Here is a 72,089-nt window from a genome sequence, read left to right as displayed (position 1 = left end):
ACCAATTGAAAACGTCTGGTCAATGGTGGCCGAGCAACTGGCTCGTCACAATACGCCAGTCACTAATCTTGATGGGTTGGTTCAAATGGCTCTGAGCACTATGGGACTCAACTGCTATGGTCATTAGTCCCCTAGAACTTAGAACTACTTAAACCTAACTAACCTAAGGACATCACACACACCCATGCCCGAGGCAGGATTCGAGCCTGCGAGCGTAGCAGTAGCGCGGCTCCGGACTGGAGCGCCTAGAACCGCACGGCCACCGCGGCCGGCTACTCTTGATGAACTGTAGTATCGCGTTGAAGCTGCATGGGCAGCTGTACCTGTAAACGCCATCCAAGCTCTGTTTGACTCAATGCCCAGGCGTATCAAGGCCGTTATTACGGCCAGAGGTGGTTGTTCTGGGTACTGATTTCTCAGGATGTGTGAAAATGTAATCACATGTCAGTTCTAGTATAATATATTTGTGTAATGAATACTCGTTTATCATCTGCATTTCGTTTTGGTGTAGCAATTTTATTTTCCAGTAGTTTACCTTCAAGTGACTCTCTATCACAGCTTCTTAATCATTACGATTCTGAAGAGTTTTGTGTGTTTCGTTTTTTTTGCACTGTTACATTAATAATTAAAAATTTTGTGGTGAACCACTATGGTTAAGATTTCCCCCTGGGTTCTCATGAGCTTGTCAGGGTACATAAAAAAAATTAAATCACTGAACAGTGATATAATACAATAACAACCAATGCAACGCGATTTCTCTTATCGATACTGGTGTAACGGCAGGCATGTACCCCAGGGACCTTGCATGAAAGAATTATTTGTAATGTAATGCAACCTACTTCAGCAAACTGCTTTTCTGCGAATTACCTTTCATGTAGCACTCTATACAGCATACAATGTTCCGCATCATCTTTAACGGTTACCTCTGTGATGTACCAAGTGCATGTGCAATCGTAAAATTAGAGGAGCTTTGGGGTTTTCATTTCAGATGTGTGGAAATATCATTTGCTGTTGAGCCCCGAACTTGTGACGTGTCTGGTTATGACAACAGTTTGTTCCGTTCTTTTAAAAATTCGTCTTGTGACTGGCCAGTCAGATCAGTGTGTGAACTGTGGAATTATCCTCAGACTGCTTGTTCAAAAATCATACTGTGTACTGGTCGGGGGCGTGAGCAATTGCCACTGACATTTTTGGCAGAAGCGTTTGGTATTATGAAGTCGTTTTTCGTGATGACTGACCATCTTCCACGCTTACTCAGGGCTGTCGAATCAGACCATAACATCTCGGAAGTTGTAGATAAAAATTTTTGTGGTCAGTTACTAGTCGTCTGTCGGTATGGTTAGTTACACGTGCTGCTACTTAGGAAAAACAATTAGTTTGGATTCTAGTTAGACATTCCTATTAATAATCTAGTTAATCTGTGAAGTAATTAAATTCTGTTATGAAATGAATAACGTCGCTAAATTGCGTGTGTGTTGACGTTAACGATTTTCAGTTAGTCTTTGTAAGGGTGACATATTTTCATTATCCATCTGCGATAGGATCTTAACAGTGTGCTGTACAAATTTTCTCAAACAGCATGAACAGTTAACTTACTGTCAAGATTTGACGGTAACCACTCAGAATTTGTGATGATTATTAGGAATTTCTTTGCTTGGTGAACTTATCTTGCAGTGATTTCGCTCCCCAGGTGTAGCGAGTGTTTGAATTTTAATGTATTCACAAGAGCAGTCGCGTTTCATCCCTCCAATGCCACAATCTTTGCTAACAGAATAATGTCCAGAGAGTATATTTCGGTAGCTTTTCGTCGACGTGCATTACACCACTCCCTTAGACCTCCCGCTATTTGTGAGAATAGCTGACCTACTTCAGAAATACTCTTTTAAATTGTTACTGAAATTCATTCCGTAATCAGTCGTGATGAAGTCGGCGAGTCATATTCGGTAGCATATTGTAGATAAACCATAGTGCAAAATTTCAGTATATTCTCTTACCGACTCCAGTTCATATTGCACTTAGTGTAACAAACCAAGACAGTGGCATTTTTTGATCCCAATAAAAAGTATAGTGGCTTCATAAAGTCCATTAATTGTGTCTTAAGATGTGACTGTATTTTCAATAGTACTAAGGTTCATATTTAAAGAGAAGAAGATTGTTCACAGCAACAATTGATAGGGCAATGACATCTTTCATTTGGCAAGGCCTTCCACTTTTTTTTTCACTGCAGTTCTGATTAGTCGTTACATTCGGTGAAATGTCTAAAATAGAAAATGTTTCTTGTAGGCGTCACACAATTCTGACTTGCATAAAACAAAATTGTAATTGTTGTTCTACAGTTTTGTGGTTGTATTTATCTTACATGTTTTGGGGCCTTTCTTTCGGGCAAAGTCAGTGAAGGTATATTATTAAATATGGAAGAGAAACCGTAGAGCCTGTTGATAGAACCATTATTATCATACACACTTTTCATGCATAGTGCGTTATGTTGTTTTAACTCTTCAATTTTCTCTCATGTACACTGAAATATCAAACATTTCACGTCAACCATTGACCTTCTAAGACTGTGTTGGAACTCTCATACCAGTGCAAGCAGTTTCACTAGCTAATAAAAGTGTTTTTTAAAACTGCCATGACTGAAGATCTCCCAGTGCTGGGCCGAAGTGTTTCTGCAGGTGAGTCTTTAAATGTTTCCTTTCAGAGACAGGAAGAGTAATGCCTTTTATCACCGTATGATGTGTCATTTGAGCCGGGGATTCACTTCGTTTACAAAGACTTTTGTACTTTCTAATATCATTCCTATAAAATACCTCACCTTTTACACAGAGAGATTTTTTGTGCCTTGTCTGTTTTCTTCATAACAATTCTTTTGGTCACAGCTAATGGAAAATGTTATTGAAAAGAATGTTACAACACATCAGCAACTTTAATTTTCAGTCGTGCTACTTAAAAGCCACAATCAGATGCAAAAGAGTGCAATTATTATATAACATCTCTTAATAATCATCAGGGCCTTTAGTATGTCATATGTCATAAATCCTTCATCAGTTCTGGACATAGAAAAGAATGGTCTACAATCGGGAAAATTGTCTTTATTCATTGTTCTAATCTCCAGTTTAATGTTTATCTTGTTCTCTTTCTCACACTTGATCTGGGAGTTTCATCTATAGATGTTTACATTTCGTAGCACAAGGTATGGAAGTCAAAATTTCAGTTCACCATTCGGAACAATATACACGTTAATCTAGGCAGCAGTGAAAAATTGTAAGCTCACGGGAAACAGGATTGGTTTCGCACCAATAACGGTAAGAAGCCTGCAATTACGCAAAAAGATTGGTGTTGCCATCGTACAGATGAAATATTACGACTTTAAAGATTACACAGTGTATCGAATATTTTGCCTACTGATATGGTCGCAATATGACGTGATCTAACAACACAAGATTTTAGACAAAAAATGGGTGACATGAAAATTGTTGCTCATCCATAACATGGTCGGTTATGAATTTACTGCTCGCGAGACTTGGCCCGTTCTGTTGCACGGCCAGAAATTCAATACTCTGTAACACGAAACGTGGCCAATTTTGAAGCATATTCTTGTTTCATGAACTAGTGATATATTTCTACTTTTAACCGGTAAGTTTAACTCAGTTTCGTAAATCTTACGTCTTGACCTGTTTTGATACTAGTCGCCTCATGTGTGGAAATCTTATGTCTCTTGGGTCTCAGTGAGCAGGCGTGGGGAAAATCATTATTTATAGATTCCATGAGAATTAGTGCAATTAATGTAGGGGAAATAATTTTATTTAAATTTCTAGTTTTTATCATTTTTCTTATTTTTCATACAAATCTGAACAGGTTCTCTCGTTCTCAGCAGATGAACTTTTCCGTGATGAACCATGAGCGAAGAAAAAAGCGTGGACTGGAATGTTAGTGATATCAAAGGGGAGACCTTTTCGCCGAACGAAATTATTTTCCTGCAGGACCCACCGATGTTAGTTAGAACCTGGGTGGAAGTTCCGGATACAGCCATAACTGCTGCTCAATGGACGAGACCCTTGGGAACCCCTACAGTGGGAGAGAGCCCACACTAAGTACTTATGGAAAATGGCCTGACATGGAGGGTGCAAGTCCAGTTCCACGAATCCGTAAGGTTAGGGAATGCTCATCTGCTACGACTGTATGCCATATGATCCAACGGAGTTAGTAAGAATATCCTTGACCAAGCTACGTCATCGCCTCCTATAGTCATACCTGGGAAGTGTATGAACGCTGTGAGAGTGTTCCCCTGTCTCTTATAAGGCAGTGGTTGTGACTGTGGCAGGGGGACGTGAGAGCTGGTGTACTAAGTCGGAAATATTTTGACTCTAGACTATCGTTCATCGGGATGGAGAGATTGGTGGGAACTATCAATGAAATAGGAATGGTAACAAGGAGTACCATGGTTCCTGGAGACGCCGCTGACCTGTGAACTTCTCTTACAATGGTAGGTGTGATTTTGAGAGATATAAGAGCAGAAGTAGATGTGATGCACGACCGGAAATTGTAGAATTCGACAGCTGATCCAAGAAGTAAAGGAACGGGATCGAATAAAATGAACTGACCGGAGGAATGTAGAGCAAGTAATAGGGTAACCAATGAGCGGCTACCTGTGGCATCACGAAATTATTAACTATTGAGGATAGTTTTAATAAGAGAGGATGACGACTAGGAGATTCCAGGGTATCCTTTAAATAGGGAAAAAATCAGGTAAAGGTAATGTTGCCCACTCTGGCCTTAAATGGGTCATTTGGGCCCAAGTGATCGCCATGCCATCCTCTGTCTATAGTGTAACTGTATGCCGTATGGAGGGGTATATGATCAGCACATTACTCTCGAATTCATTGTCAGATTTCTTGACATTCAAGTAGCTCCTCAGTTGGACCCCCGAGGCATAGAGCACCCTATTCCGTTCCATTCCTCCACATGATGATCACTAAGCATGGAGGCAGAAAGAATACGAATTAGCACTAAGGAAGTTCTCTGCATTCTTGACTCTGGTAGTCATGTGCATGATGAGTATTAGGGTTTGTGAGGAATGTCTATGGGAGAAAGAATGGACTTAGTTGCCAGTGCAGAAGACGATACTTAGAACAGCAATAACGGTAAAATCGGTGAAAGTCAATAGACAGATACTGTGATGCACAACATACGAACTAGACTTAGAAGACTGCAGTCTTAGAAGAATGCAAGAGAGTAATTAATGAATTCCCACATCGATCAGAAGGGATGGCACCCACCTTAGATTTGAAGAACAAGTGGCGAGCTGATATGATCAGCGAGGTAGTTGATTTTTCACCCACAGAGAGGGACAGGCACGCCATAAAAGTATGAATGGTCTTTCAGTGAATATGGAGAGTCGTAGTAAGGCGAAATGCAAATCAGACGGATGCAATTCATGATGCAAGTCTGATAGCAGCAAATAAGGTACTGATTGAAGCTCATCATTTATCGAAGAAGCGAAAGTTCCTTTAAGTAAATTCTTTAATGTATATAGCGAACCGTTTCAGAGCCACGGAGTCTTCATCCGAAAGTGATTGAAGTGGAGATGCTTCACATGAAAAGATCTCGTGGAGTATATCATGTATCAAAACTCATCAAGAAATTTTGAGAATAACCTGATTATATAATGATCTTTTGGAAGCTAATTGGTTGTTTATCGGATGTGAATACTCATTTGTCTGGACGTCAGAGAAGCGTCGTGGACAACGGAATTTTCTAACGTGTTGTTTTCATTTGCGTGATCGACAGGTTGAGTCGTGGAAAAGAACATTTTGCTGAAGTCATAAGAAGGATTTCTGAACCGAGATTGTGGCTCACGGATGTGAAGAACGAATTTTATTGATCTAAAATTCCAGTAGTGAAAAGAGCGCTGTGCTGATTTTTGAGGTGAGTACCTACAAATGGATGTAGACTTGAGTTGTATTGTGTAGATATAGTGATGAATTTCCTGTTACAGCAGTGGTGAAACATAGAAAACAGGTGACTAATATTCATCTTTTCTCTTGTATCGCTTTAGATGGAGAGAGAATGTGCTATGAGACCATGGGAAGATCACCACTCTCGCAACACCTAAAAACAAGAGAGTTGTTAGTAATCAAGAAACAGAATTAATACATGAAGTAATGACGAGAGAATTGAGGGTTTCAAGCTGAGCCAGACTTTTGGGAAAGGTATCAAGGAGGGGCAAGGAGATACATCAAGAGAAGATTAAAAGGAAAGAAAGATACTTCAACACTATACAGTCAGTTGCATGTCAAAGATGGTTATGTCATTATGTAATTTTTACGTTGTGTTAAACCGTTCTCAAAGACATACATCCACTCTCATTCATCATACACAATTTTCATAGATAATCAATTTTTTAAATTTTTTAAAGAAAATAAATATTCATTGATAAATCTCTGTAACATGCTTGCGTGGTTAGACAATTTTATGTGCTAATTTCACACTGTCACTAAGAGAGGATGGGAACAAGGTTATATTTTATTTTTATTTTCACTTCATTAGTGTCCCTGGTGTAGCCACGAAAGCTTCCTTTTCCCTAAATGATCGTTGTCTCAAAAGTACGGGCCGGCAGTCTGAATGCTCTGTAGAGTCCCTTTTCTTATACTCACAAGCTGTAGTACCAACTTTGAAGCTTCACTTCTCACACACACCTTTGGTGCTACGAAGAGGTCAGTTTGACGAAACTCTGACGGAGTTCCGGCGAATCACGAGCCATCCCTCTAAGTTCGGGCTACTAGCTAGAACGGCACGTAGTTTGCGGCAAAAACTGTGCACTCTGATTGGCTGGTTTACCTCCCAACGAGTACAGCTCTCCTCTGGAGACAAGGGACGGGAGCATTTTCTGATAGCGGGTGGAAGCGAGGTATGGCAGGCCTTGGATTGGGATGCACGCGTGTCCTCAGTGAACACCAAATTCGTTTCGTTACGATGCGTTTAGAGAGCTAGGGATCTAATAGTTAGCAAGCATTGGTATTTTCCTTTTACTTTGCAATTCTTCGCCATACATTCAGATTCCTAAGCGATTCGGGACTTGGCGTTGAGTCTTTGTCCGTTAAGTAATTCGAGTGTACTAAGCCAGTAGTTGCACACCATTGACGCAGTGTTTATTGCAAGTACGCGGTTTATCCCGGCACGCTCCCCTGCCGACTCACATTCCCACCCAGCACCACCTATCCACAGTGCTCGTCCATGTCCTCTACCCTACATAATTTCAAATTCCTGCTGGAGATCGAACGTGAATGTCCATCCGCACTGAAGGTTGTGGGTCCATTGCCAATGAGGCGAATCAGTTACGTGAATGCGTGGTGTCCGAAAGAACAGACACCATGTGGAGTCCCAGCTGTAATACATATTTCACTTGTCGCTGCTGATTCTGCGTATATTCCCGATGCAACCGATATCGATAGTTCCTTCCCTTTCCCTTCCTTTCTTCCTCCTGCAACTTCAATTTGCATAATAAATATGCAGCTGTGAATTCCGCATGGCGTCTGTTCTTCAGGAAATGTCTGCTCTTTCGGGCATGTTCGAAAGAACGGACACCATACATTCGTGTTATTCATATAACTATATTTCTCATACGAGAAACCGTGATATGGATTTCATCGAGACTTCCTTAATTTGTGGAGGGGATGTCATTGTGCCGCCGCACGGAGTGGCCGCTCGGTTTGAGGCGTCACATCACCGACTGCGTGGCCCCTCCCACCGGAGGTTCGAGTCCTCCCTCGGGCATGGGTGTGTGTGTTGTTTTTAGCATAAGTTAGTTTACGTAGTGTGTAAGTCTAGGGATCGATGACCTAAGCAGTTTGGTCCCTTAGGAATTCACACACATTTGAACATTTCTAATTGTGCCACTTTACTATTGTTGTACCTACATTTTCATCTCTTTATTCTTCATTAGTGACGGTGGCATGATTATAATTTCTTTCTCTTGTTGATCAGTAGAGACCAGATTATATGCATCACAAAAACCTTAAAATATGCGTGCAAATATGCATGAAAATTGCTTTAAAATGCATTAAAAGTGTCGAAATATGCAGGATCAAAAAATAAAAAAACCTTGTAGTTAATGCGTGTGTTATATTTCAAAGTCGAGCCTGTACATATCAACTACGAGGAAGAGCGCCAGCCTCCGAAAAATCGGTACATTTAGAGCGCTGATATTTTCTGATTACTTTCTGGTAGAGGTTATGAGGGTGGCCTTTCTGGGATTATTTTCTAAAAATTTGCGAAATGCGGAGGCATATCGTGTTTCAAAAATGGCTCCTTTTTGACTATTGTTGTCTGTAACAAGCGGAAGCGATACGAGAGAATCGATATGTACAGGACCAGCTTCGAAATACACTCCTGGAAATTGAAATAAGAACACCGTGAATTCATTGTCCCAGGAAGGGGAAACTTTACTGACACATTCCTGGGGTCAGATACATCACATGATCACACTGACAGAACCACAGGCACATAGACACAGGCAACAGAGCATGCACAATGTCGGCACTAGTACAGTGTATATCCACCTTTCGCAGCAATGCAGGTTGCTATTCTCCCATGGAGACGATCGTAGAGATGCTGGATGTAGTCCTGTGCAACGGCTTGCCATGCCATTTCCACCTGGCGCCTCAGTTGGACCAGCGTTCGTGCTGGACGTGCAGACCGCGTGAGACGATGCTTCATCCAGTCCCAAACATGCTCAATGGGGGACAGATCCGGAGATCTTGCTGGCCAGGGTAGTTGACTTACACCTTCTAGAGCACGTTGGGTGGCACGGGATACATGCGGACGTGCATTGTCCTGTTGGAACAGCAAGTTCCCTTGCCGGTCTAGGAATGGTAGAACGATGGGTTCGATGACGGTTTGGATGTACCGTGCACTATTCAGTGTCCCCTCGACGATCACCAGTGGTGTACGGCCAGTGTAGGAGATCGCTCCCCACACCATGATGCCGGGTGTTGGCCCTGTGTGCCTCGGTCGTATGCAGTCCTGATTGTGGCGCTCACCTGCACGGCGCCAAATACGCATACGACCATCATTGGCACCAAGGCAGAAGCGACTCTCATCGCTGAAGACGACACGTCTCCATTCGTCCCTCCATTCACGCCTGTCGCGACTCCACTGGAGGTGGGCTGCACGATGTTGGGGCGTGAGCGGAAGACGGCCTAACGGTGTGCGGGACCGCAGCCCAGCTTCATGGAGACGGTTGCGAATGGTCCTCACCGATACCCCAGGAGCAACAGTGTCCCTAATTTGCTGGGAAGTGGCGGTGCGGTCCCCTACGGCACTGCGTAGGATCCTACGGTCTTGGCGTGCATCCGTGCGTCGCTGCGGTCCGGTCCCAGGTCGACGGGCACGTGCTCCTTCCGCCGACCACTGGCGACAACATCGATGTACTGTGGAGACCTCACGCCCCACGTGTTGAGCAATTCGGCGGTACGTCCACCCGGCCACCCGCATGCCCACTATACGCCCTCGCTCAAAGTCCGTCAACTGCACATACGGTTCACGTCCACGCTGTCGCGGCATGCTACCAGTGTTAAAGACTGCGATGGAGCTCCGTATGCCACGGCAAACTGGCTGACACTGACGGCGGCGGTGCACAAATGCTGTGCAGCTAGCGCCATTCGACGGCTAACACCGCGGTTCCTGGTGTGTCCGCTGTGCCGTGCGTGTGATCATTGCTTGTACAGCCCTCTCGCAGTGTCCGGAGCAAGTATGGTGGGTCTGACACACCGGTGTCAATGTGTTCTTTTTTCCATTTCCAGGAGTGTATATCGCACGCAGAGGGGCACGCTCAAAAACTCCTTAGTACTTTATGTGAAAAACAATATGCAGTCATGAATGCTTTCGAACAACATTAACTTTTAACTAATACTATGGGACCAAAGCATCATTTACAATTTATTTTATATTTTTCTACTATTGTAAACATAAATGAAGAAGTATTGTTCCAAATGTTCGGTAGCAAGATTGTGTCTTCGATCACTCAAAACATCTTCATAAGCAGAAAAGGACCGTTCTACATCAACTGATGTAGCTGGGCAGTATTTGAATTTGTGAGCTATGTTGGCACTTCTGTTTCTGGTAAAAGCTCACGCATCCCATTAATAAAACTATCAATTTGGCACAAGGGTTCAAAGCCTGGGTTATTGTTTGAAGGTTTCCAAATTTTTCTTTAAGTTTTCTTGGGAATACCTCCGGCAATGAGGAGTTCACTAGAATAATTTTATTAATTAACTGAATATTCAACGCCAAACCTTGACTTTCAGTCTTTTTAATGCTTCCAGGTATAGTGGAAAAATGAGTGCTAATGACAGCAATGTCTTTTTTAATACCGGAATCATTAAAAGCGTCCTTGCACTGGAAAACTGCCAAATTTTCTGCACTATCGTAGTCGTTTACTACGCCTCTAATGGCTTCGAAATGTTCATTGCAAAACAACACAGCTTCGGCCCGCTTACCTCATCCAGTTACCACTGGTTCGGGAGGTAAAGGGACGTTTGGTAATTTTTCTTTGTAGGTCTTGATGCGAACAGTGCCTTCTGAAACACTTCCTCTGTGGATTAAACCAGTGTATTTACATTCAAAAACGTGGAACGTACTTCTGCAGCTAGGTGATGTACTCCATGAGCAAAGCACGTCATATGCATTAAATTGGGATAAAATACCCGGAGGGCTTTTCCTGCTTTGATCATATAGCGAGCAGCATCTGAAATAAACACAAACACCCTTTCATCTGCAGAAGATACTGGTAATATTTTTCTATCACCCTCTTTCACAAATCTGGCAATCGTAGAATGATTTACTTTCTCAAATTCTTTGCATGCCGCGAAAATAGGAAGAAGAAGGCTCTTCTTTAAAAGTACCAACAACTAAATTTGCAATATAACGGCCACAAGTGTCTGTAGCTCCGTCATCTGAAATCCAGATAATGCTGTCCTTGAGTTCATTGCATATTTCTTCCAGAACATTTACATTAGTTGTCGGTATGTAATTTTTACGCAATGTTGATTCATCTCGTACATTTTGTTTAAACAATATTTGCGCCGGAAGCCCTTGAAGATCGAGTTTGTAAGTTTGTGAAGAGGAATATTGCTTGCAATGAATGCTTCACATAGATCCATGTTAAACCGACTTTTTTGGTTACCTTTGGGCAAATCCCTTCTACTGCAGCTTGCTGTTGTCAGAAGTTGTTGCCGAGGTATTTCTTCTGCGCTGCTGCGCTATGAAGACATATCTTGACATATTGGTCTATTTGAAACTTTTTTTTTGCGCGAAACGTTTTTCTCGCAAACTCGGCAATATAAAACATTTCCGGCATATGTAAATGTTCCAGGATGGTCAGCTTTCCACGAAACGACGTTCACTATTTTTTCCGGGTGGCATGACGCACAACATGTTACACACTACACGTCGTAAACACGTCCAACTGTGTACAAGTATACAGAATGATAAACTGAAACAGTGGACGTGCGACTAAAAGCTTGCGTAGTTTAATATAATTGTTGCTAACGCGCACGGTATGACAGCGGAGAGAATTAACCGTGGACGCGGGCGCAGGAGCATTGACTCTTTCCTGGCTGTTCCTGTTCCTCTTCTGTAATGATTTCACTAGCGCAGTGGCCTCTCGGTTGGCGATTGCACGCAGTTCTAGGTCGCGGTCAATCTGTGAAACATCAAAACTAGATCGAGCTAGAGACCGCTCGTCTAAATTTTTAAAATATTGTAAACAAAGAGCGAAAATATGCATCGTCACTAGTTTTTAGTTAAAATATGCAATAACCAGTGAAAAGCAGCCAAATATGCAAATGCATATGCGACACGCAAATGCATAAAATCCGGTCTCTATTGGGCAGTAACGTACTTGCTTAGCCACAATGATCGGGTTCCATAATTCCTTTCCAATTACGTTTGTTGTGCCAGTGTGAAGAGGTCAGGATCCTGAGACAGTTGTTTCTCTTCCCAGATATCATGTCAAATTATAGTAGAAAAGGCCTAATTTTCGAGAGAACTCTGTGTTTATATAATGCCAAGTTTCCTTTGTTAGAGAATAGGTACGATTACCGAGATAATTCTGAGTCTATATAAAATCAAGTTTCCTTTGTAATAAAACGTAATGTCGATTTGCATTCCTTCTTTTACTGCAACCTACTCCCACATAAGGAAAGATTCGCAAAACCGCTGAACATGTTTTTTCATAATTTATACTTGTATAATTTTTTATGTGTTTGCAATACGGTTCAATGGCTCTGAGCACTATGGGACTTAACATCTGCGGTCATCAGTCCCCTAGAACTTAGAACTACTTAAACCTAACTAACCTAAGAACATCACACACATCCATGCCCGAGGCAGGATTCGAACCTGCGACCGTCGCGGTCACGCGGTTCCAGACCGAAGCGCCTAGAACCGCACGGCCACACCGGCCGGCTTGCAATACGGCAGAGCCTGTTTATTGGTTTCACAATTTACGCGTACGGAAGTAACAAGGAGAAAGAAACCAACGTCAGTTACCAGTTGAACAGCATTGTTAGCCACAGTCCTTAGGATAAGCGTCGCTACCAGCTCTGGCGCAAGAAAGTTGCCGGATTCCGACAACACTCACGGAGCCATGGGCAAGGGCAGCGCGCCGGGCTGAAAGACAGTGTAAACGACCGACCATTACTCGACTCAATAGAGTGAGTGGGCAGCAACCCATCTGCAGGTGAGAGTGCTGCGGCAGTCCATCTAACCACGCCTCCGCTGCCCCAGGGTAACGTGGTGGCTGCCGGCACGGACATTCAACCCACGCATGTAGAAACAGAGACTCCTGCAGTGAGGCGCGTCCCACTGACAGAACGGAGACTCGGGCCTATGACCAGTCGGCGCTGCAGGCATTAACTATGCAGCCACTCGCAGGACAGGAAACTGTGATGGACGTACTAAAAGCTGCTGGGAAGAGCAAAAGCTCTAAGAGAAAATAGATGACAAGAGCACTAGGCTAGACACATTTACATTTGAGATCCAGAATGTGACAACAGAATTCCGGAAATAAGCTGATAATGTAAAAAAGGGACTACAGGCCCTAGAGGCATTGAAAGAGGACATCTGCAACCAAGCAAGCGAGGTAACTGAGGGTCATATAGGTTTCAATCAGCTTTTGGAAGAATGGGTAAATGCTATCGAAAGTGGATTTGGTGCAGCAACAGCAGAGACGCATAAAACTCACGACGCGATGGTGCGCTCCAAAAAATGTTCAAATGTGTGTGAAATCTTATGGGACTTAACTGCTAAGGTCATCAGTCCCTAAGCTTACACACCACCTTAACCTAAATTATCCTAATGACAAACACACATACCCATGCCCGAGGGAGGACTCGAACCTCCGCCGGGACCAGCCGCACAGTCCATGACTGCAGCGCCTGAGACCGCTCGGGTAATCCAGCGCGGCAAACTGCGCTCCAACAGGATGTTTCTCAAAAGGATTCTCGTAATGAAGAAGAGGTTAATCGAACCACCGAAAATCTGCAAAAATTGACAACAGCAGTCGAACAGCTGTCCGTGAGGAACAGTGAAGTCTCGGACCGAATTCAAGTGGTAGCATGAGTGATAGCGACGAGGTCCAACAGCTACGACGTTTTAAGGAAGAACAGGCGAAAATTTACGGGGTGTAACAAGAAACATTGCATGAGCTGGATAAACTCACGGGGCTAGCAAACATGACACAGGGAAGGATTACGGCTGTGAATTAGGAAGGCGGTAACGACGACATGGAGCGTAAATGAGAGTGAATTAAAGGATTTTGTGGAGAGATTATGTCGACTACGAGAATGTAATTCGTCTGATGGGTCATGGCACGATGAACTCTTCAGTGAAGTTGAGGAAGATGATAACACTGAGCACTTCCTCCCAGTGCAGAAATACAGTATTTTTCCCGATCCTTCTGTCGAGATTCATGCGCATACATTTATTTATCAATTCCAGAGCGCATTTCTGTCATCATGGAGGTCTTCCCTTAAGATGACTTTCGTCTGCGGGTACCTCAGGAACGATGCCGCGGCACGCATGTGAATTTTAATGCCGGACTCTCATTTTTCTAGTGATTTTCAAAATACTTACTTTGATGAGTTTCGGCTGAAGAGCGAGCAAGATCGTGCGAAATTAGGACTCAAGATGACCAAACTGTTCGTGGAGACGAGCCATAAAATCCCCCGCCACATATTTCAAGGAATTGATAAAGCGTAATCAGATCTTGGATGCACCATATGATGCGTCTGAAGGGTATAAAATCTGCTTTAGTCTCATACTTTAATACAAATAAATAGAACAAATGATTAAACAATTTACTACAAATTTAAATTACAATAGGAGGATGGTGATTTATTTCTTTTGGCATATCACTAATCACTGTTTGGACATCAATCCTTTATTCTCGATGAATTGTCATTCAGACGTGCCACATTAGTTGCATTCCTTAGTTATGCCTTCAATCTCTTTAGGGTGGAGAATTTGCGCTTATTCTTGGACGTTGTCACTGATACATACGCCAAGAGCTGTAGATCGAAATACATTAAACTAGATCTGATGATAGCTGACAGACAAAGCTTCCATTGCGTTTTGAGGCAACTGCTCCGGTCGATTCAGATATTGGCGGAAAAGTTTCAACTCAATTGTTGTCGTTGTTAAATAGGTGACTAGTGGATCTGGAGCATTTAATTAATGGACTTTCGCAACTCCATCAGTAATACCTCTCTCTTCAGTTTTTCATTGCAGAAGACAATTAAAGCTGTGAAAAGCTTCACAATGTGTCAAGAACCGATGCTGCAGTGAACTAATGAAGGCATCCAGAAAGAGTATGAAAAGAAACACTTTGTAATAACCCTCAACATCCTGATTTGTATGATGTGCTTCTTAGTAGAAATGAATGGTTGCTTGATGTCAATCCCATTGGCCGAAGCTAATTCCTTGTCTTCTAAGAAAAGCTGGCTGAAAGTATCATCAATATTTTCTCTGATTGGCAGCAGTTCCCTTTTAAGATCCCTGGCAATGATGATTAACTCTGCAAAATCTATACACTGGCACTGAATTTGAAGACAGATGGATTCATTCAGTACAAACAGTTCAGTAAGTATAACGGAGCAGACGACAGAATCTCCCTTGACAATGGCTGCTAACACAATCATGGAATCGTGGATGTGGTGGTGTTGTAAAATTCCTGAATCTTCCCCAGAGCCGACACTAAACAATCACATATTTTCTTGAAGTCTTGTACGCTGCAAAGACGCTCAGTCCATATAGTGAGTGTAGTATGTTTCAAACTCCTGACCCGAACGGTTAGTGACTCAAGAGCATTATTTAATATTTCCCTAAGCTTTGGTGGCCCACAGCAACTAGATACCAGTTACAGCGCTCGTAAGTGGAGTCTAGCATATGACCGTGACCACCAACTTGAAATTGTGCGCTGCTCTGCACAATGAGAATATACAGGTAAGGTGTAGCCCCGTTGTATGACTCCACGAGCCCCACGGACTTTTCCCGACATAGATGCAGCACTACTATAGCCCTGATCTCGTGAAAATGACATATCAAAGACAAATTTTACCAAGTATTCAATTATAGATCCAGCTAATCTTTTTCCATTCACGTCCAACACTGGAACAAACTGCAAGAAATTTTCACGGGGCGTGGCATCCAGTGAAACATAACGGGCACAAAGAGGGAAGTGCTATGTTCGAGCAATGACAGCATTTTCATACGCAAGAACCATGGAATTTTTGGCAACTTTAACGCGCTGTACAGTCGTTTCCAAAAGTTGTCTGTTGATGCAACTGATGGTCTGATTTAGGACTGGGGCACCAATGTACTTGTCGGGTTTACTGGCTCCTTCCTAACTTTGTACTAGTTTTTCGTAATCTGTCTCGCAACATTTTAGAATGGCGTGAGAGTTACTCATGTTCTTGTCGTCTTCTTTGTCAACTTCGGTAGGCCTGATGTCTCCGTGTCCCCTTAATGCAGTCTCCTGACTTACACAGAGAATCACCGCCTCGATGATGTAGACTATGAGTTTTCTATTTTTTCCACCTGCTCTATCAACCCTTCGTCCAGGCAGTGTTTTATATCTTTTATATTGTTCTTCATCTGTGAACAAAACTGTCACTATCGATTACAGTAGCCTTATGGTAAGCGCTGCCAGCACGGATGTTGAAATATTCTAGAACATGCTTCCACTTCTAAAACTTGGTGGTTATCAGGGCTCCAACAATTTGATGCCTACCTTCACCCGAACTTGTCTCACCGATAAAACGAACAGTACTCCTCTTTGGGACGGTATAGTAACCAAATATATTTCTCCATCCAACTCGGGTTGAACTTATGATCTTGCCCACTTTCCAAAGTGAGGGGAAAATTGTAAGTTGCGTAGGACACAAACAGGTTCTGGAAATGTGGCCCCATTTGGTCTTCTACTGTTTCGTAATCTGATAGCAAGCAGTCGCTTGTGCCATACTTACAGCCTGCTGGTGGATTGTCAGAGCCTTATGCGTGAATGAAAGATGTTGATTTTGCTTCAGGACCCAACAAAGGGGAATTTGAATACGCAATAACGCTTCTGTTGTTTGAAAACAGCAGCGGCGGCAGCTGTGGTGGATCACCCATTTTCCCGGCGTGACACAGACACAGTTTCTTCTAGGCGTCGTGAACTGGAGAAGTTTCATAATGTTTCCCCATTTGTTTAGGGATGTATTATCTTTGCCTCCAGAGTCAAGATTTCACTGTATTATTTTCTGTAACACTGGTTTTCGCAACACTGTCGTATCAACAGTTCAACTCGAAACATAGAGAATCGTCTACAAAATAAAGTAGAAAATTTTACTGGTCAGCGCATGCTCCGAAAATGTTCCACAACCTCTGTATCTGTATTCATTAACGTTCATTTACACGTACTGTAATACGAGTATGCTGAGACTCAGCTAGAAAACTTTGCATCTAACTCACTATTAATATTAAATTGATATGTGTTATTAGAAGGAAACCTAAAACATGTAATATTATAACGTGATGGAGCATGTTGTTTCAATAAATACATCTACATCTACCTCTGCATCTACATCAGTACTACGCAACGCACCTGACGGCACTTGGTGGCGGGTAACCCGTACCACTACTAGTCGTTGCCTTCCCTGTTCCACTCGCAAACAGAATGAGGGAAAAACGATTTGCTATAAGCCTCAATATTAACCTTAATTTCTCGAATCTTATCTTCGTGGTCCTCATTCGCAATGTACGTTGGATGAAACAGAATCGTTCCGCAGTCAGTTTCAAATGCCATTTTTCAAAATTTTCTCAATAGTGTTCCTCGAAAAGAGCGTCGTCTTCCCCCCAAGGATTCCAATTTGAGTTCCGGAAGCATTTCCGTAACACTTGCTTGTGTTAGAACGTACCAGTAACAAATCTAGTAGCCCTTCCTCTGAGTTGCTACGATGTCTTCCTCTAATCCTACTTGGTACGGACCCCAACACTAGAGCAAAACTCAAGAACAGGTTGCACTAGCGACCTGTTTGCGATCTCCTTTACAGATGAACCATAATTTAACCACATTTTCCCAACATTCTCCTAATAAACCGAACTCGACCTTTCGCGTTTCCTAGCACTATCCACACATGCTATTTCCATTTCATATCCCTTTGCAACGTTACTCTCAGATATTTAAACGGCGTGACTGTGTCAAGGAGGATATTCCTAATACTGTATCCGAACATTACGGGTTTGTTTCTCCTACACATCCGCATTAACTTACATTTTTCTAAATTTAGAACTACGAGTACTTACCATTCATCACACTAACTACAAATTTTTGCCTACGTCAGCTTGTATCCTTCTACAATCACTCAACTCTGACACCTTTCCGTACATCATCTGCGAACAACCACAGATTCGTGCCCACCACATCCGACAAATAATTTACGTATACTGAGAATAACAGTGGTCCTATCACACTCCCCTGGGCTACTTTATAAAACCATGCTAATTCGTGGATATAAGCTTCTCGGTCTCAAGAAAATTTATTGCATTCGAGCTGATGGTTCAAATGTCTCTGGGCACTATGGGACTTAACATCTGAGGTCATCAGTCCCCTAGACTTAGAACTACTTAAACCTAACTAACCTAAGGACATCTCACACATCCATGCCCGAAGCAGGATTCGAACCTGCGACCGTAGCGGTCGCGCGGTTCCAGACTGAAGCGCCTAGAACCGCTCGGCCACACCGGCCGGCACATTCGAGCTGAAAATATATTCAAGGATTCTGCAGCAAACCGATGTTAGGGATATTGCTCTGTAATTTTGCGCATCAGTTCTTCTGACCTTCTTATACACAGGAGTTACCCGCAATTTTTTTCGGTTGCTTGAGGCTTTTCGTTGGGTGACGGATACTCGATGAATGCAAGCTCAGTAAGGGACCAGTGCCGTAGAGTACTCTTTGAAAAACCGAATTGGGATTCCATATGGACCTGGTCCTTTATTTGTTCTGAACTACTTCAGTTGTTTCTGTACGCCAGGGATGTTTATTACTATGTCGTCCGTACGGAAGTTTGTTCGATGGTCAAACGAAGGTATATTTGTACGATTCTCCTGAGTGAACGCTTTTTTGAACGTGAAATTTAAAACAATATCTTTCGTTTTGCTATCTGCCACGCCATTCTGTTCAATAAGTGACTGATTGTAAGCCTAAGACCCACTTATAGTACCAGAATTTACTCGGATTCTCTGCTATATCTTTTGCTAAGGTATGGCGGTACAAGCTTCAATGCTTAAAAAAACTCTATTGAACATTAAGCAATCACAAGGTACAACTACCCCATTTATCGGAGATTCTCTTTGGTTCGGGAACAGTCGTAGCAGCATACAGCCCGCTTCTTCATATACTGAGGTAGAGGTGTTGTTAACCCCTGTTTTCTATGCACAGTATTACTACAGTGTGTGCAGGTGTGTAATGGAGACAGGTCCATAATTTCACATTTCGGAAGCTCTCCCTCCCTAAAATACTCCACTGCAGCAATGACAGTGATAAGTATGAGTGGATAACTCTGTTTCCGCAGCTACATATCTGTATTCAGGGACCTCAAGGCATATTAGGACAAAAAAGTAAAAATGACTGTTCAGTGGAAAAAAGAAGGCTGCGCTTCTCGCTCAGGGAGTGAGTGATTCAGTATGTATCAGACAGTGGCACAAATAAAAAAATAAGAAAACACACGCATGATCTACATGTTTATCAAATTTTACTGCACTCCCTTTTGAAGTTTAGTATGTCCTGTGATGCACTGTTGATACACATTGCCACAGTTCCTTGTCGTGGACTCTTTACGGCAGATTCCTTCTCTGTTACACGCAAAGAACTGTGTCCACATCTCGGTTTAATTCAGCAAAGGCAGAAAGCTGAAAGTAGAGTCATTACGCTGCTGGAAGGACGTTCTGTATGTAAACGAAGCAAAGTAGCTCAAATACTTTCTCTGAACAAGTTTCATTTGTTGCATAAAAAATGAGACACCACATATTTTGTATTTACATGTTATTTTGCTACGTAATTGTTCTCAAACTATTGGAAGTAAACCATTGATTAAAAATATTTTATTATTTAAAATAGTAAGTCTCACATCACAGCCCGATGATGAGGTGGTTATCTTTTTATTACGGGTCACATTTATTACTATACTTCAAATCTGAGTAACTCACCGCTCCTTGTCGAAGAGTTCGCAGTGAATTTCTATTCTCTAACATTCTGCGTGGTGTCTGTTGGTTCTAAGTCGTGTCTCCCTACCACTTTCGCGCAACGACGCTCTGAGCGTGTTTTTCAGGGATTTGACTAGTTTGAACCTGGGACCTGTTGCTGGTAAAGAGACGCCAGACCACACATGACATGTAGAGTTCAGAAGAGTTCAGTGAGACTAGCGATGACATAACCAAATACTTAATGATTTCAGCGTCAGCTCCACTGCACTCCCTGTAACAGAATCTTAATACTAACTAAATTTAGTAGAAGGGGTTCAAGGCTTTCCTATTTTTAGTTAGCTGGTAAAATAAAATACAGGATGATAAAAACCAACTGCGTTCAGCAAAAATGTGAACGAATATTCCCTGAGTGGGTTTCCAAGTCCTACAATGAATCGAAGGATGACCTATGCCATATCACATCTATAATCTAGGTTTAAATTAAGTTTCACAAAAGAGAAAACTATCAAAATGGTCTACAGTGACCCTCGATTATCTTTAATTATTTATCTAACTTGTCGTAAATTACAGTGGCTGATGTGGCTTCTCAATAATTATATAACAGAAAAATCATCGCGTTTCAGATTTTAACTTACATAGCAAATGTGAATACCATGAGCTTTAATTGACGATCGACACTAGTATTACGCAAAAAGGTGGTGTAACAGATGTGACTTCTGAAGTTCTGAGTGAAGCTTTATGCGCTGTTATGCGGCATCGCGTGCGTTCATTACCTTGTCGTTGGTTAGGCAGTGTCAGGGGGCGGCGGGCGGCGCAGCTCCATACAGCTCGCCGTCTCGGAAGCAACTCTCTCCTAACTTCTCCTTGCTACAATTTACCGAAGTTGGTTTAAAAAAAGCTATCTGGCTGTGTTTTCATCTGACCAATCAGGGTCTCAATGTTAACCTTAAGCTCCACCTACAAAAATTCTGTCTATCCAATGAGAAACGTTATACTTTTCGTGGTGGGGCAATGTTTTTAACGTTTGCAACGTAACAGAGACGCAAAAAAGTCTCACGCTAAAACTTGCAGCTGGTGTGGCCCTTTTAGTGTTATCGTAAGATCTATACTGTTCTTATGGAGGGCTCAAGGTCCTGGCGGCTACTTTTCGTGGTGGGGCAATGTTTTTAACGTTTGCAACGTAACAGAGACGCGAAAAAGTCTCACGCTAAAACTTGCAGCTGGTGTGGCCCTATTAGTGTTATCGTAAGATCTATACTGTTCTTCTGGAGGGCTCTATCTTTTAACATGAGCTGGGGGTGGTCCTGGCGGTTGGCTGGCGACGTGGGTGTCCGTCCCTTATCGTAGGGCCTTCTAGCTTAACACGGCTCTGCTCTCGGCTTCTGTTCTCGTTTCTCTCCTCGGAACTGCGTCTGTCTCATGGTGGGAAGGTATGACATGCATTTAGGCATTCTTGTGTTAGTCTGTGGTAATCCATTTGCTCACTCGTTACTCGTATTACTTTGGTTAATTTAATGTCACGATTTATTCGTAGCTATGTGACGTACTGTTGGATTTGCTTATCATGTCAGGGTATTCATGGAAGGTGTTGGATTTGCCTGACACCTTACAAATTAAGAAAGCAAATTGTGACTGGTAATCTGAGGGAAGCATAAATTGGCAATCTGAAATCTTCGTTATAATTATAAATGCGTCCCTCAATCACCTGTAGAAGTATTTCGAAATATTGAGTTTTCATGGTTAAGAAATTTTAGAATCCCATCTAAGAATATCGTGCCCATTTCTTTATGATCTTTATTGGATCTCAGTCTCTTTCTAGCTAGTGGAGATTTGTTGATCAGTCTTCTGTATAATTTCAAAGTATTCAAACAAATAATATCTTATGGCCTATAACGCAGAGAATCGTGTTTGCATCAATGTTTGGCTCAATGAAACCAGAAAGCTGAAAGTTGTGGCATCTGCTGCGTTGCTGCAAACTTTCTTTATACAAACGACGTAAGACTACATTCAACGCTATGTTTTAGTTTATGCATAAATGATTTAAATTCGCAGGATTTGGAGTCACATGCTTTTTCGCTATGAAATCAACTGGATGTCACCTAGGCGACTTTATGTCAGTAACCAGATATCGAACCGGAGAAAGGGGAACTGCAGTGTAAAATGGAATCCGAAGCATATTTCGTTTCTGGCCAATCTATAAATCCTTGAGAGGTGAAAGCTAAGTTAAGAGGCAGAGTAAAATAAAGTGCCCCAGTCGGAATTCGATGCTACATCCTTTCAATTTCAGTCAAACACTGTACCAATTTATTTTTTTCGGTTACTTGGAAGTCAAGGGTGATAAAATGATGGTTTGGACGAAGCACACACAGCCATGCCCGAACAGAAAATATCACAAACGCAGCCGCAAATCAAACCCGCGGACCTAGATTGAGAGTCAGTAAGAATAACGAATTATTCTTTTTTTTGTGTGGTTGCCCAGACAATGCTCCGTTTACCACCTTCATTTATTTACCTTTATAGAATTAGAAATCCAACAAAATTTCATGCAAACACAAGTGTTCTACCATTGTATTACGTCTCAAATGTCTCATATGCAAAACAACATGACTGGCGCTGAAACAACAATAGGTACTTAAAATACAGAGAAGAGTGCTGGACTCGATCTTTCGACCACTGAGGTCGAAAGCTAAATATTTTTTCCTTTTGCTTTTGGTATTGTACAACAATACTGTTACGTATCCGTTACGCATCAGCTAGACTGCAAGTTGGCTCTTTCCTCACATGGGTGTTATTATGCAGTTGTGCGCCAGTGCATGCCATCAGAAGCCGTCAGCACCCGCATGATAATGGAGCCACATTATTTAATTGGTTACAATCACTCTGCGTCTTTGCCTGTTTAGCTAACACCCATCTCTTCTGCAGTTGTAAACCTGGTCAGGTTAGTTTCAACACATCAAATTATAAGGCCTAACTTCTAAAATGTCAAGTGTTGTTAGAAATGGAAGTTATGGAAGTTGAGCATTGGGTTACATACTTCAGAATTATGGGCTGTGACTTGGTGAATATGATTATATGTGGAAATTAACTCTGCTTTGTTTTACATTGCAGACTTGTGTGATGTCACATTAACTGATTTGAGTCTTACAGTGTCTTTTCATGTATTAACCTCAACCAGCAATGTAAACATCTTACTTTTTGCGCTGACTGCATTTTTTCAGACATTTTACAATTTTTCAACGTTAAAGATATGGGAAAAATTAATTTATTACTCTGTTTTGTTTTACTACCATAGGTCTGACTGCAGACTGCTGTCTTTGGACATAGCCTTCACTAGGTCTGTGACATTGTCAATTACAGGAATAATTGGTAGTACTGTTTATATATTTCTAGTCAATAACATGATGCATTACCTTTGTACCTCCTAAAATGTGGCTCGAAAACAGTTTCAATGTGGAAATATTTAGTTTGAGGGTGTAATGTGAGTACGTCTCATTAGTTACATTCAGTCTTTCTGTTTCCTTGATTTTGATGCTACGTGTTTATATTACTCCACAGCAAAAAAAAAAAAAAAAAAAAAAAAAAAAGCATACTGTATGTACAGAACCTGAGGTTGAAGTGTTAATACAAGCGAATGTGCTTAAGTGATGAATGGTTGTTTCGTTATTTTTCCTTTCGAATTGTTACCTAATAATTGCTCTGTGTCACGTGTAATTCAATTCCTCAAGCATAAGTGGAGAGTTGAACATCTGAATCTAAACCGTCTTAGAACGGAAACAGTACGTTTGGGTTCTTAATCAAAATATTATCTTTTTTTTCTTTATTGGTTTTAAATTCCCCCCAAGAGGGGGGGGGGGGGGGGGTTGGCAGCAGCGTCATATGCTGCTCTACAGCCAACAGAAAAGTTAAAAAACATAATGAGAATAGAAACAAGCAAGAAAAACACTCGATAAAACGGTGACATTCTAAAAAAACTAAACTGGTATGAATTTGTGGATATTAAAATATAAAAAACACTGCTGTGACGATGCGGATGAGGACACACAAGAAAGTAGACAGACACAAATAAAAAACACGGCGAGAGTCTGGTTTCTGTTCGCACGAGATAAAAAAAACAACTAGGGACAGTATTGCAGCTGTTCGTCGACGGAAGCCACCTTGGGAAAGGAGATGAAGGGTGTTGAGGTGAAGGGTAGGGGGGTGGGGCAACAGTGAAGGCGCAGCAGAGGGCCGGGGTTGGAGATGAGAGGAGCAACCAGAGGATTAGGGGGATCAAGGTGGCGGGAGGTGTAGAGGAAGCGAATATGTTCGAGGAAAATGAGCAGATCAGGTCACAGAGGATTTGTGTGGGGGATGGGAGGCGTATATGGAAGACAAGGCAGAGTGCATGGTGCTCTAGGATCTGGAGGGACTTATAGAATTTGGGGGGGGGGGGGGCAGATATCCAGGTGGGACTGGCATAACAGAGGATGGGATGGATTAAGGATTTGTAGGTGTGGAGGATGGTGAAGCTTTGACAATGCCAGCCACTCATGCTGGTGAAACGTCAGTAAAATCATTAGATGAACGTTAGCCGAGACAGAAGACAATAGGCAGTTTGTTAATAAGTGGCCACAAAAGCCTTAACAATTTTGTAAGTCTCTATCTGATGCCTCTTCCTATCGCCCCATATGTCTCACCTCGGTGTTCAGCAAGCTCTTGGAATGCATCCTTACCCAGTGCATCCATCACCACCTCCACCAACACCACCTCCTCCCCAACACCCTATGTGGCTTTCGTCCTTCACACCTACAAATCCTTAATCCATCCCATCCTCTGTTATGACAGTAACGCCTGGATATCTGCCCGTCCCCCCAAATTCTTTAAGATCCTCTAGATCCTTGAGCGCCATGCACTCCGCCTCGCCTTCCAGATATGCCTCCCATCCCCCATGCGAATCCTCTATCACCTTATTCCTTTCCCCCATCTTCTCCTTTTCCTCAAACATGTCTACATCCTCTACACCTCCCACCAATTTGATCCCCCTCGTCCCCTGGTAGCTTCTCTCCTCTTGAACCCCTGCCTGCTGCCGTGCCTTCACTGTTCTGTAAGCCCTACCCTCCACCTCTACACTCTTCATCTCCTCTCCGGAGATAGCTTCCATCAACTCTCCCTCCATTTATCTCTCCTACCAACTATGATCCTCACCTCCCCCTCCTCCCCTCTGTCTTTTTCCTGGGCGCCCTCTGCCCCCTCTTCCGTTCTGTTTTTTTTTCCACCTACCCACTTCTTGACTCCATTCTCTCCCCTAGAGTCCTTTTTATTTCCCCTCCACTGTCTTCTCCTCTCCTTTCTCGCGTCCCCCCTACTTCCCCCCTTTTTCTTTGCCCTCTCCCTTCATCGGTTCCCCCTTCCCCCCCTCATCTGTCTGGGTCCTTCCCCCCATACTCATATGCCTTCATACTCTATAGTGCACTGTTTTCCATGAGTGTTCGGTGTTGTGCATCCCTTTTTAAAGTGTTGCAAACAGACACCAGACTGTCGCTGTGTTTTTTAATTGTGCCTGTCTATTTCCTAAGAGTTTTTAATCAGAATCACAAATTTATGTTTCTTCACAACTTTTTCGCCATGTACCAGTTTTAAACAGTCACAGTTTTATTACTTCTTTTTATTGTTATATCTCCTCATTATGTTTTTTTAACTTTATCTGTAGGTTACAGAGAGGCGTGTTTATGCTGCTGCGAGCCCCCCCCCCCCCCCCCCGCCTCTGGAGGGAAATCGAAATACAATAAAGAAAAAAGACCGTGAGACCGGTCTCCAGCTTTTTATGTCTCCTCTCCCTCCATCAGCTCCCCCCCCCCCTTTGTGCTTTTTCCTCTCCTCTCCCCATTTTTTCCTTCATCTTTCGGCGTCCTTCCGCCCCCTCCCCTTCTGCCTTAGGCTGTGGTGTGTCATCTTCGTGTCTACTCGATTGTGCAGTGTTTATGTGAGTGTTCCGTGTTGTGCATTCCCTTTTTTTTAGTTTTGCGAACAGAAAGCAGATTGTCGCTGCGTTTTTTTAATTGTGCCCGTCTACTTACTGTGTGTCTTCATCAACATCGTCAATCCTGTGTTTTTATATTTTAACTTCCACAACTTTCCGTCATTTTACAGTTTTTTTAACTCTTCTGTAGGCTGCAGAGCGGCGTATCAAGATGCTAGATGCTGCCGGCCCGCCCTCCCCCCCCCCCCCCCTCGGGGACGGAATCGAAATTCAACAAAGGATAAAAAAGCGAGACCGGTAAATAAAATTATAAATTCATCATCTCAGTGTAAGCGCATAATTGTCTAATCTAAGGAAAAAAATACTGCCTGCCGGACTCAAAACTCGAACCGTAAGATACACGTTCTAAAGTCGCTCACGTAGGCCCTTGCCTGCACAGTAGCTCAGTGTGTTCGCTCAGAGGGCTGTTTACTCTCTGTAACAAAAAAAAAACTGAGTAAACTTGCATGGATGGCTTGTGACGTCCGCCCAGACCAAACGCAACGAACATTACCGACACACACACACCCACGCACACACACAAACGGTCAGCGCGTTATATTGCCACGCACGGGGCTCGTGTTCGATTCCCGGCTGGGGCCGGAGATTTTTCTCCCCTCAGGGACGGGGTGTTGTGCTGTCCTCATCATCATTTCATCCCCAATGTCGACGCGCAGGTCGCCCAATGTGGCGTCGCACTCAATAAGACCTGCACTTTGCGGCCGAACTTCCCGCCTGGGAACTCCCAGCCACTGACGCCATACGCTCATTTCCATTTCCACAGGTTCTACAGTTGTCATCCTCTTCCGGACCATTTCACGACATTTGCGCTCGATGTGTCTTATATTAAATTAATTTCTTCATAACCATCTACGTTGCTTTGGAGGTTTTTAAAAGTTAATAAGATTCACTCTGTATGTACAGGGTGTGCATGTTCCAGTTTCAAAACGCTGTAGAAATAGAATTACTGCTCAGGATTACGTTCAATTTGAATAGTGTCTTGTTGATGCAGGGGAAAACGTGAAAGAAGAAAGTAACGAAAATTTTACTAATAGATGTCGCTGTAAGCGTCTTAAGTAAATGGTTCAAATGGCTCTGAGCACTATGGGACTCAACTTCTGAAGTCATCAGTCCCCTAGAACTTAGAACTACTTAAACCCAACTAACCTAAGGACATCACACACATCCATGCCCGAGGCAGGATTCGAACCTGCGACCGTAACGATCTCGCGGTTCCAGACTGTAGCGCCTAGAACCGCACGGACACTCCGGCCGGCTTTTAAGTAAATGATACCGGTTACAAATTACAGATGAATCGCTATACGAGGGCTATGGACTGAGTTGCGTAATACACCATTCGCACTGGTGAATCAATGTGGATGACTGCACAAGTGCGGCAGTCAAAATGCGTGTGACTGTTAGCTAGGTAAACCCATCCACCACGCGGAAGCCGTACCACATCGAATGGGACAAATTGGTTTTATATTGTCCTGACGCGAAAAGGCGTGTAAAAAGCTAAATAACATTGGTTTTTAATTGTCATGAGACTGGCGCAAGACCTGTTCAATATGCAGTCCACCGTTTCCTCACTTAAGTTGAAACAGAGAAACAGCATTTTCCGCAACATATCGGAGTGTGTCCGTGGGTCACGTTCGCAAATCGTTGCGCACTGTGTGCCTTCAATTCAGCTACGCTAGTAACTGAAGCTCTGAACACAACATCTTTCAGATAACCTCACATCCAGAAGTCACACGGATTAGGTTCAGGTGACCTGAACGGACAGTCAGTAGGAAAATGACGGCTGATAGTTCAAAAATTTCCAAAATGTCTCTGCACTGGCTGTGGAATGTGAAGAGGATCGCCATCTTGCATAAAAATGATCCCACCTATACTTCCACGCTGTTGAATAGTTGGAATGATGTTGGTGTGCAAAATACTCTCATAACGTTTACCACTCGTGATTACAGGTGATAGGACCCAGAGGACTCATCTCCTAAAAAAAAAAGAGAGAGGGGGGGGGGGAGGGGGGATAGGTTCAGAGAGAGAGAGAGCGTCGGTCCTATGATAAACGATGCCGTCAATCCACACCACACAGTCACTTTTGCAGAATGAAGTGGTGCCGGTTGACGATGCGTGCGGGTTTTACTTTGTCGAAATTTTGCAATTCTGCCAATTGACATAACCTTCGACATGAAAACGAGCTTCGTCTTTCCACAGAGTGTTCCATGGCCATTCATTGTGCACTTCCAAACGAAAAAGAAGTTCCAGAGAGAACGTTTGTCTTGCTGGCGGGACGATAGGAAACAACTCCTGAAAGCAGGTGATTCTGTATGGATAGCAATGCAGGACGATACGTAGGATTTTATGTACCGTGCTCGGAGGCATCACCAACGTTCGAGAAATTTCCCATGCACTGCATATTTGTACACCACCGCTCGAGCCCTCCTGCAGTACTGTGGCCACATTTTCCACAGACATTGGATCCACTGCTTTCCTCCCTCTGCAATCTGGTACTTCAAAAGTACCTTACACTTCTAATTTAGTAATCGTTTTCTCCAGGCTCTTAGCACACATGGATTAATGCCGTTCTTCATATCCTTGAGTGTCCGGAACTTCCGCAAGGCTACTGACACACAGGCACCTATCTTGCAAAAGAGCTTTACAAGCAGGGCGCTATCTTTCATGAAGACAGTCATATTGGGCGTCTCGGAAGCATACTGAGGAGCATCTTGTGCCGTGTGTCTGTTGGTGTGCGTATTCTGAAGCTTAGAGCGGCATCTATTGGTCAAGTTTTCGTTAAACTTCCTTATTGCTCCATGAAGTTTCTCCAGGCGTCAATAAAATGCTGTTCACATAACACACACACACACACACACACACACACACACACACACACACACACACACGCGCGCGCGCGCAACAATCGGATAAAACTAATTGCAGACAAGGAAAATGTCACACTGAGATTCATTGGAAAAATCCTCATGTAGTCCATCCGTGGAGGTGACTTAGAAGACCACCGTTCGACCAGTACTTGAATATCGCTCATCAGTATGGGATCAACGCCGGATAGGATTGATAGAGGAATAGAGAAGATCCAAAAAACAGCAGCGCGTTTCATTACAGGTTTATTTCGTTAAGCGCGAATGCGTCACGTAGATGCTCATTCAGTACCAGAGGCAGACACTGCTAGAAAGGCGTTGTGTATCACGGTCTAGCTGGCTCTTAAAATTCCGAGAATGTATTTTCACACAAGAGTCGATCAATATGTTGATTCCTCCTATGTATATCTTGCGAAAAGACGATGGAGATAAAATTAGCGTAATTCTAGTTCACACGGAGGTTTACTAACACTTATTTTTCTCGAAGAAAACGACAGTGGCACTGAAAACACCACAGTATTAACGTAGGTTGCGGAGTGTAGGTGTTGATGTAGGTATCAGAGGAAGTATCTTACATTTATCCAGACTTAAGAAGATCTACACAAGCATAATATTTGTTACTGACTGCGCATGTTTCGGAAGAGGTAGGGTTCGCAGCTGCAGACATTGACAGTGTGCTGCAGACGGCATTCGAGCATGCAGGTGCTTTGCGAGTAGCCGCCATACACCGTCAGTGGCACCTCGCCGTTGAAGAAGCAGTTTCGCAGCGACGGCCGCACCTAAAACAGAGGCCAAACTCTCTCACTACACCACACACTTACACACACCCATTTAATGTCTCTGTACATTAAAAATTCACTGATTAAATAAGAACCTTGTACAAAAAAGTAGGGCCTATTCACAATAGACATCAATGGTAAGTCATACGAAATCGCTGTCAAACAGAAGTGTATTAACATTAGATGTGACTACTCTTAGCCCATAACAGAACGATGACAGTGAGATTAACAGATACTATGCGTGATACAAAGTCGGAAAATCAGAGTTATAGAATTTAGCAGTGATACAGTTTATTAATTCCCAAAGCAAATTTTATAAGACATGTTTCTCCTAAAATTTGTATGGCAAACTAAAGACAAGTAAAATAACATGAACATTTCAAAACATCGACACTTATTTGTCAGCGAAATACAACAATAGAAGTCAACACGAAATATATATATGGGATGGGAATACACAGAGCCTGTTCCGAACGACGTTATCACCCTGCTTCATACTCGTAAAATATATTTCTCTATGATGGTCTTGTGCTACGAGCTTTTTTGATTTCGTCTGCAAAGGAGCGTCATGTTGTCACCATTTTGGCTGTCTTTCGTAATTTATAGCTTTTGACTCGTAACTAAATCATCAATCTAAACTTAGTGAAAACTACTTTTTCGTAAACGGCACATTCTTAATAAAGTTAAAAGCGTTAGTATCTCTTTGAAAAGTAACTAGGCAGTCTTACTTTGTCCGAATCATTTACTAGACAAACTATGGCTTCGTTGCGAAATAAAAGTATGAACTTCTCTTGCTATCTTCACCTGTCGTTCCGAAAGATGATGTTTTCCACTAAAGATCAGTGTCAGCATATACCACTAGGTAAGGATCAATACCCACGCACCTTTTGAACAATCCTTCCGAAAAATAATTTACTACTTGCTATAAACGGTCGCCACGTGCAGATGGGATGATTACTGTATAAGCTAACTTGTTTGCTCGACTTATAACGGTTACTGAATTTAATATTTCATGAATGTTATTAATATCTGATATACCAGAATTACATTAAGAGACTTTAAATTACATCGCATTGAAGTATTACTTTAAGAAAGTTGTTAAGAAAACTGATAAAGCTGGTCTTTAGTAATAGTCACTTTAACCGTTAACTCTGAATGACTGTATCTCAGTCAATAAAATTCAGGCAAAGACAAACAATGAGTCCCATCATATTTGTGCGTCTCCTTTTCCTACATTAATGTATAACAACACCCTTGCATTAAGTGGTGAAACTTTCCAGTCAGAAACTAGTAACTTACAGGTATCATTTAAAACATATGAAGTAAGTGCTTAAGTGATATGTGGACACGCGTTAATTTTTACAGTTGATGTATTAAATTACTTCTCACACCTTTCGAAGTAACATGCGTCTGGCTTTGCTGCACAATCCCAAATAATAAATCGTCTGTGACTTGCCCTGGCTGATAAAGTGGAAACAATGATTTGTTACTAAGGTACTTCTGCCTATTTTTCACGTCTCTAGTAACTTGGGTAGCCCAATCTACGATAATGGCTATCGCTGATCAGCATACTTGAAATAATATGGTGCAACTTCTTCTGCACCTAGTAGTGCAGGAGAAAGTCTTGCATCCCCGGCAACGATATAATGGAGACGACTTTTATTTGCAGAAGAGCTAATTATTACGTATGGCCATCAGTTGTCCCGATATAAGCACAAATAATCGATGTCTCGTGGAGGCCTGAAGGCCTTCCAGAGGAGATTATCTGGGAAAATGGCCCACAATTCACGTCAGCAGATTTTCAACTGTTTAATGACACCAATGCCATACACCTTGTGACCACTGTGGCTTTTCACCCACAGTCTAACGGTGAAGCTGAACATTCAGAAGTGACACGGGGAAACTCTGTTCTTCCTGCACATTGGAGCAGCCATGAAAATATATCTGCCCCGTTATAGCTCCTTGTCACGCGACGGGATGTCGCCTGCAGAATTGCTACACGGTCGAAAATACCGTACTCTGTTGCAACTTCTGCGGCCACAACGGAAACAATTCGTTCTGCAACGTCAGGCAATGTTTCAGCCAAGAGATGAAATTTTTTACAAAGCTTTTGGAAAGAAAAATCGTTGGGAGCATGGAGCCATAACCAAAGGAATCGGACATTCATCTCGCATCCTTCAAGTACGTCTGTAATTCGCCCACAGATTGTTTGTTCAAAGACCCAGCCCGTCGTTTGCGCCTTCACCTGCCGTCACAGCCATCTCTCCACCTGTTGTGGGCCCCAGCGTCCATTCTGGTGCTCATGGAGGTCGGCGCGCCACAGCCGCCATCGCCACCTCTGATGTCACAGGCGCTGGCACCCACCCAGCTGCTGGACCAATATCTGTGGATGAGCCACATCCAGAAGGTTATCATGCCGCTCTAGACGATCCCATTGCCATCCAGCTAGTCACAGTGTCTACGTCTCTGAATCCTGGCTTGTTTCCTGCGACTGATATTTTGGCTGATGTCCCTGGTCGCCCATGCGGTGGATGCTGGGATGTGTGCAGGGAGGTGCCATAATCCGTAATTACCCTTCTTGCCACCTTATCTGTATTCGCACTCTATCCTCCCCCGCCGTCGTCACATCCATCAACCCTACCGGCGATGGTATGGAGGTCTGTGGGGGAGGAATGTGTTACTGTCGAAAGATAGCGGTGCCACACCAATGTAGACAACGCTCGTCGATACCGCAGACGTTAGGGATGTCTCACTGCGATCACCGAGGACGAATGGGAGGTGCTCCAGATGACACGCCCTCTTTCCCAGCATAACAGCGCCATCGCGCGGAGATCGGCATTGAGTCGAGCATGGACCTTCTCTGCCCCAGTTGGTGACCTCTGATGAAACAGTCAACATCATCTAGTTAGGACAACAGTGCTAGTTATGTCTCATATGGAACTGTACTTTTCTAAATGCTGAACTAGTACTTCGAGCGAAGAGGGTTGTAATTGTGTGCATCAAGTGATAAGTTACTGTTAAAAGACTGTTTTAAATGTTCGACGCACTCCTGTGGTAATGAACTGTATAAAATTAAGTACATCTTTTTATCAGCTTTATAAGAAAGTTTACTAACGTTTTATATTTTGTAGTTCCGTTCAGATATCTCCCAGATCAATCAAAGAACCAATAGTTATGACTGCACGATTGATGGTTCATCAGGTCATAACATAAATAACAATCGTTGATAGTCAAAAGAGATCAGTAATCTGTCGGACATCTTACTGACGGTAATAACAAATGTCCTATGATTAGCGAGGGTGTTTTGTGCGATTGTCCTTTTTTTTATTTTTTGCGAAACCTCTTTGACTGCTAACTGGTAACACACTTATTGCCCAGAACCAAGTAAGAGGTGCACTTTGATTGCCAAGCATTCAACACTAAAGGCATTCAATTTGTTCTGAAAGAACTTGTATTTCAGATGTTGATTGGTGCGCGATGTAAAGTGGTAGCTTCTGTGGTTTTTATTGTGCAGTGGACACGACCAACACAATATAGGCTCAGCGGCTGTCCCATTACAGATGGCGTTGAGTGGTATGTGCCCAGTTATTACACTTGAGCGGCGACTTTTTGTGAAGGGTTTGGAGAAAGTGAAGTGGATTACAGATTAGTTTCAGAATATGGTGTCCACAATACTGAGGACAGGGCCTGCCCCTCACATCCTGTGCTCCAAATGAAACTGGCTACTGATTTGTATGAATAGTGACTGGAGATTTAATTGTGGAATTGTTGGAGCAGTGGTGGCGTGATTACCATTTGCGGAATTTGCCAGATTACGTCAATGAGGTGAATAGATTTGTTATTACACAATGAGACAAATGCAACGTGTTTGTATGTTAAACTCTATAACTTCAAGCCAATGAGGAGAAAACGAACTATATTTATATTATTGAAGAATGAAATTTAATGTATTTTTTTATAATAATTTCGATATGTAGGGTACATTTAATGTTTTTTTTTTGTTTTTATTTTCTCCCCATTCCTTTACTAAGATATTACATATAAAGTAATGTTTTCTAATTCCGTAGTCCACCTAGTAATAAAAGTGAAGCTGTGGATCCAGTCTAGTGTGTCTGCCTTGAAATATAACACTTTTATGTATGCGCATTCTCTCACTCGATTTTTCGTGGTGTTGTAATTGCATTCTTCCACTTCAGTAGTAGATGTCACATCAGTGTTGTTAAAAGCTGTTTGTAGTAACAGAACTATCAGTTCAGGAGATGTGTGCAAAATTTGACTCAAGCGTCTACCATGTTAGGAATATAGTTGTACACTTAAATAAATAAAAAAATAGTTATATGTTTTTTGATATTTATTTATTTATTTATTGTTCCGCGGGACCAAATTAAGGAGAAGCCTCCATGGTCATGGAACGAGTCCATACATGAAATTATAACACGATAGTAGAAACAAATAAAATGAAATACAAGAAACGTATTCGGGCGACAATTCGTAAGTTTAAATAAAGAAAATCAACAATGTAACACTGGAATTTGCTTAATTTTTCAGCTCTTCCAGGAGCTTCTCGACAGAATAGAAGGAGTGAGCCATGAGGAAACTCTTCAGTTTAGACTTAAAAGTGTTTGGGCTACTGCTAAGATTTTTGAGTTCTTGTGGTAGCTTATTGAAAATGGATGCAGCGGAATAGTGCACTCCTTTCTGCACAAGAGTCAAGGAACTGCATTCCACATGCACATTTGATTTCTGCCTGCTATTAACTGAGTGAAAGCTGCTAACTCTTGGGAATAAGCTAATATTGCTAACAACAATCGACATTAAAGAAAATATATACTGTGAGGGCAATGTCAGAATTCCCAGACTATTGAATAGGGGTCGACAAGAGGTTCTCGAACTTACACCACATATAGCTCGAACAGCCCGTTTTTGATCCAAAAATACCTTTTTTGGATCAGAAGAATTACCCCAAAAAATAGTACCATATGACATAAGCGTATGAAAATATGCGAAGTAGACTACTTTTCGTGTTAACTGTCACTTATTTCAGATACTGTTCCAATGGTAAACAAAGCAGCATTTAGTTTCTGAACAAGATCCTGAACATGGGCTTTCCACAACAGCTTACTATATATCCGAACGCCTAGGAACTTGAACTGTTCCGTCTCGCTTATAATATGCCCATTCTGTCTGATCAAAATATCAGTTCTTGTTGAACTGTGAGTTAGAAACTGTAAAAACTGAGTCTTACTGTGATTTAGCATCAAATTATTTTCCACAAGCCACGAACTTATTTCATGAACTACATTATTTGATACTGTTTCAATATGACACAGAAGATCCTTCACTACCAAGCTGGTGTCATCAGCAAACAGAAATATTTTTGAATCACCTGTAATACTAGAAGGCATATCATTTATATAAATAAGAAACAGCAGTGGCCCCAGCACCGACCCTTGGAGAACGCCCCACTCAACAGTGCCCCATTGGGACTGAACATCACTACCACTCTCAATATTGCGGAGAGTTATCTTCTGCTTTCTGTTCTTGAAGTAAGAGGCGAACCAATTGTAAGCTACTCCCCTTACTCCATAATGGTCCAACTTCTGCAGTAATATTTTGTGGTCAACACAGTCAAAAGCCTTCGTTAAATCAAAGAAAACACCTAGGGTTCGCAACCTTTTATTTAATCCGTTCAAAACCTCACAGAGAAAAGAGAATATAGCATTTTCAGTTGTTAAACCATTTCTAAAACCGAACTGTACATTTGACAGCAAATTCTGTGAATTAAATGCTCCAGTAACCTTGTATATACAACCTTCTCGATAACTTTAGCAAACACCGATGGCATAGAAATAGGTCTATAATTGTCAACATTATCCCTGTCTCCCTTTTTATAAAGTGGCTTCACTACCGAGTACTTTAATCGGTCAGGAAACCGACCACTCCTAAAGGAAAAGTTACAGATATGGCTAAGTACTGGGCTAACATACATAGAACAATACTTCAGTATTCTGCTAGATACCCCGTTATATTCGTGAGAGTTCTTGGTCTCTAGTGATTTAATTATCAACTCAATCTCCCTCTTGTCAGTATCGTGGAGGAGCATTTCAGGTAACAGTCCCGGAACACTTTTTTCTACGAGCGCTGTATGATTCCCTGTTGGGACTAGGTTTCTATTTAGTTCACTTGCTATATTCAGAAAGTGATTATTAAATACTGTACATACATGCGACTTATCAGTAACACGGACATTCCCACTACATACTGATTCTATATCCTCGACCAGTCTCTGCAGACCAGCCACTTCCTTTACGACTGACCATATAGTTTTAATTTTATCCTGAGACTTAGCTATTCTATCTGCATACCACATACTTTTTGCCTTCCTAATAACTTTTTAAGAGCCTTACTATACTGTTTGTAATGGGCTGCTGCATTTAGATTTTGAATTTTTTTAACGTTTTGATATAATTGCCACTTTGTTCTACAGGATATTCTTATCCCTCTAGTCAGCCACCCAGGCTTCCTGTTTGTGCTAGTACCCTGTTTTGAACGTTCTAACGGAAAGCAACTTTCAAAGAGCACGAGAAAAGTCTTGAGGAAAGCATTATATTTATCGTCTACTGTATCAGCACTATAAACATCTCGCCACTCTTGTTCCTTGATAAGGTTTACAAAGGTCTCTACAGCAAATGGATCAGCTTTCCTAAAAAGTTGATAACTATATTTAACATGTGTTGCAGCACAAAAATCTTTTAGAGTTAAAACTCGTGCATCATGATCTGAAAGGCCATTCACTTTTTTGCTAACAGAATGCCCTTCTAGTAATGAGGAATGAACAAAAATGTTGTCTATGGTTGTTCTACTGTTCCCTTGCACTCTCGTTGGAAAGAATACGGTTTGCATAAGACTATATGAATTAAGGAAGTCTACCAGCATCCTTTTCCTTGCACAATCACTTATACAATTAATATTGAAGTCGCCACATATAACTAACTTTTTGTATTTCCTATAAAGTGAACCAAGAACCTCCTCTAGCTTTAGCAAAAATGTCGTGAAATCGGAGTCTGGGGATCTATTAATAACAACAGTTAGAAGTTTAACTCCACTAAATGTAACCACACCTGCACAACATTCAAGCACCTTTTCAGTGCAGTACTTTGAAACATCAATTGACTCAAATGGGATACCGTTTTTCACATACATGGCTACTCCCCCACACCGCAAAGAGCTCCTAGAAAAGCTGGCAGCCAACCTGTATCCTGGTACAGGAAGCCTCTGAATTATCTCCTCATTTAAGAAGTGTTCAGATATTCCAATAATTTCAGAGTCAACATCTATGAGCAGTTCACTAACTTTATCCCTAATACCTTGTATATTTTAATGAAATATACTAATTCCCTCATTACTCGGATACCTAAGCTTTGTCGAAAGTGGTTTCTTTGTTAGAGAGACTTCCCTTAAGCAGGAGTACCTATCAGCTGACTTCAATCTAAAAAAGGTGCAGCTCTAACACCCACTAGTACAGGAATTTTCCCATGAGTGATCCCACCACCCCCACCTATGCTGTCACCTATAAGCTTCGCCAACCTCCCCTTTCCATACCTGTTGAGGTGCTGACCATGTCTAGTGAAACCCGTCCTGCTGATAGACTCCACCGACACCACTGAAATGTGACTCATGCCTTCTGTCATCAGTGCACCCCCAAGTCTCATGTTATTACGCTTGGCGGCTGTATTAAGATGAGGCCGATCGTGACGCAGAAACGGTTCCACGAAATGCACATTCGTGTTGCCACTCTGAGTGGCTATCTTTTCCAGGTCACCATCTATATCATACTCCCCATCCCTATCAATACTGTGACCAGCCCCACCCACAATCACTACCTGATCCTCTTTAGTAAAATCCCTACATAACCCCCCTATGTTAACAGTCACCTGAGCCAATCCTGCATTAGGCTTCACAATGCTGGTGACCTGGTACTCACTCCCCAACTCTTCCTACAACTGCTGGCCTACACCTCTACTGTGAGAACTACCTAACAACAGAACCTTCTTCTTTCTCTTAGGCTTTGCAACTGCCCTAGTCACCGTAACTGCTGAGGTCTGCTGCATACTTCCTTCATCTACAGCTACTAGAGGTTCCTCTCCACTAGACTCTGACAGTTGGTCATATCTATTGCAAACACCAATAGTAAAACTATCTAAAAATCTCCTTCTCCTAGTAGATCTTTTGCCAACAGCCAGCTCCTATTCCCGAACCCCCTTCTCCCTCCTCATCCTATCTAGCTCCTCCTGTGCGTTTTTCAACTGCACCTGAAGGGCACAGATCTTATGCTCCTGCTCCTCTATCAACTTACTCTTGCTACATAACCCGCCGTTCCAGGAGAGGATCTCACCAGAATGCCCACTGACTTCCCCAGTGCATTCCCCGCAGTGAAAATACTTCGAACAAGTCTCACACCGCAATCCACTACTCACGAATCTACGGCAAAGCCCACAATTCTCACTCATGGTAAAATTTTACAGTTATTGAAACAAGAAAACTACTTTATCTAAGTTCGGCTAGTACAATAAGAAGATGTTAAAAAACTGACTACAATAATCACAAACTTACTGTACAAGGGAAGTAACTACTATTATTAACAGTATTAATCAACAGCAAATGAGAATATAACAAAAGACTAACACAGAAGGAAAATCAAACGTCTAATGACACAGTAACGAAACTGAAAACAGTTCCCCAAAATTTCTTCTGAAATTATTTCACCAGAAAACACCAAGAATGCCGGTTGAAGACTACTAAAGCTCCTAAATAAACCACTATACACAAACAATTAATTAGTACTGAGCTTTCGATGAGCCGCTACAGCTGCAACTGGTCAGCGCGGAATGTAAACACAAGTAAGAGGTTAAGTCGCTCAATACGAAACACTCACAAATATCAGGTCACAACACAAAAAAGGCGAAGGCGAATGAAGAAACCACTAATAAGTCACTTATATAGTAAATATTATCACATAAACCGTTAAAATATGTATCTGAAACCTAAAAATATATGAAAACTTAGAGAGCGATCTCACCCACAGTCACGCGCTTATGACGTCACACCAAAGATGATAGGGCTCTTCTAAAAAAAAACCAAAAAAGTATTTTATTACTTAGTTTTAAAGCCAGCTGGGTTCATTACGCATTCTTTACCGCTAAAAACATTTTCACACGAGCACTGTTTAAGAACTGTAAATAGTTTTCACTCCCATATGAAAATTTCATTGGTAGAAACACCTCCTCGATCTCTAGTTTCACCAATACTGCCTGCCCATTAAGTGTTATTACTTTATTCGTCTTTATTACTGGAAACTTTTCATTTAGAGGCATCATCTAAAGCTTTGTGAGAGGGTTCTCGCAGCCCGCTCCACTACCGATATTGTAGAGTTTCTGTGAGGAAGGATTCCTAACCTGAAATAAAATTTACATTCTCTCAATGTAATGTTAGTATATAACGCCATTAAAAATGCATAAACTCACAGTTCGACCTCTGAGCACTGATAGTCGATTCGTGTCACCAGTCCCTGCAGCTGACAACCACGTTGTTGATTGAACAGAATAACAGGAGACTGGAAAGGATGGTACATGAAGTAGGTTAGTCTTAGCACAGTAGGCACTATAACAAGAACAATAAATTGGATTCAGTGATTAGGTTTGATGGACACTTAATCCAACCGCATTTTAAACAATGAAACTAGCTGAGCAGGCAAACTAGCCACCAAAAGACAGGAAGTACAACATCTAGCTCAGATAATGCGAGTCCTCACAGGTTGAAATTTAATTTGCACAATTACAAACACGAAAGTTTTACTCAGCACCTGTTTGAAATGAGAAACGTAGTATTCTTCAGGTTCCCTCTGGATTGTCGACAGTTGACTCAGGAGCCCTGTTGACGTGTTGCACAGTAGGACCTTGCCGCACCCACCAACACTTGCAATTTTTGAGAGAGAAGAAGCCATAGCATTCTGCAAGCAGCGGTCATGGTGGGCCAATGCAATATTGACCATTTCACTCGACGACAAGAAAAGTTCTGTCTCGGAATGCCTGACTCCTCCACAGAGCACAGTCATCACTAGCCCTGTAGTACTGAGACGCGGCTGCCCGTCACCACCGCGATAGTCAAGTTAGTGCACGTGGCAGCCACGGAATGTTTCCATGTCCGTCACGGCACAGCTGAGACACCTCTCATTATATATAATAGAATAATGATGACACTGCTACGGTCGGTTTGCATATAACACCAATGTGTGTGTGTGTGTGTGTGTGTGTGTGTGTGTGTGTGTGTGTGTGTGTGTTTGTGTGTGTGTGAAACTTTACCAAGTCCATATTTCACTAACTTCACATATCCTGACAGGCTAAGTACTGCAAAAAAGTACGAATGCAGTCTTCGGTATGAGTAGTGTACAAAAGCAGTTTCTGGGACACTTTTTGGAACGCAGATTCTAGGACACATTGGGGAACGTCGATTCTGGGACATTTTTGACTCAGCTCTCCATCTTCCCAGTCGTCTCTTCCCTCTCCCTCCTCATTTCTTACCGGCCAATACGAGCGCTCTTTTGATTTGCATGGAAACTCCTTAATACAAGCATACTAGAGCTAACCGGAATTCCATCCCACAACCTCCTGGTTTCGAAAGACTTCTCGTCCCCCTTCTGGAAATACTGCCGTATTTTTTATTCAATTAAAGTCACCTTATTAGCATTTTTTACGGGAGACCCTCCCACCTCATCATCATTCTACACTACATTACCTTGATTGACAGTTGATTTACATATTTCCGGGTAATTGTCGGGGAAAAAGAGATGTAATTAAACATTACTGTTGCAGGTTCGCATGCGATAAAAATAAATATGTTTATTGTCAGCCGGCCGAAGTGGCCGCGCGGTTCTGGCGCTGCAGTCTGGAACCGCGAGACCGCTACGGTCGCAGGTTCGAATCCTGCCTCGGGCGTGGATGTGTGTGATGTCCTTAGGTTAGTTCGGTTTAACTAGTTCTAAGTTCTAGGGGACTAATGACCTCAGCAGTTGAGTCCCATAGTGCTCAGAGCCATTTGTTTATTGTCAGACACGCGTTGCGCCGCTGGCTTGAACTCAGCCTGATATACATGCCGTGTAGCTATGTGCGAAAAATTTGTCACACGAAGCGTAGGCTGCCACTGGCCAGCGAGCGCGGTTGTGATTCTCCAGCGCACATCGTTGGGTGCGCGTCACAGCGAGAACTAAGTCACGAGCAACACGTTATCGTTAACGTATACTCAGCCATTTAAGTACACCGATCCTTTTAGGTAACCTCTGTTGTTAGACGCCGGCATTGTGCTGCTCCGTTTTCATAACGTTCAGACAATTTCCACCCCATATTCGACAACGTCATGTGATTCACCTATTGCTCACGATTCTGTTGTCGTTATGTCTCGACAACTGGAATGCATTCCAACACGTCAATCATAGTATTGAAGTTTCGTGACTGCTTTTGGGATAATCGTCAATGTGCACTCAGCCTCCTAAATATACCGGTGCGTTTAGGTCATCTACATATTAGGAACATGTCAATCTGTATTATCATAATTGGTACTGTCCCGCCTTGGCGTCCACTGCGCCGTCGTACAGCGCTCTCCATGACGGTACCTAGCGGCAGATTCTGCACGCTGTGCAGTCGGTCGGTCCGGAAACCACATCACGCCACCCAGCGAGCACAGCTGGACAGCGCTGAACCTTCAGGCAGCCAATTCACTTATAACTCTTCCCCGAGCTCACCTCTCTATCGTTAAGTGTGATCATATTTAAAGAAGTGTAGATCCAAGTGTCGATGGGGTGAGGATAATTTCTATGCACATGACCGTCATTTAACACTGACCAACATTGAACACTAACCATCAGTCAACACTAACCTTCATTCAGTTCCACCCTTTTACCTCATACTTTAAACAATTGGTTCTCTAAGTTTGGATCTGTTCTGGGAATATGAGCACAATAGAGGGTTGCCCAGAAAGTATGCCCTGCATTTTTTTCGTCAACAATTCTGTATTGAACATAATGAGAATTATAGACAAGAAAGAATAGTGTTTTATCCACACACCCTATGTTTCCACGTATTCTCCATCCCGTTCTATGGCCTTCCTCCAGCGCGAAACAAGGGCGTGTATGCCCTGTCAGTGCGAATCCTTGACCTGGTGGTGGAGCCAGTGCTTCACTGTGTGAATCACCCCCTCCTCATTGTCCTCAAAATGTCTTCAATGAGTAGCATCCTTTAATGGCCCAGAGAAGAGGAAGTCCGAGGGGGCTAGGTCAAGGCTGTCAGGTGTGACAGGCTCAGGGTTGTCAGGTGTGACAGCGGTGGATGGTCTCCCCGACCGTGAAGCACAGCCGAACAGCCTTCTGATGACGTCACTCTCCGTGCCCAGAGACTAACTGTACTTCTGTCGACAGCAGATGCTCCATAGACTTTGCACAAGCGTTTGTGAATATTCCCCACAGTTTCTTTCTCTGCAGTGAGAAATTCAATGACGGCACGTTGCTTATAACGTACATTTACAGACGCCATTTTGAAACTCTCCTGCACCTACGCTATCTATCGGAAGTGACAGAAACTTGACGTGCTCACCCAGGAGACTTCAAATACACTCCTGGAAATTGAAATAAGAACACCGTGAATTCATTGTCCCAGGAAGGGGAAACTTTATTGACACATTCCTGGGGTCAGATACATCACATGATCACACTGACAGAACCACAGGCACATAGACACAGGCAACAGAGCATGCACAATGTCGGCACTAGTACAGTGTATATCCACCTTTCGCACCAATGCAGGCTGCTATTCTCCCATGGAGACGATCGTAGAGATGCTGGATGTAGTCCTGTGGAACGGCTTGCCATGCCATTTTCACCTGGCGCCTCAGTTGGACCAGCGTTCGTGCTGGACGTGCAGACCGCGTGAGACGACGCTTCATCCAGTCCCAAACATGCTCAATGGGGGACAGATCCGGAGATCTTGCTGGCCAGGGTAGTTGACTTACACCTTCTAGAGCACGTTGGGTGGCACGGGATACATGCGGACGTGCATTGTCCTGTTGGAACAGCAAGTTCCCTTGCCGGTCTAGGAATGGTAGAACGATGGGTTCGATGACGGTTTGGATGTACCGTGCACTATTCAGTGTCCCCTCGACGATCACCAGTGGTGTACGGCCAGTGTAGGAGATCGCTCCCCACACCATGATGCCGGGTGTTGGCCCTGTGTGCCTCGGTCGTATGCAGTCCTGATTGTGGCGCTCACCTGCACGGCGCCAAACACGCATACGACCATCATTGGCACCAAGGCAGAAGCGACTCTCATCGCTGAAGACGACACGTCTCCATTCGTCCCTCCATTCACGCCTGTCGCGACACCACTGGAGGCGGGCTGCACCATGTTGGGGCGTGAGCGGAAGACGGCCTAACGGTGTGCGGGACCGTAGCCCAGCTTCATGGAGACGGTTGCGAATGGTCCTCGCCGATACCCCAGGAGCAACAGTGTCCCTAATTTGCTGGGAGGTGGCGGTGCGGTCCCCTACGGCACTGCGTAGGATCCTACGGTCTTGGCGTGCATCCGTGCGTCGCTGCGGTCCGGTCCCAGGTCGACGGGCACGTGCACCTTCCGCCGACCACTGGCGACAACATCGATGTACTGTGGAGACCTCACGCCCCACGTGTTGAGCAATTCGGCGGTACGTCCACCCGGCCTCCCGCATGCCCACTATACGCCCTCGCTCAAAGTCCGTCAACGGCACGTACGGTTCACGTCCACGCTGTCGCGGCGTGCTACCAGTGTTAAAGACTGCGATGGAGCTCCGTATGCCACGGCAAACTGGCTGACACTGACGGCGGCGGTGCACAAATGCTGCGCAGCTAGCGCCATTCGACGGCCAACACCGCGGTTCCTGGTGTGTCCGCTGTGCCGTGTCGTGTGATCATTGCTTGTACAGCCCTCTCGCAGTGTCCGGAGCAAGTATGGTGGGTCTGACACACCGGTGTCAATGTGTTCTTTTTTCCATTTCCAGGAGTGTAATACGTAAGTTACGTTTCGCACCCGTAGCATTGTTTTCGGCTGAGAAAAAAAAATGCGGTGCATTACTTTCAGGGCACCCCTGGTAAGTTTCGATCTAGCAACCTCCCAGTTTCCAAACTCTATTTTACGATTGTAATTTATGTATCTCCTTCGGAATTCTCATGCGATGTTGAATACCGTGTATTGGGGAAATAATGTTACTTCGATATCTAATAATCTGTTGAGTCTGATAAGATCTCGCGCAAACATCTCCCGCTGACCGATTCGAGCCATGTGATATTGATGACTCCAAAGAACTAGACGATAAACACTATTAGATTCGATATTAAACTGTCCACGTTTCTTATCGATCGTGTTTGTGCGATATTGTTGTTATGATCCTACATGAAAATCATACATTACTTTTAAAAAGAGTATGATGTCTATAGTTTAAGCCCATCTCACAAATTCTGAAAAATTCCCCTTTTATGTTCAAGTTTAAACGAACCTCCTCTGATGTAACGCACTTTATAAAATTGTCACCACAAATTTGGATCTCAATTTCACGATGCTTGAACAACTAGTGAGAGGACATTTAAAAAAATTCACTTGCCTGAAAAATTTAGAAAATAGTGTGAAATTCTCTAACCCTAAGTTTAAAATCATGTGAGGCCGCCTGGTTGTCAGAACTAGACCACATACCCTAACTTGGAAAATCTGTATAGTCAGTCTGTATCCTTGCCATCACTCATCACTGCAGTATGTGGATACAAACACACCATAGCCAGAAAGATATTTCCCATTCCGCACGGCCTCAGGCTATGTTTCCGAAGTCCTCGCCGTTTCTGCTAGCCTCTGACTCCACCATGCCCATGACTACTGATGCCGTCACGATAGCCACTCCTAGCAGCGCACTTGCGTCGACCGTTAAATCCCAGTAACCTCACAGACACCTGCCGTCTAGTCTGTTTGTCATGTATTACTCTCTAGAACTGTAAACTGTCGCACAATGGTCTGATAAAACTACTCTGTCTTCAACGAATCATGTCATAGCATGGACCCACAGGAGAAAGTGGTTCAAATGGCTCTGAGCACTATGGGACTTAACTTCTAAGGTCATCAGTCCCCTAGAACTTAGAACTACTTAAACCTAACTAACCTAAGGAGATCACAAACCTGCGACCGTAGCGGTCGCGCGGTTCCAGACTGTAGCGCCTAGAACCGCTCGGCCACCACGCCCACAGGAGACTGCAGCGTCTCCAGCCACCTGTCCGGTCACCCACTAGGATGCAGACGTGTGTTGCCGATCATTAGTTCTCACGATAATTATACCTCCAAATCAGGAAGTGTTCTGTGTGTTAGAACTAACTACGCAACATCTGAGATTTTCTTTCTCTGCCTGCAGTACATCCCAATACAGAATCCAGTCGCTACTAGCTTAGTGGGATGTTGCGAAGCACTTGTTGCCGTGTCGTCTATAACTGTATAGCACACGACCTATCAATAGTACTCAGCTGTTGATTATTTTAACCCCATGGATGACTTCACACATTTACAGAACGGTAGTTTTCTCTGTGAGTTCCATGTTTCAGCACTAAAACAACGCGATTCTTCAACGCAGGTCATGTTAATCAAAGTGTAATCATAGCTGTAATATTAAGAGCACACCTATGTGTGCTTGATGTGGTGAAAAAATTAAAGAATACATTTTAATGATAATGCTCTATTCTTCACAATATGCATTAACATTGCATAAAAAAGTTACTTCAAATAACAGTGTCTCTTGCAACATGGTTGTTGTCGTCAAAAACGCTCCTGCTGTGACTGAAACAGGTCCCTCAAACACTGCAAACAAGGAAAGGGTAGGTCCACATTATCGCAAGCAACAATTGTATGAAGGGATAAAAAAAACACTCCTGGAAGCATATTTTACACATGTGTGCATTGGCAGAAGCTCTCACAGCCACGTGGTGTTCTGCTGCTGCATTCAGATGATTTCATGAAGATCTACTATTAGCTGCATACTTTGCAGTAATTTTTGCATCCCTATTCTGAGTTATTTTTTCCACAAAATCCTTGTCCATCTCAAGAAGCACAAACAAGCACTTGGAAAACCACTTAGCATGTTCAACCCATGGGTTGCTTGTCTCATCCCAATATTTCAATCCTCCACTACACTGGAAACAAAAGTAGTATAGTAGAATCAAGTTCCACTTAATTTGTCAGGACGTTGTTTAATAGCTAAAGACCAACTTTTGAAAGATGTCAGCCTCGCATCTTTTGTTCTATAATTAGCGTGAGATGACCTATTCTCCCATACACCACATGCTAAACTGCTTAATGATGCTGATTCGGCAGATGAATGTGGATGCACCTCCATTTTGCAGAGGGTACCAGTATCGTACAAAAGAAATAATTCGACACACCACCAATACACTTTCACAGACATACCTCCCCAACACGCTCAGACATCCATACAGAAAAATAGAGCACTTGCGCTAGATGTTTACAGCTGCTCTATATTTACACTTAGATTTCGAATACGCGACCAGGAGTGACATCGTGACCACGTGAGCAGAATAATCGGCATCTTGTATCTTTATAGTAAGCGATATGTAAGAGGAGCTTTGAAAGCAGTTCGCTCTGTATCATAGCGGATGTCCGAGGGTGTTGGGGAAATATATTTGTGAAAGTGTGTCTGTGGTGGGTCAAACTGTTTCCTTTATACAACAGTTATAATCTGTGTATAATGGACATACTTCCACAATCATCTCCTGATATTTGGAGTCGGCAGTTCAGTATGTGTTATCTACGAGATTAGGTTAGCTCACCTTGAACATGCAATACGAGGCTGACATCCTTCAAAGCTTGGTCTTTAGCTGTTAAGCAATGCCCTGACAAACTAAGTGAAGTTGGACCATTTTATATTGTGACGTAGATGAAACCGCGTGTTTCCATTGTTGTGAAGGGTTGATATATTCGGATGATATGACAACTCATGGGTTGAAGATGCTGCGTGGTTTCCCAAGTGCTTGTTTGTGCTTCTTGCGCAGGGCAAGGGTTTTGTCGATAGTATGTCTCAGAATATGGATACAAAAATTATTACTAAGGGTGTGGCTAATATTAAACCGTCATGGATTCTACTGGATACAGCATCAGAACACTAAGTGACTGAGAGAATTTCTGACAGTGCTCACATGTGTAAAATCTGCTTGCAGGACGAAATGGGAGTACAGTTCTTTCCCTGCCGACATGTTGCTACTTGTGTTAAAAGTGTACCTACCCTTTCCTCATGTGTTGTGTGTCAGAGACCTGTTTTAGCCACAGTAAGTGCGTTTTTGACGACAGAAACGTTTTTGTAAGAGATACTGTTATTTAGTAATGTATTTTTTGTGTGAAGTTAATAAATATTGTGGAGAATAAAGCATTAACTTTAAAATGCTTTCTTTTCTTGTTTTTTTTTCTATAGCAAGTACACTTAGGTCAGCTCTTAATACGACAGTGATTATTATGCAGTGAACATAACACCTCCTGTCCAACATTGAAGAACTACGAGCTATTAGTGTCGAAACATAGAACTGACACAAAATACCACTGTTCTGTTAAGGTATGCAGGTATCCATCGGGTTTTAAAAAAATCATTTCGTTCCCCAGCAGAGTATTGTGGTTAGGACCTGTGCCACACAGTCCCACATGATCTGGTAACAAATTCTTTGCAACACATACACCAACCTCATGACGTGCTTTGAAGAACCTCGAATTTTTAGTGTTGTAACACAGAACTGACAGACAATACCACAATCTTTTCCCAGCACAGTACTATTGTTAGGCCCTGTGCTACACAGTTATATACTGTATGATCCGGTGACAAGTGCTTTGCGACACGTACAGCTCACTAAACATGTAGCAACCAGATTTTGTATTGAGGTGCACTGCAAGGGGGAAAGAAAATCTTACTGCTACCAATGGCCATGTGTCATATTACTTCAGTAAAGAGGAATACACAGCAGATTTAATCAGAATGGGTGATAGAAGGTACTTGGTTTCCTAATGTATGCAGTATGTGTTAGATAATGTCATGTATTCGTAGTTTAATAGGGGGAAGTCTATGCACTCTAGAGACATACCATATACCATAGTCGGTAGCATGGCGTATATTAGGAGAAACTGGTATGGATGCAGTGGGAATATAAGAAACCCATTTGAAGTAGAACTGGTTGACGTTGAACTGGACCATCTGCCTGTACCACTGCAATGTCATTCTGTAGATGCCTAATAGCATATGGATTCAGATGAACCATGAAACGTGTGCTGTCAGATATCAGGATGAAACCACTGTACAGCAGATTCTTCTGTATGCGTAATCTGCCTGCAGTCGTAAGCTTGCATGTGTAAATCGTGATATCAGATCTATGCTCTTAACTTGTATGCAAACGTCTAATTTGGTATGCAACGTGTGGTATACAACCTGACTGTGTACGCTGCTAACACCGATGTTCATTGCAAACGATTTAGAACTCTCATTTGCTGGCTATGTATATTGAGAGGTGGGAAATTTGCACTGCAGTATAACAGACTGTGTTATGTCTTCCAGCAGGGTTGGTTCTGGGGTTTGATACTTCTGAAAGAATCTTCTCCATTACTGCTAACATACAAAGCAACCTTGACCATCTTATGTGACATTTAAGAGTTAGTATTAATTAAATAATAATACCACCATCCATCAAAAGATTGTGAGGTGGGAATGATACTTGTTGCTGGAAATCTATGTTTACGAATGTACTACTATTACATTTGGTTGGAAGGTATCACAATCTATAGTTTGCATGTACTGTTACTACCTAAGTAGCCGGCCGAAGTGGCCGAGCGGTTCTAGGCGCTCCAGTCTGGAACCGCGCGACCGCTACGGTCGCAGGTTCGAATCCTGCCTCGGGCATGGATGTGTGTGATGTCCTTAGGTTAGTTAGGTTTAAGTAGTTCTAAGTTCTAGGGGACTTATGACCTCAGCAGTTGAGCCCCATAGTGCTCAGAGCCATTTGAACTGTTTGAACTGCCTAAGCGAAATAGCTATGGGAGCTACTATTTGAATCTGTCGAATTAATATAGTTCCAATAGTCTGCCAACTTATCTCTGTAGTTCACACGAGCTTTTGAACTACTTTAGCTCCTTTTCGTGCAGAAATGCCCATATAACTGACTGTGATTTGAGGATGAACACTTGTAATGATGTCTTAGCCGTCAAATTCGCATGCTCTAAATATATCTGGAGTTGTGTATAAACTTATGTCCCATTCAACAGGAATCGTGTGGTATAAGACTCAAATGTGCTAATGAAGCTAACACGTGTGTTCATCACAAACGATCTGTGTGTGAGAAATGGCTCTCGTGCCAGCGTCGGCAGTCATGGGCATGGTGGAGTACGAGGTTGGTGGAAATGGCGAGGACTATGGAAGCATGAGCAGACGGTGTCTGGCACGGGAATGACCCTCTTGCCTCTGGTATATTTGCATAAATAAAGATGCAGGTGTATCTCTCTATTATTCCTGCCACACCTCATACTGTAGTGATGGGTGATGGCAAGGATACAGACTGACTATACAGCTTTCTAAAATTAGGATAAGTGTCCTGGTTCTGACACTCAGACGGCCCCCAATCATTAAAGACTTAGGGTATGAGGGCTTTACACTATTTATTAAATTTTTTGGACAAGTGAATTTTCTTGTATATCCTCTTCCTAGTTGATCAGCCATAGTGAAATCCGGATCCAGACTCGGGTGACAGTCATTTAAAGTGTGTGACATTGGAGGACTGTTTAAACGTTAATGTCAGAGGGAAATTATTTAAACTTTCTCAGAGTGGCTTAAACTAAGACGTCATTTTTTTTAAAACTTATGTATGATTCTGAAATACGCACATCAAAAAAAGTTTTGCATCACCTCGGTTCCCAGAGTTCCGGAACCTGCACAGAAAATTGGAATAGAGATCAACATAAATCTCATTTCCGCCATTTTTATTGTTCATGAAAACCACACACTGCATGTTGTACCACCATACAGTGAGACATTCAGAAGTGGTGGTCCAGATTGCAGTACACATCGGTACCCCTGATACCTAGCAGCACGTCCTCTTGCACTGATGCATGCCTGTACTCGTCGTGGCATACTATGCACAAGTTCATCAAGGCACGATTGGTCCAGATTGTCCCACTCCTCAATGGCAATTCGACGTAGATCCCTCAAGGTGGTTGGTGGGTCACGTCGTCCATAAACAGCCCTTTTCAATCTGTCCCAGGCATGTTCGATAGGATACATGTTTTTAGAACATGCTGGCCACTCTACTAGAGCGATGTCGTTATCCTGAAGGAAGTCATTCACAAGATGAGCATGATGGGGGCGCGAATTGTCGTCCATGAAGAGTCAGACAGCAGTAGCGGGCCGAGACACAAACAGCAACAGGGAAGTAACCGGTATTGTGACTTTCACGAGTTCCTAACAAGGAGCGAATTTTATATCACATCTGTGTGCTTTAATAGTTTAGTTTCTTGAGTTTCTGCGTGTTAATTTAATATCTAATAGCCACAGTTCTCGCGTTTTCGTTTGTGTCTGAAAGTAAACCGATTTTGCGACGTGTTGCAAGTTCCTAATCAGGGGCGAATTATTTAGTTTCACCTGAGTGCTTCGGTAGTTAGGTATTAGAATCTCCGCGTATTAACCTAATTTATTAGAGACAGTTCCTGCGTTTTCGTCAAGATGTACAGTAGAGTTGCGCAGCACCTGCCGATAGTCCGATTATCTACACAGTTCAGCTTTCCACGGTCTTTAGTATGGACAAGGACTCCGATTGTTGTGCGTGGATGCGAGCCGAGTTGGGGCAACTTCATTCTCAGCTTCAGGCTGTGATAGCTTCGGTTATACAGCTTGCAGCTGCAGTGGATGGGCACCACTGTTGTGGGCCGGCCGTGGGAATCCAACGGACGTCCAGCACGTCAAAGTCCTCCGATCGCTCCTCACCGGTGGCGAGCCCAGTTACTGCTCACACTGAGGCTGACCCCTCACCTGTGGTCGAGTGGGAGGTCGGTCTGGGGCGTAGCAGGCGGCCGTACGTAAGGCCTCCCCGGTTGGTGTGACAAATAGGTTTCAGGTGCTGTCTGTGGCTGACACTGTCACTGAGCCAGATGCTGCCGCCTGTCCTGTTTCAGAGGAAACCTCTCAGCCTGCAAGATCCGGAAAATCACAGAGGGTGCGGTTATTGATTATTTGGAGCTCCAACGTTAGGCGCGTTGTGGGGCCCCTTCGGGACATGGCTGCCAAGAAGGGAAAGAAAACCATTGTGCACTCCACGTACAATCCGGGTGAAGTCATTACAGATGTGGAACGGGTCCTCCCAGATGCCATGAAGAGCACAGGGTGCTACCAAATGCAGGTGATTGCTCACGTCGGTACCAATGATGTGTATAACTTCGGATCAGAAGAGATTATCTCTGGTGTCGAGCGGCTAACAGAAGTAGTAAAGGCTGCCAGTCTTGCTTGCTAAATGAGAGCAGAGCTGACCATTTGCAGCGTAGTCGACAGGACCGACTGCGGACCTCTGGTATAGAGCCGAGTGGACGGTCTGAATCAGAGGCTCAGACGGTTCTGAGATCGTGGAGGTTGCTTATTCCTCGACTTGCGCCAAAGTGTGGTTGGGTTTCGGGTTCCGCTGAATAGGTCAGGTGTCCACTACACGTGGGAAGTAGTGACATAGGTAGCAGCGGCTTTGGGGTGTGGACTGGGTTCTTTTTTAGGTTAGAGGGTCTCGAAAAAACACAAGAAGGGCTTCAGTCACAAAGGGTGCAGGTCTAACACAGGAAGAACGTAGATACAGGAACCATCGGTATAACAGTTGTAAATCGTCGTAGCTGTGTTGGGAAAGTTCCAGAGCTCCAAGCGCTAATAGAAAGCACTGACGCTCAGATCGTTACAGGCACTTAAAGCTGGCTAAAGCCGGAGATAAGCTCAGCCGAAAATTTTGCGAAGAACTTAATGGTGATCTGAAAGGATAGGCTAAACACGGTTGGCGGTGGCTTGTTTGTTGCTGTTAGAAGTAGTTTATCTTGTCATGAAATTGATGTATATAGTTCATGTGAGTTAGTACGGGCAGAGGTCATTATTGGCAACCGGAATAAAATAAAAATTGCATCCTCTTACCGACCTCCCGACTCAGATCATACAGTTGCTGAGAGGTTCAAAGAAAACTTGAGTTTGATTTCAAACACGCACCCGACTCATACGTTTATAGTTGGTGGTGACTTTAACTTACCCTCGATATGTTGGCGAAAACACATGTTTAATTCCGGAGGTACGCATAAATCATGGACGTCGTGAGCGAAGTTGCGCATCATGCAGCCTAATGCGCTCAGTTTGATTCGTAACACGACGTCCTGTGGCTGCACGAAAAGCAGTATTCAACCTGGTGGCGTTGGTGTCAGGGTTCCTCCTAGCCATAATCCGTAGGCAGCGGTCATCCACTGCAGTAGTAGCCCTTCGGTGGCCTGAGCGAGGCATGTCATCGACAGTTCCTTTCTCGCTGTTTCTCCTCCATGTACGAACAATATCACTTTGATTCACTCCGAGAAGCCTTTACACTTCCCATGTTGAGAGCCCTTTCTGGCACAAAGTAACAATGCGGTCACGATTGAACCGCGGTATTGACCATATAGGCATGGTTGAACTACAGAAAACACGAACCGTGTACCTCCTTCCTGGTGGAATGACTGGAAGTGATCGGCTGTCGGGCCCCTTCCGTCTAATGTCTAATAGGCGCTGTTCATGTATGGTTGTTTACATCTTCGGGTTTAGTGACAGTCAAAGGAACTGTGTCTGTGATACAATACCCAAGGTCAACGTCTATCTTCTGGAGTTCTGAGAACCGGTGTTCTCTATTGGGCCAATGTTTTATAAGAGGAAAATATGGTGCTATAATTTTAGTGTCCTTTCTTGTGCAGATAGCCAAGGACATTTTTTATTCTGGAATGAAGCAACAGCTCAAAGGGGACCAGACGAAAATGCAAGCTGTTTAAAGATGTATTTTGAAAAGAATGACATTTAAGGTGAAAATTTGATTGCGTTTTCCGACAACTCGACAACTGTGGCGGACAAAACAAGAATTGGACGTTAGTAGCATTTTGGCTATACCTGTTAAAGTTTGGTCGTTTCAGATACATCGAACATACCTTTCCTTAGGCTGCACATAGCATGCTGCCTAGTGACAGAAACTTTGCTCAGGTGGAGAAAAATTTCTCCTCACATTATCAGAGTGTTTAAGGACCTGATCATAGTGAAGAAGTTCTAAGAACATCCAAGCGAAAGAAGTCATTCAAGGTAACTCGTATGACTCAAGAGTGTTTTACAGTCTCTCTGCACTGCGTCAACTTCTCAAAGCAGATTCAGTATTAGAAATTGTGTTCGACTCGCATTTTCTGCTGAGCTACAAAGTCCCACCCCAACATTATTGTTTAGTGATACATACAACGGTTGCCTAGAATCAGTTTCCTTATCAAAACTTGGGAGATCTGGAAGCATTTCTTTCCTGACAGAGCTTAAACCGAAATATTCTGGGCCTCTTCCTATTAAACGAGACAAGCTACGAGACATTCTCTCTAGCTTCAAATAGATATCTTCTGTATACCATGACTGATGCAACTCGCTCCAAGCAGAAGGATGTACTGCGCTTCAGCAACAAGAAGAAGACGAAGAAAGATACACAATCATGTACTGAGAAAACAATGTTTCAAGTAAAATATAATTAAGGTTTTACCAATTAGCCACCAGATGGCGCTATTGTCTTGAAGTTGCCGTGGCGCACAAGTCACATGATGTTTCAGTTTTGTGTTGACTGTAGCGGAGGACACATGGCAGCCCCTAGTGACTTGCACTTCTGTTGAATTTTATTTTAATTCTGATTATCTGACGCTGTCAGGTATGACCGAAGCTTTCGTATTTTTTGGTACGTTATGCTGTAACATTTAGTTTTAATTTTGTCCGAAGGTGTCCCTTGTGACACCGAAACATAGGTTACAAATTAATTGTGTTCGTGACTGAGGGCTGTGTTTTTCAAAATTTTGTAAAATAATAATGTTAAGTAAATGCATTGAGAATAAAATGTTTCCATGTAAGAGAATGTTAAGTAAGTGTGTTGAGACTACAATGTTTCGACTAAATAATGTTATTTACATGTTTCTGAAAGTTTGAAAAACTATTTTGTAGTAGATATTACATACTAAAAATTTGTAACTACTGACGCTGTGTAATAAAGCAATGCTGTACCCGAAAAACTATGATTTTGTATGTATTTCAGATATCTGATTTATAGGATTTTATTAAAACATTTCTGGTGCGTTTTCTCAGAATTACTGATTTGTCCCTTACCATTTTTTACTGTCGAGCCCTTCAATTATGAGTACACACTGTCTAGGAGCACCCACGTCTCAAAACTAGACAGGCCAGAGAAACTACAGCATCCTTACACACAAACATGGTGGCAGTCTTGCGTCACATCGATGCTTTGGTGAGTAGTGAGAATCTGTTATATTTCCTGTTCAAATGCCCCGTATTATTGCTGTTCGCACTTTCAGCGACGTGATGTGAACACGCTAACATCAAATTTTAAGTGTACCCAGTGCAGTGGGACAATATCTAATAAAAACCATTACCGAATTTATGGCCGGCCGGAGTGGCCGACCGGTTCTAGGCGCTACAGTCTGGAACCGCGCGACCGCCACGGTCGCAGGTTCGAATCCTGCCTCGGGCATGGATGTGTGTGGTGTCCTTAGGTTAGTTAGGTTTAAGTAGTTCTAAATTCTAGGGGACTGATGACCACAGCAGTTAAGTCCCATAGTGCTCAGAGCCATTTGAACTATTTTGAACCGAATTTATGTCTACGGGTGCAGATGTTCAGATAAAATACTGCAGTTGTAAGTCGAAGCTTAACACATAAATAAGATGAATCACATATCGCAAAGCGTGATGCAAAATCATATACAATAGTGCCTCTATTTCGTTATTAAATAATAAAAACAACAGACAGGCACATATTGGCTTGCGTTAGATAAATCTGTTCTTTTTTTTGAGGCATACAAGATAATATTGCTTGAAGATGTAGAGGTGATAAACATATATTCCTCCTCATGCCTTAATATAACACTTGCACATTGGCATAGACGCTGGTTTAAAGATGGCAGTAGATGGAATGTTCGTCTGTAATAGGTTGTGGCTTGCAGAAGTACTCAGTAAATACTTCTAACAAACAGCAACTTCGTAGAAACGCATGTGTACAGGTGCCGCAAAAATGTGAGTCACCAAATCGACATGTGTGACGAACAATGACTCTAGCCCATGTGATCGCCAACGCATGTTCACAGCACCTGAATATTTAATGTAACAGCGTTACACAGTCTCATACTTGAGTGTATATTCGTTGTGTGCTTACAGAAAACATCATTTTTGTAGAATTAAGACACACTGTATTATCAAAGTGTCATAAATTAAAGTTTACCACCATTTTACAAAATATGGTATGATGTCACATAGAATGCAGAGACAAAGTCTCTCACCTCGCCATTTTTAGCTCTGCCTCCCCCCTTAGAGCATATGGACAACAGCTGTTCAACAATTATTAACCCACAGCACTCGAATATTGTAACCCATATCTTCATGGTTGACTGTATTTACACATCGATCACTTCTTTCGGCTGGGATATCTGAGCAGAGGGTCACTGCAGTTTCTGTCCAGGCATTCGCTGATGTCAGCATCGGCACCTTCTAATGTTCAAGGTCATTCTACGAATCCACCACTCTCAGGCAATTATGGTGGGTACAGTTGGCTAAAATGAGCATTAGCACTTCCTTATGTCCAAGATCATTCCTGGAACTGTATACAGACACATACATCATGGCCAGACTGGGAATCCAGACACTGTACCCCTACCCCCAGACTCCAACGCTCTCCTTGGCAGCTAAAGGTTACCAATTTTATTCGAGGAATTATTAATTTTTATGCTTGTTCTCATATGCTGTCCAGCATGAAGCACCGCCTTGCCCCATCTCTGCCCCTGCCTCAGCGCCACCACTCAAATACATACCGAATGGCGATTTGTGTAGCTGCTGAGTTGGCACTTTTCTTGGGAGTGAGGTTCGACTGTATTTACCATTGTTACTTTCGTGGGAGTGAGAGATGACTGAAGCTCACACGTAAGTGCTACTTGACATGGCTGACATGCATATTTGCACATACTGCTGATTACTCAGAATCCGACATCCTTCTGCCACCCATCCTGACGACCCCTTAGTCGGCAGCCAGTAGCATGCAATGTAGCTCTCCTGCCATTTAATTGTAGCGAGGCTGTGATCTGCTGACATGACACATATTTTTACTTACAAGCTTGACAGCTGGATGCGTTTCCAGGAGACTCACTGCGCAGTGTTATAACTAATAAGCATGAACAAATTAATTTCTTTCAACTGATCTGAAATTCTTATACCCACGTTACACAAATGCACCATGTCAATATGCATAACTGCTTATGTGAAACACGTAATCCCATTATTTCATCACATCTGTCTGTACATACATCTAGGTCCCATGTGGTCAAAAGATGAAATTCTTGAGCTGAGGAAAGAAGATTTCGACAAATTTATTTTCTGTAAATATCAATCAGAAAAATGTACTCAGAGCTTTCTGTATCACGAATGGAAGGACATTATAGTGGAGGACTGTGTGACTGGAGACAGGGGGTAGCTCATTTTGTCAGCACTTGAAACTTTTAATGGATAACAACAATCATGTTCTTTATGTTAAGGTATCTTTTTAACAGAAAAGTCAAATTCCATCGGCAGCACACGAAACTTTTAATGAATAATGACAGATTACATCGCAAAATCTGATGGACTACACGCCACTGTACAACACTCTCTTATTACCTCTAAACTGAGTTAGTCGTTGCATCTCCTGGATGACGTCGATGGATATACGTAACGCCATTGGCCTTGGGTGGGGTGAGGGAAGTGGAGATGGAGGTGTGGAGGGAATTCTGGGAAGTGAGCGACGGGAGTGAACCCAGGCAATGCTGATGTCAGAGATTCCTGGAACGCTGATAATGTTATCAGCAACTTTTTGGCTTGGAAATCCTATCAATTAAAATATTTTTTTAAAAATTCAAGAAAATCGGAGGTATGACTAATGTTTTTGGCGTCATCACATTTCGAAAACCCTGGAGGTCAACTATGCTGCGATCTGCTCTGCTACTGCTAGTTCATGAACCTCCCAATGTAATGCTATTTAACAAGCCATTTACTGTATGACAAAGAAAGCAGAATTGCTATATCTTTCTTTCTGGTAATCAAAACTCATTTTGAGATGTTTAAATCCATGCCTACATCCCACAGTGCTCAGAGCCATTTGAACCATTTTTTAAGCTCTTTTAAAAGAACGGTGTCTGTGCCCCAGTAGCCCTGCAGAAGATCCAGACATTCAAGGGTACGAAAAAAGGCGCTGTTCTGATGTCTGTTAAGGGTCTGGAGAAAATGACTACAAAATTCGAAACGTCTTTTTTTAAGTACAGTGTGTCAGAGGGAAGGAAGCAGTTAATTCGACGTGCGTGGAAGATGTGGCCAAGATGTGGCCATAGCATTGCAGGAGGGATTGAACGGAGATGCGCAAATATGCAGTGCACGGGGAATTGTCCGAACGTTGTACATGGCAGCGATCGCGATGCATGAAATCCTACGAAACGTCCTGCATTGCTAGCCGTACACTCACCCATCTTCTGGAGTTGTTTACTGCTGACCTGCCAGCAAGATAAGCGTTCGCTATGGAATTTCTTGGCCGGCCAGAGTGGCCTAGCGGTTCTAGGTGCTACAGTCTGAACCGCGCGACCGCTACGGTCGCAGGTTCGAATCCTGCCTCGGGCCTGGATGTGTGTGATGTCCGTAGGTTAGTTAGGTTTAAGTAGTTCTAAGTTCTAGCGGACTGATGACCTCAGAAGTTAAGTCCCATAGTGCTCAGAGCCATTTTGGAATTTCTTGCTCGTATGGATGCGGACAGTGAATAGCTATGGAGCATTCTATGGACAGACGAAGCCCATCTCCATCTCAAAGAACATGTCAATACTCAGAACTGCAGAATACGTGCATCAGAAAAGTCTCAATCGGTATCGCTTCATTCTGCAAAGATGACTATGTGGCACAGATTGACGGTATCGTTTGTCGAACGGCAGTACTTTTTCGATGAGATGATTCCTGCAGGTCCTGCTGTCTATGCGGTCACTGGTACGCGCTATGAGAGTCTTTTGCGCACCAACGTCATTCCAACCCTTCAACAACGTAATGTGCGAGCAGGATTATTTTTATGCAAGATGGCGAGCCTCTGCACATTGCACAGTAATTCCAAAGGCAGTTCAGAAATGCTATAATTATCAGCCGTCATTTCGCTACAACCTGGCTACCCAAATCACCTGATCCTGGTCTGTGTGACTTCTGGCTGTGGGATTATCTGAAAGATGTGTTCAGTGTCTCTGTTACGAACATAGCTGAAACGTAGGCGCGATCTACGCAACGCTTTCTGAATGTGACGCCCGAGACACTCCGACCTGTTATGGAAAATACTATTACCCGATTTCAGCTTGTGGTAAAAATCGATGGACACCATAGTGCACATGTCTTGCACGAGTGTACGAAGAGTTGGGAACTTATGTCATTTTGCCCATTATGAGGTTTTTTTCCATGACAATTAAAAACAGGTGTGATTTTTCTTTTTATGTCGTTTTGGCCTCAGGACAATTAAAAACGTTTTTTCCCATCCGATATGGTAGGATCTTGGCGTGCTGGATGGTCTTACCTTACAAATAGTGCCACAAGTGTTGACGGCCGAACTTGTGCAGTCAAGCATATGACACAGTATGAATGGTGTAGTCTGCAACATTTTCTATGTGATCGATCCAATTTAGGTTATTTGTAATTGTAATCACTAAGTAATTAGTTGAATTTACAGCCTTCATATTTGTTTGACTTATCGTGTAATCGAAATTTAGCGGACTTCTTTTAGTACTCATGTGACTAACTCCACACTTTTCTTTATTTAGGGTCAGTTGCCACTTTTGGCACCATGCAGATATCTTATCTAAATCATTTTGCAATTCATTTTGGTCATCTGATGACTTTACAAGACGGTAAATGACAGCACCATTTGCAAACAATCAAAGTTGGCTACTCAGATTGTCTCCTATGTCGTTAATATATCAGAAACAATAGAAGGCGTATAAGGCTTTCTGGGGGAACGCCGGATATTACTTCTGTTTTACTCGATGACTTTCCGTCTATTACTGCGAACTGTGACCTTTCTGACAGGAAATCACGAATCCTGTCGCACAACTGAGGCGATATTCCATAGGAACGCAATTTAGTTAGAAGACGCTTTTGAGGAACGGTGTCGAAAGCCTTCTGGAAATTTCAAAATATGGAATCAATTTGACATCCCCTACCGATAGCACTCATTACTTCATAAGTATAAAGAGCTAGTTCTGTTTCACAAGAACGATATTTTCCGGTTCCGTACTGACTATGTGTCTGGGTTAATAATATACTGTTCAAATCTGACGTCATTCTGAGAAGCGATTCTCTTTCTACTGCGTTTTGAAACTGGAACGTTAATTATGGACACTTGTGCTAGCGATCATACGGGCTGCAAATGAGGATATTCGCTGACATTACCGACTTCAACAAAGTGCAGATAATTGTGGCCTGGCGTCAGGTAACGAGCGTCTCGGAACAGACGAACCTGGTCAGCTACTGCCATGAATACGAATGGAAAGTGGTTGAAGGACAACGGCAAGTTGCTGGCGTCGACGACTCATAACAGAATGTGGAGATCGGTGTACTGTTCGCTCTGATCTGACGTCCGTATGCACACTGAGGTGACAAAAGTCATGGGATAGCGATATGCTAATATACAGATGACGGCAGAATCGCGTACACAAGGTATAAAAGTATAGTGAACTGGCGTAGCTGTTATTTGTACTTAAATGATTGATGTGAAAAGTTTCCGACGTTGTTGCGGCTGCACGACGGCAGTGAACAGACTTTGAATGCGGAATTTTAGTTAGAGCAGAAGCATGGGACAGTCACTTTCTGAAATCGTTAGGGAATTGTATATTCCAAGATCCACAATGTAAAGAATGTGCCGAGAATATCAAATATCAGGCATTTTCTCTCAGAGGCCACCGGCCCACACTTAACGACCGAGGGCAGCGCCGTTTGCGTAGAGTTGTCAGTGCTAACAGACAAGCAACCCAGGGTGAAATAACCGCGGAATTCAATGTAGGACGTACGACAAACATGTCCGTTGGGGCAGTGGGGCGAATTTGGCGTTAATTGGCTACGTCAGCAGACGACAGACCCCAGAGCCTTTCCTAAAAGCTCGGCTTCGCCTGCAGCGCCTCTACTGGGCTCGTCAGCACATCGGTTGTGCCCTAGACAGCTCGGCTTCGCCTGCAGCGCCTCTACTGGGCTCGTCAGCACATCGGTTGTGCCCTAGACGACTAGAAAACCGTGACCTGTTCACATGACTCTAGATTTCAGTTGATAAAGGCTGATCGTAGGGTTCGAGTGTGGCGCAGAGCCCACAACGCCTAGGATGCAAGATGTCAACAACGCACTGTGAAAACTGCTGATGGCTCCGTAATGGTGTGGACAGTGTTTACGTGGATCGTTGACTGAAAATAGTCTTATTCGGGTACTTGGAAACCATTCGATTTGATTCATGGACTACATGTTCCTAAGCAACGAAAGGTCAGTTCGTGAAAAAATCCTGCAATGGAAGTTCTTTCGCAGTTATGGACGGCTATAGAGGCAACATGGTTCAGTATTTCTGCAGGGGACTTCCAACGACTTGTTGAGTCCATGACACGTCGATTTGCTGCCCTGCGCCGTGGAAAAGGGGTTCGGTGCGATATTAGGTAGTATCCTACGACTTTTGTCACGTCACTGTAATGCAGATGCAAGTGCAAGTGTTTCGGTGCACACCTTTCAGTACAAAGTAGAAGATGGTGTTCCGTAGCAGACGACACATACGTATTGAGACGTTGACCCGCAGACATCGTCATTTACGACTGCATGGCGAACGGCTGCTCAAAACACATATTGCACCATGGACATAGGACTGTGGGGCAGCATTAGGCTGTGGGGGGTATTTATCTGGGATTTAGTGATATCATGTCATCATGGCAGCCGTGAACTACGCCAACATTATTGCCAACTACCTGCATCCATTCATGCTTTATGTCTTCTCCGACAGTGATGTTATTTTCCATCACGAAAATTTTATTGTCGTAGGTCATAATCGTGCTTAAGTGGTTTGAGGGGCCTGGTAGTGAGCACACGTTGATGTCTTGGCCACCAAATTCGTTCGAATTAAAGCCAATGGAACACTTCCGCCACTCAGTCGCACGTGATTTTTGCGTTCCCTAACAGGTTCCCTAACAGACGGCGGGTAATGTAGGGGATTTATGTTGACATATGTTGCCTCATACCACCGAAAACTTAACAATGCCTTGTAAATTCGACGGCGCTCAGCATGACTACTGAATGCGGTCACATATCTCCAGAAACCTACCTAGCATTCGTCAATTGCGTGTCACTGAGAATCACTTCTGTATTGCGTTCCAAGGCGGACCAACACGCTCTTAAGCAGGTGGTAATAGTCTTTTGGATTACAGGTATATATGGGCAAAGGAAGGCCGTCGTGAATTCCGGCTTCTTCCAACATATTATTCCACCGGTACCGCCCCTGGCCCTCTCTTCATATGGAAGTCGACAAGGTTTCTTCGCAATTAGACAACTTAATTTATTCCTTCCTCCTCTTCAGTTACTTACTTACACTATGATAATTGACAGTTAGATGTAGTACTTGAGAAATCCACATTCAGTTGCATAATTTATTGTGTCGTATGTCACTGGATTTAGACACGTAAATAAAGTAACTGACTTAAGAATGACCTTCTTGAAATTTACGAGACTTTTAGTATATACGTATTAATAATGAAACTATGGAAGTTAATTGGAATCAATAATTTCATTTTTTCAAAGAAGCCCTTTGGAAAATGTTCTAAGCAACCACACTGTTTTTCCACTAACCTGTCTGAGTCGTCTACCGCCACTCTCGGTAAAAGCAGGTGACACCTTGATGGTAGCAACTTTCGGCACTCGATCCTGAGCGAACAAATTGTTGCGCCCGTCTGGGAATTCAAAAGGGTTGTGTACTTGGATCTGCAACAAACAAATGACAGTATTACACTATGTACGTTACTTATACACTGTGGTGACAAAAGTTATGGAATAGCGATATGCACGTACAGAGATGACGGTACTATCGCATACACTTGGTATAAAAGGGTAGTGCATTGGCTGCGCTGTCACTTGTAGCCGCGCGAGATTAGCCGAGCGGTCTCAGGTGCTGCAGTCATGGACTGAGCGGCTGGTCCCTGCGGAGGTTCGAGTCTTCCCTCGGGCATGGGTGTGTGTGTTTGTCCTTAGGATAATTTAGGTTAAGTAGTGTGTAAGCTTAGGGACTGATGACCTTAGCAGTTAAGTCCCATAAGATTTCACACACATTTGAACATTTTGTCATTTGTACTCAGATGTTCATGTGGAAAGGTTTCCGACATGATTATGCCCACACGACGGGAATGCCAGAGTGGGATGATAGCTAGGCACACGGAACATTCCATTTTGGAAATCGTTATGGAATTCAATATTCTATTACCCACAGTTTCAAGAGAGTGCCGAGAATACCAAATTTCAGGCAATAACTCTCACCACGGACAATACAGTGGCCGATTGCCTCTACTTAACGACCGAGAGCAGCGACGTTCGCGTTGAGCTGTCAGTGCTAACAGACAAGCATGACTGCGTGAAATAACTGCAGAAATCAGTATGGGACGTGTGATGAACGTAGACGTTAGGACAGTACGGCGAAATTTGACGTTAATTGGCTATGGCAATAGAAGACCGATGAGAGGGCCTTTGCTAACAGCACGACATCGCCTGCAACACCTGTCCTGATGACCAAATTGGTTGGATCCTACCGTCTAGAAAACTGTGGCCTGCTCACATGGGTCTTAGTTTCAATTGTTATGAGCTGATGGTAGGGTTCGAGTGTGGCGTAGACCTCACGAAGCCATGGACCCAAGTTGTCACCGAGACGCCGTGCACGCTAGTGGCGTCTCAATATTGGTGTGGGCTGGGTTTACACGGAAGGAACTAGATACTCTGGTCTGTTCAGCTACTTGGAGACCTTTTGCAGCTATTCACGGACTTCATGTTCCCACACAGCTGTGGAATTTTTATAGACGAAAGTGGACATGTCAGAACATTCTGGACAATTCGAGCGAATGATTTGGCCACCCAGATCACCAGACATAAATCCCATCGATAATTATGAGACATAAGCGAGAGGTCAGTCAGTGCACAAAATTCTGCTCCGGAAACACTTTCGCATAGACGTAGCATTGTTCAATATTTTTGAAGGCGACTTCCTAAGACCTATCGAGTATAACCAACACCGACTCAAAGGAAGGCCTCGGCGCTTGTTGGTGACGTCACGTCAGCTAGGCACGGCGATCGCCAGGTCTATTGCAGGCAGAAACGCCTGGGCGTGCTTATCACTATAAATCTATTATTTTTGGACAAAATGTTTGGTATTGTTTTGGATTCTGTAGTTTTATTTAGATGAAAGATTTTCTTACTATCGTAAAGCTACAAATGAAGATCATAGTTCTGTATTACTGAATCCTGTCGAAACAAACGTAGACCAATATGAGAAGATGCTTTGTCCCATTGCAAGCTTCGGAAATTTCACATTCAAGTAACTATATTTACATGATCCATTTTGTTATCGAAAGTTACTCCAACCCCCTTACAATTAACTCGTTTCTTTTATTTATTTATCTATTTTCGTTTGACATCGTCACTGGAAATGTGAACTAATTTACATGTGTAAATGTCCAACTGTTGCCAGTCATTAAATTACAGTCATTTTCAACGAAAGGAATTCTAAACAGGAAACAAAATAGCTTCATATATCGAAAATACTGTTGAGCTTAAACTTTTTTAAACATGCACATTAGAAAAGATAAATATTCCCCTCTTGCAACTGAAAGGAGAGACTTTATAAGATAAAAAAATTTTATTTGATAAAACAAGTATCTCTCTTTTGCCTCTTCTTCTGTCCCCCACCCCCTCCCCCAACGTGTACAACCGCAAGATATTTCATTAACTTTCAGTGCTCCTCACCCCATAGTCAACCAAGATACCTAAAGAAGAGCACCAACATGTTCACAGTTTCTTGTAAAAGCCACCCAGTACAGACGTAACTTCCTCCGACTTACAAATAAGGTAAAGAAGCACGAATTCTGTTGCTGCTGGACCATGAAGTTGTTTTTGTATGTCAATCCTTAAAACAGGTGGAAATTTAAGTTCAGGAGTGCACTATATGTTAAGAAGTGTAATGAATTGCACAATTAATTGATTGCAGAAATCTCTCAGATCAATGTGTGTTGGTCAACTACCGCCAATAGTTTCACATTTTCCTGTGTCAGAGAGGGAGACACCACCATTATGAGTACGCCTGCAACAGACCTGGCGTTCGCCATGCCTAGCTGGCGTGAAGTCACCAACAAGCGCCGAGGCCTTCCTTTGAGTTGGTGTTGGTCTAAGCCGCCTCGAGTTGCTTCACCACGCTGGGCGAAAGGAGGCCCTCTTTTGATGGAGGAGAAGGTGTCTACCACAATTCCGTGGGATTTCCTCTTGGATCTGTGTCTATGCATAGTGAAGTGCACGCTGTTGTTCTTGTCTAATTGTAGCAATTTGATGTCCTTGGAGACATTTACCACTCTTAGAAAATAGTGCCGTTGTGTATTTCGAATTGGAATTTATGGTGCTGTATGTCGAATGGAAACAAAACTTCAGTTGAGAAATAGCTGTATATACTCACGTGCAGACCTGGAGGGAATGTGGGGTGTGGAGGCAGGAACTCGCTGAGGCGCGCAGGCTTGAGAATGACCTGCAGGCCTGCTGCGGCGCCCGGCCCTACTGCGTAGCGCAGGCTGCAGTCGCCACGCCGGTGCATCCTTCCGGCGCTGCGTGCAAACGAGCTGACTGTACCCAAACAATACCGACTAAATACCAAAGATGTTGTGAAATACTTTCACAACAGACATAAAGGCCGTAACATACAATGAACATAAGTGTGGTGTGCGTACTGTAAGACCTTCGGTACATACACCATCAGATTATTTGACATGTCGCTCTAACGAAGTAGGTGAGTGTCAGCAATATGTCTCGTGGTCTTAACGTGGCGTGTTTGTCTTCTGCCGTTAGGTCAGACGATAGAAATGCCTCTTGCATGCCTAGAGTAGCAGGTTGACGGCGACCAACTTTAAACAGAACTTGATTAATTTTCACACACATTTATTAAAATAATAACAAGCATAAAAATTACTTAACTTGGTTCTAGATGCTATTTACAATTGACAATCTGAAGTTCCTTTGGTATTGGTACGTTAATCTTATTCTCACATATATCTCTGATACTTGACAAAAGTGTCTATACATTTATCTCCATGGCTATGTACAGCAATATGGTAATCTTATTAGGCGCAGACTGAAGCCTGACTATAGACTGGTACAGACAAATGTAGACTGGTACAGACTGATGCAGACTGACTAATCGGAGGTCTGTACACTCATTATAATACCTCGCGCGTTCATGTATCACTGCGCGAGTGTGATCCGCGATGAGAAAAGGTGCTACGTTAGCAGCAATCTCATTGGCTGCGTTACATATTAATACGCGGATCGGCGGAAGCAGAATTTGGTCCGTCTCTATGGCAGCGCCATCTCGTAGTGCGGAGACGAACGAGCGCTGCGCCTGCGCAGTTGTGCTTAGTGGGAAAGTTGTGTATGCGCTGACTACGCGGAACTATGTACACAACAATAAGCAACAGGATAACTGGATTAAACAACCCCCAGCCAAAAGTATACACATTACTCAGTTTCAGCATACAGTCGTTGGGCCACTCTTCTATTTTATTCAGTGAAACTGTACACGAGATGCACATCGCCCAGCTCGTTATCGGCACACTTAATCCATATTCCTGGTTATAACTGTCAACGTGAAACCAGATGCATATTGCCCAGCTCATTATCGGTACACTTACACCATACTCCTAGGTATCATTGTCAACGTAAAACCATCACCGCCATAAAAACCAACCCGAGCCGGGACTCAACAGTAATGAAAGAAGGCTTGAAGCGAAGAGTAAATTGCGGATTACAATTATCAACAGCAAGTACCGGGTGATCAGAAAGTCAGTATAAATTTGAAAACTGAATAAATCACGGAATAATGTAGATAGAGAGCTACAAATTGAAACACATGCTTGGAATGACATGGGGTTTTATTAGAACCAAAAAATACAAAAGTTCAAAAATGTCCGACAGATGGTGCATCATCTCATCAGAATAGCAATAATTAGCATAACAAAGTAAGGCAAAGCAAAGATGATGTTCTTTACAGGAAATGCTCAATATGTCCACCATCATTCCTCAACAATAGCTGTAGTCGAGGAATAATGTTGTGAACAGCATTGTAAAGCATGTCCGGAGTTATGGTGAGGCATTGGTGTCGGATGTTGTCTTTCAGCACGCCTAGAGATGTCGGTCGATCACGATACACTTGCGACTTCAGGTAACCCCAAAGCCAATAATCGCACGGACTGAGGTCTGGGGACCTGGGAGGCCAAGCATAACTAAAGTGGCGGCTGAGCACACGATCATCACCAAACGACGCGCGCAAGAGATCTTTCACGCGTCTAGCAATATGGGGTGGAGCGCCAGCCTGCATAAACATCATACACTCCAGCAGGTGTTTATCAGCCAGGCTGGGGATGATGCGATTCTGTAACATATCGACGTACCTCTCACCAGTCACGGTAGTACTGACGTTTTGCTGTCCAGCGCCATCTGTAGGACATTTTGTGAACTTTGTTTTTTGTTTTTTTTTGTTCTAATTAAACCCCATGTCATTCCAAGCATGTGTGTCAATTTGTACCTCTTTATCTACTTTATTCTGTGATTTATTCAGTTTTCAAATTTATACTGACTTTTTGATCACCCGGTACTTTGAGTGAATGGAACAAGTTTGTTTCAAAACCAGACACACAGCACATTCCGACGCCATTCACAATATTATACAGATATTTTCAGAGATAGAGCTAGATTTCTAAATGTATCCCTCATTCTAAAATACTATACATGTCCAGTCTTAAAAGAAAAACTGCACTGCTTATGATGGCTACATCTTACGACTGAGTGTGCACTTGGACATCATAAACGACGTGCCGTGTAATACTGCAGTCATCACTGTAGTGAGTTCAAAAATGTTGAAATGTGTGTGAATTCCTAAGGGACCAAACTGCTGAGGTTATCAGTTCCTAGTCTTACACACTACTTAAACTAACTTATGCTAAGAACAACACACGCACCCATGCTTGAGGGAGGACTCGAACCTCCGGCGTGAGGGGCCGCGCAATACGTGACATGGCGCTTCTAACCATGCGGCCACTCCACGCGGCCGTAGTGATTTACGGAAATTTTCAAACACCTTTGGATTTTCTCATAAGTATAGACCGCACTGCATAAATTATGCTCTATTTATTTGTCTTGTAAAGGATACACACAAACTTTCTGCCAAAAAGCATAAAATACCTGGATTTTTTGACAACATTCTTAAATCATCTCTGTTTATGTTTACGTAATTTTCTAATTCTGCAACTGTTTGTGTGATTTTTTTATTAAATGAACTTAATGAATGTTATGTTAAAGACAGTAACTTCGTAAAAACCCTTGGAAAGTTGCGCAAGTACATGTATATAGAATTATATCTATTCGTTAAAATAATAGGGCTGGGGAGCACGCCAAAGCTTGCTGTGCCCGCCACTGTGCGGAAAGGAGCAAAGAGACATTTAGAACTACGGCGTAGAGTGATTGACATCTCGAGCGAGCGGTCGCATTTAAAATCCATAACTCTGCGAATTTAACTGATAGATTACGTTAAATGTGCGCTATACGGACTCAGTAAATATGTAGTGTCGGCAGACTGGGGCGAGTGCTAGGAAGTGTCTCGAGACCTGCCGTGTGGTGGCGCTCGGTCTGCGATCACTGACAGTGGCGACACGCGGGTCCGACATGTACTAATGGACGCGGCCGATTTAAAGCTACCACCTAGCAAGTGTGGTGTCTGGCGGTGACACCACATTCCTCCCCCGCAAATCGGCGAACGGTCGTGTTATAAGGCTTCCGCCCGCCGTGGGGAGGACCCCATGTTGACGTATGCGATGAGGTGGGGAGCCTAACAACAGGCGAGGCTGTGCCACCCGCACCCGGCCATTCGGTCCGAGGGGAGCTAGGAAACGCCTGAAAACCTAGTCCAGGGTGCACGTCAACATGCGGCGTATGCGCCCGTAAAGAGACAGGAGGGGCCGAAGGGTCGACCTCCATTGCGTCGGGGTACCCGACGCGCGAAGACGCCATGTGGTCCGGAGCGGGCAAGAGTTCCAAGGCGGAGGACAGCTGGTCACGGGAAGCAATCGGCGGCGCGTGACCCAGGGAGGCGCTTGGCGGTTGCAGCGAAGCGTCCACTGCGGGCGGCGCCGGCGGGAGAACAAGCGGCGGCGGCGGCGGCGGCGACGACGCGTCGCCATGGGGCAAAATGGAAGGCAGCGTCGGTAACACCTGGGGATGAGGCGAGCCAGTAGATGGGTCCCCAGGGCGCTGACCGGACGGCACCGTCGCTGAAAGCAGACGGGGAGCGGCAGAACCCGTGCGACGACAGAGGCGCAGCTGATTGAGATGCCGACGCGCCTCACCAGAGGCCCCCAAAACCAAATACATCGCGCGGCCGAGGCAGCGAAGAATGCGCCCTGCGAGCCAACGCCGTGAACCTCGATAGTTGCGATAGAATACAACGTCGCCTGGAGCAAAAGCAGGAGTCTGCCGCTGCACAGGAACCTGATGCGGCGGATGCAGCAAAGACATCAAGGTTCGATGAGGACGACCGTGGAGCAACTCAGCCGGCGAGCGACCATCTCGGGGCTGAGAGCGATACGAAGACAAAAAGAGCAACAACGCGTCCTCCCGAGAATGCGACTCTTTCAACTTCAACATCTGTGACTTGAAAGTCCGGACCAATCGTTCAGCGGCACCGTTGGACTGAGGCGAAAACGGCGCGGACGCCAGATGTTGAATACCATTGGCCTTGCAGAATGACTGAAATTCTGCGGACATCAATTGTGGGCCATTGTCGGAAACAATAGTCTGTGGAAGACCTTCAATGCAAAAGATAGCGGATAACGCTTGGACGGTGGCAGATGACGTTCAAATGGTTCAAATGGCTCTGAGCACTATGGGACTTAACGACTATGGTCATCAGTCCCCTAGAACTTAGAACTACTTAAACCTAACTAACCTAAGGACATCACACAACACCCAGTCATCACGAGGCAGGGAAAATCCCTGACCCCGCCGGGAATTGAACCTGGAAACCCGGGCGTGGGAAGCGAGAACGCTACCGCACGACCACGAGCTGCGGACGGCAGATGACGTCGTGGAAGACATCCGGACAACAAAAGGAAAATTACTGAAAGAATCGACCACAACCAACCATCGAGCATTCCAGAATGGACCAGCAAAATCTATGTGCAAGCGTTGCCAAGGGGAAGTGGCTTTCGGCCATGCAAAGAATTTCCGCGGCGGTGCGGATTGTTGTTCGGCACACGCAATGCAAGAAGAGCACATATTCGTAATCGCAGCATCGATTCCGAACCAAGTACAGTGCTGACGAACAAGTTGTTTTGTTCGCACTATACCCCAATGTCCTTGGTGAAGAAGCCGTAAGACAGAGGACTGTAACGAACGTGGGACCACGACTCTGGACTGATCATTATCAGAACGCAACAACAAAACACCACGTCGAACAAAAAGTCGCTCCTTGTGAGCAAAAAATCTTCGAACCAACGGATCCTCTATCCGTGACTTTGACAAGGGCCATTGCGTAGCAACAAAACGCAAAACCGTAGCAAGGACAGGGTCAGCAGCTGTGGCTGTAGCTACACGACGAAAATCAATCGGAATCGATTCGACCACGTCATCGGTTTCCGAATCAATGAACATGCAAGCAAGTTCGGAAGAATAGAGTGCTCTATCCTCAGCAACAGGCAAACGGGACAACGCATCGGCGTTTCCGTGTTTAGCAGTGGACCGATACAAGATATCGTAGCGGTACTGCGAGAGGAAAATAGACCAGCGAATGAATTTCTGCGCTGTACGTGGAGGTACAGGCTTGTTCGGATGAAAAAGTGACGTCAAAGGTGTGTGGTCTGTGATGATGGTAAAGTGACGACCATACAAGAAATCGTGAAACTTAGTAACACCAAACACGAGAGCCAAAGCTTCTTTCTCGATTTGTGAATAATTTCTTTGCGCTGACGAGAGCAATTTGGACGCAAAGGCAATAGGGCGATCATGCGAGCCATCTTTGTGCGCAAGCACAGCACCGATCCCGAAATCCGATGCATCTACCATCAACAAAAGGGGTTTCTGAGGATCGAATGGCGTAAGGCAAGTATTTGAAAGCAACGCCAATTTCAACGGGCAAAAGGCGCGTTCGCATTCCGTCGTCCAGACGAACGGAACACCTGTACGGCGTAAGCGATGAAGCGGAGCTGAAATGGAAGAGGCATTGTTCTTGCGACCTCATCACGCAATGCGTGGGGAACATTGCGCGCTCTGAAAAATTTCGGTTGCGCGTTCACTTTCAGTTCCAAATGTGCTTTATAGTCCTTAGTGCAACCAAGGCCCGGTGCAAAAATGTCTGCAAATTCTGCACATAGACTAGAAACACTGGCTGAAGGCACAGTCTGGGTCACTGATAGGGCCTGATTGACTATAGACAAGTTAAACAACTGAAACACTGGCTGAAGGCACAGTCTGGGTCACTGATAGGACCTGAACGTAAAATGACACAAGTTTTGTTTGTCCCTTGTATGTTGCAAGAAGGGTGCACTGTCCTAACACAGGAATATCCTGACCTGAATAGCTAGTTAACATTCGCGGCACGCAACGGAGGTGTGCCCACTTGTTTGTACGTGTCTCTATTGATCAATGAAACTGCAGCTCCGGTATCGAGCTGGAATGGGATCACGTTGCCATTAATGTCCAAGTCTACAAAAAGTTTATTGTCCTGCTGACGACAAGAGCGACTGTTTCGTGCAACGCGAACTGATACTGGTACAGAAGCACTTGCGAATGGACGAGATTTCCGTCGACGTCGACGCACACTATTTGTGGGACGAACACTGTCACTGTTAGAGAAAGTGGCACTGGGCGGAGTGGAATTAACTACATGAATGTCCATGGGCGAAGGTCCACGAGCCTGAGTATTCATGGTTCGATTCTGGCGCGAAGCAAAGGGCCTGGAATGATTGTGATTGTCCGATCGGAGCTTTTTCTGGCAAACACTTTGAACATGTCCTTTCTTATTACAGTAAAAGCAAATAGCTTGGCGTGACGGGCAATTGTCACGCGAATGTCTAGTTGCACACCGCGGGCATGATTTCACTGCATTTGCATGCTTGCGCGGCACCCATGTTTGAGAGCGTGGCGGCAGCTGCGCGGACGGGCGCGAGGGCTGTTTATCGTTCTGTGCAGCGCGCCCGCCGGGCCGGTTAATGTGACACATGGCTGGTGAAGTTTCAAATGATTCCTGAGCAAAGTCAAGTGTGTCTTGCCTATCCAATATGTCTATCACTTGTTGAAGGGAGGGATTAACTAGTTTCAAAATCTGTTCCCGTATACGAACATCAGAAACGTTCTGTGCAATTGCATCACGTACCATTGTATCTGAATAAGGGAGTCCACATTCACACTCAAAAGCACAATCCCTAGTAAGGCCTTGCAAAGTTGCAACCCACTCCCAATTAGTTTGACCGGTCGTACGTTTCGTACGAAAGAACGTATACCATTTTGCAACTACATTGACTGATTCCTTGAAATATGCATCTAATGCAGACAAAATTTCTTCGTGGGACAGAGTTGCTACGTCGCGTCGGGGAAACAATTTCACTATCACACGGTACATATGCACCCCTACACACGCCAATAAATGAGGCTGCCGCTCGTTACCTTGAATTCTGTAGGCGGCGAGATGGAATCCAAATTGGCATGACCACTCCGTCCAGGTTTCCATTGCCGGGTCAATTGGCCAGAACGGGGGTGCAACAGCATGTTGTGGCTGCGGTAGCGGTGAAGCGGCGGCTGCCGCATCGTTTTGCAGTGCACGTTGACCCTGAACGAGCTGTCCAAGGGCATCCAATAACGCCTGCGTCTGCTGATGCTGCAAGCGATAAAATTCGGACAGTACATCTGGAGAGTGTGGCGAAGCCATGACACAAGCAAATTAATACAAAGAGAAAGAAGACAGTATTGAGCCTCGTTGCCTTTTGAGACTCGTCGCCAAATATGTAGTGTCGGCAGACTTG

Source organism: Schistocerca americana, chromosome X (assembly GCF_021461395.2).
Source record: "Schistocerca americana isolate TAMUIC-IGC-003095 chromosome X, iqSchAmer2.1, whole genome shotgun sequence".
Lineage (NCBI taxonomy): Eukaryota > Metazoa > Arthropoda > Insecta > Orthoptera > Acrididae > Schistocerca > Schistocerca americana.
Note: the sequence above shows the minus strand (reverse complement) of the source record.